This window comes from Euleptes europaea, chromosome 3, assembly GCF_029931775.1.
Source record: "Euleptes europaea isolate rEulEur1 chromosome 3, rEulEur1.hap1, whole genome shotgun sequence".
Taxonomy (NCBI): domain Eukaryota; kingdom Metazoa; phylum Chordata; class Lepidosauria; order Squamata; family Sphaerodactylidae; genus Euleptes; species Euleptes europaea.
Window position 1 is genome coordinate 77,211,870 of NC_079314.1, and position 71,320 is coordinate 77,283,189.

General features: G+C 45.8%; 3 protein-coding genes across 3 annotated transcripts in view; all 3 read left to right on the top strand.

Moving 5' to 3' along the window:
- PTPRQ (protein tyrosine phosphatase receptor type Q) overlaps window positions 1-12,273 on the top strand; it is a 134,135-nt gene extending 121,862 nt beyond the window's left edge. The window contains exons 48-53 of the mRNA XM_056846991.1: window positions 4,515-4,649; window positions 4,759-4,884; window positions 6,618-6,766; window positions 9,686-9,821; window positions 10,977-11,100; window positions 12,227-12,273. Of these exons, the coding sequence (XP_056702969.1) occupies window positions 4,515-4,649; window positions 4,759-4,884; window positions 6,618-6,766; window positions 9,686-9,821; window positions 10,977-11,100; window positions 12,227-12,264 (708 nt within the window). The 3' untranslated portion in view covers window positions 12,265-12,273. The remainder of the gene's footprint in view (window positions 1-4,514; window positions 4,650-4,758; window positions 4,885-6,617; window positions 6,767-9,685; window positions 9,822-10,976; window positions 11,101-12,226) is intronic.
- Window positions 12,274-31,096: 18,823 nt separating this feature from the next.
- Window positions 31,097-33,321, top strand: MYF6 (myogenic factor 6). The gene is made up of 3 exons (XM_056847046.1): window positions 31,097-31,663; window positions 31,821-31,911; window positions 33,203-33,321. Exons 1-3 carry the CDS (start codon window positions 31,097-31,099, stop codon window positions 33,319-33,321), a joined length of 777 nt encoding a protein of 258 aa, XP_056703024.1.
- Window positions 33,322-54,595: 21,274 nt separating this feature from the next.
- MYF5 (myogenic factor 5) lies at window positions 54,596-59,251 on the top strand. Its single transcript, XM_056846518.1, has 4 exons — window positions 54,596-54,964; window positions 56,658-56,660; window positions 58,742-58,817; window positions 59,056-59,251. Exons 1-4 carry the CDS (start codon window positions 54,596-54,598, stop codon window positions 59,247-59,249), a joined length of 642 nt encoding a protein of 213 aa, XP_056702496.1. The 3' UTR covers window positions 59,250-59,251.
- The last annotated feature ends 12,069 nt before the right edge of the window (window positions 59,252-71,320 follow it).

Here is a 71,320-nt window from a genome sequence, read left to right on the forward strand (position 1 = left end):
CGGAGCCAGACTGCGGAACTTTTTTAGCTGTTGACGAGACAGCGCATCTGCAATACAGTTATCTACCCCCGGCACATGCCTTGCAGTGAATGTAATATTGCCCCTGAGGCAGGTTAATACAAAGTGCCGAACCAGCCTCATAACCCTCGCAGAGTTGGAAGACTGTTTGTTCACCACAGTGACCACCGCTTGATTGTCACACCAAAAACAAATTTTCTTGTTTTTGAACTGACAACTCCAAATTGTGACTGCTACCACTAATGGAAAAAATTCCAGGAATGTCAGGTCCCTGACGATGCCAGATGCTGCCAAGTATTGACGCCGGACCCTCCTTTTTTTCACGGGCAAGAGGGACCCCCAACTCCTCCGCCAATGCCTCGAATGATGACAGCAGGTGCTCACATGTGGCAGATGTGGCTGACCCGGCAAACAAAAAATCATCAAGGTAGTGTGTAACAGAAAAAGCACCAGCATGCTCTTTAAAGACCCATTCCAGAAAGATGCTGAATGCCTCGAAGGCTGCACATGCCACGGAGCAACCCATTGGCATGGCTTTATCTACATACCACTGCCCGTTGAAATGGAATCCCAGGAGCCAGAAATCTGCAGGATAGCACGGGAAGGAGGTGGAATGCTGATTGCATATTACATTTTGCCATATTGGCTCCCGGGCCACATGATCTAACTATACTGATGGCATAATCAAAAGAGGCATATCTCACTGAGCATAGCTCTGCTGGGATGGCCTCATTCACTGAAGTCCCTTTCGGGTAAGACAGATGGTGAATTAGCCTGAATTCCCCGGGCACCTTTTTTGGCACTACCCCCAGTGGACATACCTTCAGATTTGTTAGAGGAGGTGTCCTGAAAGGGCCAGCGATCCTCCCGGCCATGCACTCTTTTGCTATTTTGGCAGAAGCCACCTCCGGCATGTCTCCCGCAGATTTCAGGTTGCCCTTTTGCATTGGCACCCTGGGGGCAAAGAAAGGAATGTGAAACTCCTTGGTAAAACCTTCCCAGATGAATTTGGCCTCAGCCCTTGCTGGATAGCGAGCCAAAAGAGGTGCTGATGCCTTTATCTTGACCGGTGAGATGGCCAGCCTGTCCCACTGCCCTTGTTTACTTTCCGCTTGTGCCATTTTGGGTGGTCCCCTGTCCTTCCTGAAGGAGGAGGACCTGCCCCCACGAAAGGGGTGCACACTGTTATTGCCATTAGGGCAAGATGTGCGAGGATGCGAGCCAAAACAAGTGTCACAGCAGTGTTCGTATTTACATTTTGATCTCTGACACTTCCCCTGCCCGAAATCCCAGCAGATCCGCCGTGTGGTTTCTCTGCGGGGGACCCGCCATTGCCCTCATTGCCCCAAGCGACTGTTGTCCCCTTTTCCCTTGATATGGGGCCCCATGACTACTAGCCATAGCTTGTCGTTTAGCAGGTCCCATCTGGCCCCTTCGCTCTGAGAAGCCCGCTTGCGGAATGCCTCATCATACTCTATGGCAGCAGTCTCCCCTGCTAAAGAGCGGGCCCTCAGAACATTCCCCAGGTGGTTGGCAAGATGCCACCCCCACTCCAGATACCCCAAAGCCACCACACCTAGGAATATTGTATAGCCAGCCATTCATTTTTCAAATGTTTTTTCACTATTGGCCACCTTTTCTTTCTTTTTGTCCTTTGAGGATGAATGTGACCTCCTGCCTTCGTCAACTTCTGGTTTTGTTAAAGTGAACAAGTAGATGTAAAACCCATCCAAGATGTTCTCCCTTATTTTACGAGGGAGGTGAATCCCAGGGGGGTCTTCATCATCATTGAACGATGGGGGCAGTTGAGGGGTGCCTTCTTTGCTATTTACCCAAACGTCACCAATGTTAACCCCTTTCCCTTCTTTTCTGGAAATCTTATGCCTCCGTAGTGCCCAAGAAGGCAGCCCCGGGGTATTTGCTGTGGCCAGCCAATAATCCCCCATCTGGTCCCATGACCCTTCACCAGAAGATCACTCACCAGATGAACTAGGACTGCTGGATGTCTCAACCCGGCGACGCCTCGCCTTTTTCCTGTGACTCTGACCCCGCACCAGTTCCCCCCCCCCCGATAAGCTCACCGCCTTCACCTGCCGGAGCTGGATGAGTCACTAGAGGAAGAGTCCCTCCACCTCTTCTTGCTGCTCCGATCCGCCTCCCTCCAACAAATTTGGAGACGGACTGAAGCTCCCCTCAGTCCTGCCCTTCCTTTATCCTGAGCTGGAGGACCGGAGTAAAAACTCCTCTCCAGCTCCGCATTCATTCCCAGCCCCTGCCCTCCATCCATAGGCTTATTCAAGCCTCCCTTCTGGTGCTTGATTGGCTGGCCTGGGCCCGCCAAAGCCCGGCTGGGACCTTTTTGCTGCCTTAAACTGTGGCCCCAACCAAACTGCTGCTGCCTGCTCCCTGCACGGGTACCCAACCACAACTCCAGGTAATTCTGGAACTGATTGATTACTGATTCTGAAATCCAGCACCAGTGCAGGAGTCCAGGTGGTGGGGCAGAAAATAATCCAAAATGTGGAAAAACAGGGCCAAAAATCATGTGCCTGATGGAAACCCATGTAGTTCATAAGACAAGGCTAGTCGTGGGGAAGACAAAAATATACTTTGAGGAAAGATTCTGTACTCAGTTGCATGACAAAAAGAGCAATGACTTGGGAAGCAAAGGAAGCAAAGGATCGGGAATGGTTGTGTATCTGGGAAGGCCCCAAATAAGATGAAGTTGGATGGTTCTAGAAGCAGACGGGAATTTTCAATCTTAGGTAATAAACTGAAACCTGGATAAAGGCAGAAAATGGAGGTAGCTGCCCCAAATATATGGTACATTCCTGTGTGGTATAATTGGAGATAGTAAGTAACCTTGACAGCCTGTCATGGCAAAATGCCCACTAATGAGAAATGAGTGTCTTGGTGAATTATCCAAATGTCATTTCTAGTTGAGATTTGGATTTTCTAGGATGCCTTGACAACTGTCCAGCTAGCATGACTGAATCAGGTATAGTCTGATTTTTTTCTGATACCATGTGGTCTGTGCTGAATCTTGTTTATTTGCCTTAATGCCAAACAGAAAGGAAAGCAGATCTCAGCTCTAAGACAGAAATTGACAGGACAATAAATATGTTCCCTTGGAGGTTTCTTTCCCTTCTAAAATTTCTGTTGTAAAAAGATTATAGGCGTTCAATTTTTGATTTGAACATTAAAATGAATTAAAGGTAGGATAGTGGGTAAGGAAGTCAGACTTGATATCAGCCCATGTTTCATTCACAGACAAAGCCTACAATCCTAAGAATGTTTTCCTGGGAGTAAGCTCCATTGAATAAAATGGGACTAACTTCTGAGTAGATCTGCTCAAGATTGCTCTCATTATTTCAAAAGGAGACGCTGGTTTACAGTGGAGGATGATTAGTCCATCATAGATCTACGTTTACTAGTCAAGTAAAATCAAGATATTTACAGGTCAAATAATTCACAGCTGTTAGTTATCTGATACATAATATAGAGAACAGATGGCAGAGAGAAGCTATGCTAATCCTCCCCACTGAGGTGAGGGACCAAAACTCAGAGATACAAAACTTAGTTTGTTATGCGCCCCTTCATTCTAGTGGGCTAGCACTGAAAACAGGATATTTGGACCCTGGTCTGTTAAACAAAGCTTTTCTGATGGTCGTTATACCCTTGCAAGAAAGCACGGGAAAAAATAGTATTGGCAATACAAATGTCTGTTGATTATAGAATGAGAAATCTGCCTGATTTATATATAAAGAAAAAATTATATCATATTTGTGATTATGGCCCTAGAAACACCAGAGGTTAACTGGGGAAAGGAGGAGCAGACAAGTAGGCTAGAAAAAAGGAATGGGTAGGAAGAAGGGAAGAAAATGGAGTAAAGGGGAAATGGGGATTGGAGGGAGTAAAAAAACAGAAAATCTGAAAAGCTGCAGGAGGGGAAGAAGGAAAACAGGAGCAAAAGTGGCAGATAAGAAGATTGGACAAGTTAGTGGGAGAGAGGGTGGGACCCAGGAAAAGGTGAAAAATTGTGGGGGTTGTGGTGGGGAGGGGAGGAGGAAAATAAAGGTAGGTTGGGGAAGATGGTCAGCTGGGCATGGTGAGGTTCCCCCTGCAAGTCCTCATGGATCCCCTGCTTGCCAAAGATATTGTGAGATCAAGACTATTCCTACCACCCTGTATAAATATTTTGGTAATTCCTAGGGTCAATGAAAACCCACTACATATGTGACTAGACACTGTCACTTTCTAAAATGTTTGATGAGAGACACATTAAAAGGAATTATACTAAGTATAAGGTTGGAATGGACAGATTCTTTCCTGATTGCCACGGGAAACACTAGGAAATGATAAAATTTTGAATGTTCTCATGCACCAGTGGACTATGTTTCTGTTATCAGCAATATGAAGTTGACTTCAAATGACATTGCCAGCTGAATGTATCCCCCTTTTTTCTTCATCAGCATTGAGTGTTGTCTTCTCCTTAGGGCTATTTATGTCCAAATGAATTTATTGCTACTCAAGGGCCATTACCAGGCACAGTGGGGGATTTCTGGAGAATGGTATGGGAAACTAGAGCAAAAACCCTTGTGATGCTTTCACAGTGTTTTGAGAAAGGACGGGTAAGTAACCAAATGAATTGCAAATATAGTTAATAATTGTCACTTATGCATTCAAGAAGCCAAAACATGACTATTATTAATAAATCATATTGTTCCATATTGGTTACAGATAAGATGTCATCAATACTGGCCTGAAGACAACATACCAGTGACTGTTTTTGGAGATATAGTGATTACTAAATTAGTGGAAGATCATCAAACAGATTGGACCATCAGGGATCTAAAAATTGAAAGGGTAAGGCCTGGTCTGATTAATTAGTTTCTAAAGATACTTCCATACATTGCATAAAAATCATGATTAGCCTGCTCCCAAAATGTCTACTTTTAAACCTGAACTCATGTAGCTTTCCTGACTGTTTATGGCTTTTGTATGAACAAACTATATTAGATTTTATGCTGCTAGATAGTTACGTGCTTCTAGACCTGTCAATTTGTTCTTCAAGACTAGAAGGATATCACTAAGGGGCCATTTCCCCTACTGCTACTTCAGCACAGTAGCAAACTAGGAATGTAGAAAATGTCAGAGGTTCTTGGAAATTCATTGAATCTCTGTGTAGGTTCACACACTAGCTTCAAGATCGAGTTGATTACTTGCTTGTGTGAAGCAAGCATTATTTAGATATGTATTACACATTTACTGCAATTATATACTGCCTTTCTTCCATCAACAGTTTAGCTGAATCTCATTAGAGCTTGGAAGCTAGGCAGAGTCAGACAGAGTTAGTACTTGGTGAGAGCCAGCATGGTGTAGTGGTTAAGAGTGATGGTTTGGAGCGGTGGACTCTAATCTGGAGAACAGGGTTTGATTCCCCACTCCTTCACATGAGCTGCAGATGCTAATTTGGTGAACTGGGTTGGTTTCCCCACTCCTACACGTGAAGCCAACTGGGTGACCTTGGGCGAGTCACAGCTCTCTTAGAACTCTCTCAGCCCCACCCACCTCACAGGGTGTCTGTTATGGGAGGAGAAGGGAAAGTGATTGTAAGCCTGTTTTTTCTTAAGAGGTAGAGAAAGTCAGCATATAAAAACCAACTCTTCTTCTTCTGCTTCTTCTTCTGGCTGCTGTTGTTACCACCACCAGGGGAAACTGGGATTGCTATGCAAAGGAAGACAATGGCAAACCTGCTTATCTCTAACCAAAACCCCTGCATCTGGGGTCTCCATGAGTCAGTTATGACTTGATGCCACGAGATCATTAAATTATTACCGTATGTTTTCCATCATGGCAGCGTGCATAGTACCTGAATGGGAGATCTCTTGGTAATCCTAATAGATGGATACCTGTTAGGCTTGACAAGTCTGATGCGTCTCGTGCCCTCCACCCATACCCTGGGTCCATTTTACAGATCAAACATAGAAAGTTTTTCATATCATCACACAAACCACAATCGTTTCTATTAAATGTTATATGTCATTGAATTATGAAATATCAAGTAAAGAGCATGTACATTTGAGTTAGCTGATTTAATGATCCTTGGATGTGCTGATTTAATGATCCTTGGATGTGCCTCAGATGTCATTTCAGATGGCAGAAATATAGAATGCAATGAAGTATTCAAGGGTTTTCAAACACTTGCTATCTGATTAAAGAGTAGTTACTAATATATTCTAGGTGCCTTGTTTCCTAAAATATTCCAGTGATTTTATTGCTATGTTTTATTGCTTAACTCTTAAAAAGAATTCTGTGTCAAATAGCAGTATTTTGCACCATTAGAGTCAGAATATTGTAGTACATGGTTGGTTTTCTGATGTACTGTATTATTTCTTAGCTGTTTGCAATCGTAAAATATTTTATCCTTTTAGGATAATCTAATTAAGAACATGCTTTTCAGACAAAAAGTCTTTAATAAGTTTCACTAAATCTCTTACTGGAATTTATCCCTGTATAAGTGTGAGGTCTCAAATTATAGGTGAAGATTTACTGTGAAAATTATAAAACAAAAATCTTTATTGTTCCATCTTTGAAAGCATGGGGATTGTATGATGGTACGCCAGTGTAACTTTACTGCCTGGCCTGAACATGGAGTGCCTGAAACAACTGCATCGTTAATCCGTTTTGTAAAGCTGGTTCGTGCTAGCCGAGCACATGATAGTACACCCATAGTTGTTCATTGCAGGTAAGTGGATATTTCAGTAGAACCTAATAAGACTAAATAGTAATGGTGTTACCTAGAAAGTTAGTGATACCCAGGAACTCTCTTTCACAAATCCACCTCCAGATTTCATGGACAAGGCATCTTTGGCCTGTGTTTGAAATGGATGCAAACTTGGGCAATATGTCAGGAAGGGATTTGGAATATCAGACAAAAAGGGAGGCAGTATTTGAGTTTTGATGTTAATGGGACAATAAAAAATAACAAAAAAAAATGCAGGAAAATGTAGGCAGGTTGAAAGAGCAATGTAGAATACTAAATTTGGGGAATCACCGAGCTATGAGTAGCTAGATGGCCTATAAAACCACACACAGGAATTTGGGAAATGAGCAAGAAAAAATTAATCAGATGATCCCTTGTGGAAGCCATCCCAGTTATGCTAAATGTTTCCTCCCTTGGGCTTGTCCAAAGTAGGAAACCACCTTCAGTGTTGTTATGAGCATACAGTGTCCCCAGAGAGAAAAAGAGGAAGGGTAGGTCAGAGGGCGAGGATTGAGGTTTTTCTCTCTGAGTGCCACTCAGAGTGAGAGAAGGATAGGGATCAGGGAGCAAGGAGGCTAAGGTTGGGAGGCAAGGGAGAACAGGTCAAAGAAGGAGAGCAGATAGTTTCATTCATTGCCTATCCTGCATTATGAATGTCCAAAGCAGTGAGAGAAGGATTCAGATCAAGGAGAGAAATCTCAGAACTGCAGTATCAGTGGTGGAGGAGCAATCTTGGTGATCAGATTGAATCTTTGAACTAAACCTTGCTATGTAGTGATGGAGAAGAACTCAAGGATAGAACTGGATCCAGTTTGCTCATGACAGGATGCCACCTTTATACTATTTTTCCTGAGTGTTAATTATTGGGGTTGCATTTTTGAATCCTCTCTGCCCTGGCCAGGGTGGGAGGGAGTCTGAATACTAGATGGTACCAGATAAAGTAATGGGGAAGTTGGGATGTTTCTGGGAGGGATGATCAGATTACCTGAGGGGTAACCCAGATTAATGCCTGTTAAAGTTCAGGAGATGGGTTATGACCCTGGCTTTACTCATAATTAGGTTTCCAGGGAAGCCTGAATTGTAAGGCAGAGTCCTGGATGGTCCTAAAAGGCTGGTTAGTGTCCTGCAACCTCTATTGATAATCATCACCAGAATTTTTATGAGCCCCCTTGAAGCCAAAGGCTGGAGTGTGTCAGGGTGTGTCCAAGCTCCCAAGGGAAACTGGCTACTCCCTTGTGAGTCAGCTTCTCAATTGCCTGTAGCTCAATATTGCCACTGAACGTGTTTTATTTCAGTTATGGGAGGTCCAGTCCAAAGCCCAGCAACAATGGTTCTTCACTAATGGCGGCATAAAGCCAGTTTTGTGTTTACAAGGCCAAAAGTAGAAATGGTTGGAATGGAAATGCTCCCTGTTTCCCCACTTACCTGTAGGGTTGCCCTGGCATGATGATAGACTATCACCACCTTGAAAGTAACCCTTTCTGTACTGTGCACACTAACCCTGTGTTCTCTTTTTGACATACGATGTTACCAACTGTTGAGGGAGAATGGGTTGTGGAGCCAGTACACTCTAGGTAGATGTTGTGGGTGGTGGTGGGGACATTTGCAGCTGTCAGAGGAAGGGATCCCTTCTCCCTTATCTGTGTGGGGTGCATCGTCCTGCATCCCCAGTTAGAGGAATAGAGTAGCTGTGGTAGTTCTGAGCAGAATAGAGATAACAATATGCTGGGTTTCTTCTCCGCCTTGGCTGCTTGTATAAAGTTGCATTTTTTATGCAAAATGCCATTCATCTAGAGTTCTCATCACCAAAGTCCCTTTATGTCTTTCTCTTCTCTGTGGTGTTATAAGAGAGTCTAACATGTGTCCAGTGAAGTATATCTTCGTGCCATGCACCCTGTCTTCTGAGACTCAGGTGTACTGGTAGGGGTTGATATACTGCTTGGAAGACTTAAAAATGGCTGCAGACTTAGATAGCGTCCTAAGCTGCACTGTGGCTCTGCCATGTGTGTGTGTGTTTCATTCCCATTGAAATCAATGGGAGGATTTATACTTTTACCATCTCTTTCACTGGCATATCATTATGCCAGTACTAGGACAAGACATGGACTGAGAGGGCTTAGGGTGCCAATGAAGTCCCACTCCTCTCTGGCCCTACTTCAGCACAGTGGCAGTCCAACACTATGCCATTGTGTCTCCATGTTACTCAGTGTAGGGACTTAGTTGTCATCATAACATATAGGGCTGCCAACCTCCAGGTAGGTATACAAAACACAAATGTCCACAGATTGAATAAAGCTACAGAGAAATAACAATGCTCTGGCTCATTCAATAAGTTAATTCTATTAGCCAATATACAGTTTCGAAAAAAGCACCAGCAATTAACAATACAATGATCATCTGTAAGGCACAGCTCATGCAGTCTTAAAGCTGAACACACACAATTATAATTTTTCTTCCATATTTAGTAGGAGTTAGAAACTGTTGGCGCAAGATTGTTATATTTTTCAGATGAACATGCAGACTTCTGCTTGTTAGAAAAGTCCTTTTAAATACTTTGCATTCCTTTTCTTTCTTTGAATAGTGATGCTGGGAGAAAACAGCCAAACCGGATCAGTGAGATGTTTCCCAAGAAACCCACGCAGGGTTCATGCTCCATCGGTTCTCCACCAGCCACAATAATTTAACAAAATATACAGGAGCACATAGTAGCAACCCTCAGAGTTCCGTGCAGTAAACGATTAGTTAAAAGAGCTCCCTCCCCAAACTCCACCCTCCAAATCGCCAGGAATTTCCCAAGCTGGAGTTGGCAATTCTATTAACTGGTTCCATGTTTGTCTTAGTACTGCATCCATTCCTTAGACTTACATGTCCAATAATTCATTCTCCACTTGTTCTCTATAGTGCTGGAGTTGGAAGAACTGGAGTTTACATTGCCCTTGATCATTTAACACAGCACATAAATGACCATGACTTTGTGGACATATATGGACTTGTGGCTGAGCTGAGAACTGAAAGGATGTGTACGGTACAGAATCTGGTAAGCTATTTTCGAGCCCACTCTGTAGCATAGCTCTCATAATCAGCAGCTGAGAGGGTAAACCTGCCTCTGGTCTTGGACTGCACCACTTCAGTGCAGCAGATAGCAGCTTGCATGATGGAATGCTGCCCCCTTGGAAAAACATTGCTGCACACAGAACGCTAGCATGACAGCTGGTCATGCTTCAAGGATGGAATGCAATTTTCCTTCTTGTTGGAAGATAGCACAAAGAATGGGTATTCTGCTCTATGGCTCATCTACTTCTGTTATCCAGTCCTGAAAACTTGATTCAGTGGGCTATCCAGTGCCAGAGAAAAGAATTATATAGATAACCAAATAATTAAAAAAATAAAACTAAAGTCAGGTTGATGTGGCATGTCTGGTGAAGTGTTTCTTTCTACTGTTGTATTGTTTTATACAAATCAAGACAAGTTAATTCTCCTGTCACTAGAGTGAACCCCTCCACCCCCTTTTCATCAGGAAAAAAGCTGGTTGCATTTAACCCCTGATGCTATTAGATTGTTTGGGGTTTTTTGTTTTGTTTTTGCTTTAAACTTACTGTCCCTTACTTACTGCTAGGATAAGAGCCTTGTGCAGATGCTACATTGACATTCCATTCATGCAGAGTGAGATCCCATGAGCTCCACTTTTTGGAGTGCAATATCATGTGAATTTCCATGTGCAGTATTGTGTGAATTTCCACACATGGTTTGCATGAAGAGACTCTGTACTCATATGAAAAATCCACATGTGCATGCCTTATTCACATGATACAGCTATTATGCTCCCCAAAATATGTGGCTGTTGGGTTCCCACTTTTCATTAATGAAACACCCATGTAACATCTGCTTAGGGCTATAGTAAGATACAAATTGGAATGTGTAATCCTGAGCTCGACCCCATATAGACTGTTCCAGTGGGCAAAGTCAGCCTTGAGTTTAGAGGTGTGCATTTTACTTAATTTTACAGTGGTGTGGCAGATGTGTATAATGTTTCTTTAACATCCTCTGTGTGCACATTCCAAAACTCTGTGGAAGCATTTTACCATTTGAAGAAAGTTCTCCATTCATCAATCATCTTGGGCATTTCAATTGAAAATGTAATCTATAGATATTTTAAATAATCTGAATACCCTTTCGTTTGCACATTTCACAGGCACAGTATATATTTTTGCACCAGTGTGTTTTGGACTTGTTGACAATCAAGAGGAGCAGCCAGCCAGTATGTTTTGTTAATTATTCAGTACTGCAAAAGATGGACTCTCTGGATGCCATGGAAGGTCAGCAAATACGTATAATTATATATATATATATATATATATATATATCCCAAGACATCTTTTAAAAAGTAAAATACAACACGTCAGCAGGGAAACCCCTTAAATGGATCACTTAAGAAAAGAACATTGGTAAGATAACCATAAAAACTGGGGATAAGTTCATTTCTGCAGTTCTATTACATTTAGGATTTCTTCTCTACTCTTGGGGTTTTGATTTGAAGATCTTCTGTTGAAGTTCATGGATTTCATTGGAGAGGAACCGCAGCAGTGATCAGGGAATGGTTCCACGCCTTGCTTATCAACCACTAGCCCACCCATTTCCCCCCTCAGTGTCTGTGGAAAATTACAGTGGTTCTGCACAAGTGTCAGAGTCCAGAAGTTCCAGGTTTGCTTCTGAGAGTAGAGAAGTACATACCTCTGTACATGTTTCTCAGAAGTGAGTCAGGCACTTGGAGAACCATCTGCTCATCAGAAGTCCCTTGGTTTGATATAATGAGCAGCCTGAAGAAATGAAGACCAGTATAAGCAGATTTGGCAATAATCCCTAATAAAACAACGTTCCTAATTATTTTGTCATTTTTAACTGTTAAGGGGCAGTTGTTTGATCAAACTGCATCAGCATTCATTGAGAAATGCCACTTGGTCAATGGTTTCTGCATCCTTCTAAAAATGGAAATTATTGAAGTTTATCCTGTCTAGAATCATAAACCTAGAGAAGAAACAAAGAAGGACTGCTACATGTTATGTGTTTGTAAAATGCTGTCAAGTCACAGCTGATTTATGGCGACCCCAGCAGGATGTTTTCCAGGCAAGTGAGAAGCAGAGGTGGTTTGCCATTGCCTTCTGCATCTTGCTTGGAGGTCTCCCTTCCAAGTACTGACCCTGCTTAGCTTCTGAGGTTTGACAAGGTTGGGGAATATCATGCCACCTTCCCTCCCCCCATTAATCTATATAATCTAGAATACAAATGTACACAGACAGCAAGATTAAATGTGGAGTCACAATGGTACTTGTAGAATGGAAAGCTTCAGACAATTCCCATCATCCTTCCTTAGCTTGTAGAACGTTTGCTAAACTATCATTACATTTTTAAAAGCTTCAATTAGTATATCTATTTCTTTCATAGGTGATGTGGAACTTGAGTGGGAAGAAACTACAATGTAACTACAAGAATGAAACCTCATTATGTTTCCAGAAACAAGTGGTTTCAGGGGCCAAAACAAACCCCCTTCTTACAATTAATTAAAAACAAAGTGCAAGTTTTGTAAAATAAAAAAGGGTTTATGTTTTATTTATGTGCCTTCATAAATATTATAAATTATTAAAAGATACTTTTGTACGGAGTGGAAATTTGTTATTATACTAATATTTTACTTACCGTTTACAATCCATCAATAGTTAGTAAAATATGATTCATTGAAACCTGAACATTTAGTGCTGTTTTTGGTCCATTGTATTTTATTGGGAGTCAGGGTGGGATTCCATGTTACAAGAGAGGCATAGAACTGCTGCTTCTCCATGTCCCTAATATCTGGTAGGATATAACACATGGTGTGACAATAACACACACTTTTTTCCCCTACCTTCACAGCTAATGATATGAAACAGAAAGTGAGATACAGAATGCAAAAATACACCATCATGTTTTGTGTTTGTTTAAAGACAGCATTGGGAAAGAGTCATGGATCAGCAGCGGCCCTTGAGGCTGCTTTGCAGCTTATACTGTGTAGCAAAAGCATGTTTGCCATTGTATATGTACATGAAAGGAAGTTATGGCCAATCCTGTCTCTCTTTTGGGTGGATCTCTATAATAACTGTATTTCCAAACAAGCATTTGCTGATTCATACTTCACATGCTGAAGTGTATACATGTAGATGTAGACTCTAAGAACATAGTAGCTATTAAACATGCTTTTGCGCACTTTAGTCCATTGATTTCAGTGTATGCAAACATGTTTAACTCTGGGGCAAAAGTGTGAAGTGGCCCTGAGTTGTGACTAGCTTTGTCTTGATTGTGCCCACTATTCTGAATTATGCAGAAGTATATAGTTTAATAAACCTTTACGTGAGCAAGTCATTTCAGAATTGCAGTCAGGAGCCCTGATCCAGAGAAGGTAATTCACCCATAGAAGCAACCGTCCATGCATATCGGGAGCTGTGCATCGGAATGTGAGTCATGCATTGCTTCCAACAGGATGAGCATCCAGGTGCACACTCAAATGCACATTCACATGCATATTTTGATGCACATCCCAGTGCACAAACCACTGAAAGTAGCAAATGACTTCCTCATTTGGATATGCATCTAATTTATGCCTGATGTTTTTGATATGTATATGGAAGCCTGCCTCTGAGTATGAACTGCCTTTTCTGGATGAAGACGTGGATCTTCCATTGAAAAGCTTTACATGCAAACATTCAATTTAATTAAAAATAACCTTTCAGTAAATCATAAATGAGCCAAATGTGATGTGAAACATTCATATTCCTCAGGTGTATATAGTTGTAAATTTGCTGTATTTTTTGTTGTTCTTGGTGGTGGTGTGTGAAAGCTGCCATCCCTCAATTGAACTGAATTAGCTTAGTATGGAAGATACAGTAAATTTAATGGATGACTTGCCGGATTATCACAATAACATTTCTTTAAATGTATTGTCTTGTTTTGACTCTTTGTTTTATGGATCTTGGAATACCATTTTACGGTCCTGAACAGCTGAAGACTCATCCCTCGTCACTGTGGGTATGAGTTATATATAGGGTTGCCAACTTCCAGGTACGAGCTACAAGCTGGAAATCTCCTACTAGCCGATAGAGATCAGTTCCCCTGGAGAAAATGGCCACTTTGGCAATTAGACTCTATGGCAGTGATGTCCCTCCCCTCCCCAAACTCCGCCCTCAGGGTCTGCCCCTAAAACCTCCCACCAGTGGTGAAGAGGGACCTGGCAATCCTAGTTATATACAGAATATGGTAGGTTTTCAGGGACACTTGCTTTAGGCAATGAGTGATGGCCAGTTCAATTTCTTGTTCAATTTCTCATTCTGTTTTGTAATGCCTTTGGTTATATCTCAAGGTTGAAAATAATTGTCTCATATTCCTGTGACTTTTCTTATGCTGAAAAAAAAGAAATAAAGTTTTACATTTTTATTATACAAAGTAAGTTTTAATAATCTGCTATATCCTGCATAGCCGTGGTTTTGAAATGGTACCCACTTCTACACTTGTCAGAGAAAGGCTCCTTAGGCAGGAGAAAGGCTTCATGTTATTGGGACACTGTACTTTTCAGGTCCCACTTGCAAAATAACTCCATACTACTTTCCCCTTCCCCAATTTAAAACACAGGAGTGTCATGTTACTTAACAATGAACGAGGTTATATTCTGTTTTTCATATTTAGTATCCATACATTTATAGCATGACAGAGCAATAGGCTACATTTCATGGCCATGTTGCACATGATGCAGAGGCAAACCCAGATGTGTGATCAAACTTCCTAGAGCCTGATCCTCCAGCTCACCCTGCTCCTTATCTTCCTCCTTGCTGTCCTTACAGCCCACTAGGGCTGCAATCTATTTGGGGGTTCTGACCCTCAGCCTGAAAACCACTATCATTCTTTTAGTTGTTTCTGTGCATCATTTGTATGAACTGAAATTGTGGAACTTAAGCCCAGTGCATATGACCCTGATAACTGGGATAGAGTCGACACACATACAGCTTAATGAACATAAGCACTCTGTCCACACATTTTACAAAGTTGTTACTTATTTGTTAATTGTTTACCAGATTTGTATCCCACCTTTCTGCCCAATCAGGGCCACCCATGTGGCAAACAGTTACTTTGCAAGTAACTCAAGATTTTAGAAAGCTCTGCTCAAGATTTATTATAACAAACGCATATGTAAAATAACATATTTGTGTTCATGCATGAACTGGTAAAATGTCTTTGGCTGTAGTTCAGCAAACAAGCCTTGTATAAATAGTCTACATAAGACATGCTGATGATGCAAAAGGCACTGTTGGCAATGCTAAAGAGAATGTTTAAATTTCACAAAACTTCAAGTACTTCAGAAACAAAAAAACTAATCTCAGTGTGAGGGAGAGGGTTTGATGGGCCTCAGGCAAGGATGCACTGGGAAAATTGTCTTTCTGGATGACCAACTGTAAATGTCACCTGTCAGCCTAAAATAATAACAATTCTTTTTAATGTAGAACAGGAGGAAGAGGTGATGCCCACAGCTGCTCATAGCCCTGGCAATCTGTTTTGTGTAGCTTCTGTTTCATCTGGTTCATTTAAAACATGTGTTCTCCATTTATTTTATATGTACTTTCAAGTAGCTGACAAATTGCTTTAGGGAGGGCTTTACAGGTGTATATGATTTTCTTTGCATTGGGTAACAGTTCACATAGCTTTATAAACACATATTAGTAATCTCTAGTTCATGCATGCATGGGTACCCATGTAACCTCTAGCCTGGGCAATTGGTGTGTGTGTGTGTGTGTTAAGTGCCATCAAGTCGCTTCCGACTCATGGCAACCCTATGAATGAAAGTCCTCCAAAATGTCCTATCTTTGACAGCCTTGCTCAGATCTTGCAAATTGAAGGCTGTGGCTTCTTTTATTGAGTCAATCCATCTCTTGTTGGGTCTTCCTCTTTTCCTGCTGCCCTCAACTTTTCCTATCATGACAACTGTAGTATCTTCAACTAATGAAGCATTATTGGAGTTTTAATCATAGGCTCTGCTTGTGAATTTTCTTATATGCACAGGAAGTCTTTTTTTATTCTTTCACTTCCTGTATTCTTTTACTGACCCCATAGATCCATAGATAATATCAACATAAACAAGGTACGCTTCATGGTAAGATGGACTGCTTATGCAAATAAGCTGCCATGGCACATCATGAGATACTGTAGTCTTCCATAAATTCTAATATGCATTTGTGAAAGCAGCAAACTTCTTCTACATTGTCGAAGGCTTTCACGGTCAGAGTTCATTGGTTCTTGTAGGTTATACGGGCTGTGTAATCGTGGTCTTGGAATTTTCTTTCCTGATGTTTCGCCAGCAACTGTGGCAGGCATCTTCAGAGTAGTAACACTGAAGGACACTGTCCTTCAGTGTTACTACTCTGAAGATGCCTGCCACAGTTGCTGGCGAAACGTCAGGAAAGAAAATTCCAAGACCACGGTTACATAGCCCGGATAACCTTCTTCTACATTGTTTTAACTTTCTGTTCTTAAGTTAAGTCTAAATGGAAGCCAGTTTAGACTTACTGTTGATTAGGCTGGAACAGTATGATACGTGTACAACACTTTCCTCCCATTCTTTTGAAGATTACTCTCATTACATACACTTCCAAGTTACTACTCATCTTTCTGCCACTTTTGCCTCCAAAATGTCATTTTCTGGCCTCAGCCTTACACTTTAGGTGACCTACGCATTCGTTTTATATATTGGTGCTGCCAAAAAGATTAGTAGTAATAAAATTGCCTTGGTCAGTATATTTGGAAATGCAAGATGTAATTACGTTAAATAATTAATAAATTTAATTGGATGTACTGTGATGTTGTTTGATTTACATAACTTCCTGTTAGGGGAAAGACTGTTTTTGTCACCTTTGTCGTTTGTAATATAACATCCTCATTGTGTTATTTTTACTGCTAGTCAAACCCAAACTCTGATTTCAGATCCGATTACTCCCGTCTGCTAAGTGAGATCCAATTACTTTCTTCTCTAAGGAAAGCCTTTTGCCAAGGTAATTGTGTGTCAAAAAAGACTTAACAGAAGGTAATCCTTGGGTCCAACTCGGTAGAAGGGAATCAGTTGATCCAACCCATATTTTTTTCAATGATTTTGCAAACTTGGGACATATAACTGCTTTTAGTCTTCTGATACCTCTTTGACTTAGCACAGCTACTTGTATGTTATAAATTTATAACTTTTTTGCACCAGCTTGAATTTTTCTTCTCTACTATGATGTCATACAATGGAGGCACAGAAGTATCTTGCAGAAGCACTGTTGTGTCTGAAAATTATAAAATAACAAATTGAGAAGGTCCTGCATAATTGAGAAGCAATCTGGCATGTCTTTTAGATACCTATGGTGTCTCTCTATTTAGAGAAAGACAAGCTTCCCCAAAAATGCAATAACCCCACCCAAATGATAGGGTTAATTGGGCAGAAATGAATTTGGGTTGGCTGATATTCTTGAATAGCTATGTAAATATTTTGTAACCATGACATTTTATAGCCAACGCTTTATTAGAGCTCAATTTCATTAAAGATACCAAGTTATAATGTACCGCGATACTACAAGTGAAGAGCCTGCTGAGAAAAATAATCAACACTTGCATTTACCCATTCATCAGCTACATCTGCCTACACAGTCTTTTCGCTTTTGCAGTGGTTTGTGAACTATAATAAATGATACCTCCATATTAGGTTACGATATATATTGTATGGTCATGATCAATTATTAGGCAAAGGCAGCAAACATATTTTGAGTCAGCCATATTTCATATAATGGTCACACATGACAGCAAGCGTTTTTTGCCAGTTACATAGAAAAATGTACAAAGTTTTCTTTTGTAAATTTGGAATAGAATCAAACATTTCTGAGTAATCTGAAGGGGGGATATTTTGCTTCAGTTTTCTCTGGAAGATTATAAAACCTTTCTAACCACAAAACTTACAACAGTTGCATGCCATGTATTCATTTCTCTTTTTCTGAAGAAATCCATCTGTGCAAAAAAAATGGTGCCCTACTATACTTTCCCAGGCTCTTTTTATTTGTTATGGTAAATATATTTTAAAAATATTAATAAACTACAATCTCTCAGTCTCCATGATTATATAAAACACTCAATTCACACATTTTTTTTCAGTTCAAGTGATAATGTTTGTCATGGTTTCCAAGTTTGCCTGCTTTTAGGAGACACAAATTTGGTTCAGATGGGCAGTATCTGAACCACAACTAACATAATAATCCATGGTATAAGTAGTGTATTAGAACTGGGTTCTGTTTGATGCTTCACTGCATGGTGTGTGTTTTCCATTTGAAGAAAGACTTCAGAAACTTCATTCTACTTCTGATAGCAAGTACTCATGTTTTGGATTTTAGAACAGTAGCATTTTTAAATAAATGCTCAGAAATATTAGGCACATTGCAACTATCCAGTCACTGCCTTTTGCTCAATGGTTTATCTTTAATCAAATGTTCCTTTTCAATTATGTTTCATATCACTTTAGAAGTTGCTGAACCCACAGAAGTGTAGTAGTGGGGAATTTCTGAAATAGTTAACACAATGTTGTACTTTACTATAACAAGAAGCTACTGTTACTTATATCTCACATATTATTTCAATTCGATTACATATCTTTGCATAATTCATGTTTTCTTTACCTCTTAGTGAATTCTCATTTTCATATTGTAGTATTCATCTTATAATTTTATATTTCCTTGTTTCACATCTATGTATTCTTAATGTTAGTATTCTCATATCTTAAACAAATTGTTAGTCTATAACAAGAAACTCCTAACTCTAATCTCCTTATCCGATAGATCACTAAACACATTATTCCAAATTGAAATAATTGTATAAAATTCTATCAATTAACATAAGTATAAAAATAACAACTCCATCTCTCTTGAAATGTTTCTACAGGTCTTTGATTGAGTTTGTCATTTAACCATCAACGCTAACTTGTCTCTCCAATCTTCTACTACTGATGTGGTTCCTTCTCAGTGCACATATCTCCTTGCTTTCTAGCTATCAGCAATAGCATATTTACTCCTGCACTCTGTCTACTAATTGAGCTATGGTATCAGTTGCATATCTGTTTCCACGTGCAGCAATAAAATGCTAATACTTTTACAGGTGAAGTTGGCTGCCAGTTTCTTACCAAAAAGATGTTACCGTTAATTGTTCTTCTAAATGTTGGTGTGAATGTGACACTGATTGATGTGCGACATCTGTTCAAGGTGAGAGCAAGGTCTTGATGATTATTTTTTTGAAGGATAAATTTGTCATTCACCTCTGAACTCACTCTATCTGTCTATGCTGAACTAAATACTTATGTGAACATGTAATGGCATTTCTTTAGCTTTTTTGTAACACATAAGATCCTCAAAGTATTAGAAAATGGAGGTTGTTGTGCAAACATATATGGTGTATTTCACATAACTTGATTTTACAAAACAGTTTTCTTCAAGAATGACTATAAAGAATCCAATTTATTAAGTAATATAAGGTGAATTCACAAGGACAGGTCAGGTTTTTGGGAGTCCTGGGCAAAACCCTGTCCTCCTGTGCATGCATGCACATGTACACACACCCTCCTGGACAAGGATACAGACCATAACTCTTTCATACTCCTTCCTCTAGATGCCACTCCCAGTAACAGGAAATTGCCCCCAAAGGCTCCTATGACACTGCAGGGACGTCTGGGGCAATTTTCCATTTTCTGATCAAAGAGGCACAAATAGGAACCAGGACAGTACAACAGTCAGACTCATGTGAAAGTCATGCCTCACTGCTTCCAAGCATATATATCAGGAAATGAGAGATCACCCCACTGGTTCTTGCAAGATTTAAAAGATCTCTGTAGCAATCTCCCATTCCTGGTATAAGCAGATAGGTCAGCATCTTTGGTTGGTTTTGGGCTCTCTGTTGGACCATGGGTCTCACAGTATGTCCCAGCTATGCCAACCCTTGATGCTGACCTACCTTGAGGTGACTCTTCACAGTCAGTATAGATCCCAGATGATGTGATTTTCTAAATGGGTTTCATGAACTTGGAAATACTAAAAAGGCAATTCAATATATATTGAACCTGTGTGGCTTTTCATTGCAAACAGAATGTTACAAAGTCACCTAACAGTGGAAAAATAATTTCCCATCAGTTTTTGGAAATAGTGCACTGCCAAGTTGAACAATCCTGCTATAGAGAAAAGCGAGAATGTATTTGGATCAAATAATGGATCAAATAGAACTATTCTAGATCACTGCACTATCACTAATGTATATTTTGTATACATTAAAATAATCTATTGCAACATTATTATTTGTGAAATATGACTATGGATATGTTGATTAGGAAACACATTAGTCAATTGGCAATCAAAAACCCACCATGGGTCCCAGGATGCCTGGCAGTAAGGTGGACATGAATAAACAATTCAGAGAATTTAAATGTAGGAATAGATTTGCCAGATTCTTTTCATGAAGGAAGGACAGGAACTGTGTACCAACACTGTGTACCATGCCATCTGCAAATGGCAGCAAATGAAACAGAATGGGGGTGGGGCGGACTGGGATGATGTCTAATGCTAATGTAGGGTTGCCAAATCCCTCTTTGCAACTGGCAGGAGGTTTTTTAGGTGGAGCCTGAGGGGGGCAGGGTTTGGGGAGGGGAGGGACTTCAATGCCATAGAGTCCAATTGCCAAAGCGGCCATTTTCTCCAGGTGAACTGATCTCTATCGGCTGGAGATCAGTTGCAATAGCAGGAGATCTCCTGCTGGTACCTGGAGGTTGGCAACCCTATGCTAATGTGATGATGTCACACCATGCTTTCTTTCAGCCCTGCCACAAATAGGTGCTGGGGAACTTCTGCCTGGCATACAGACAGAATAGGGGGAGCCGAGAACTATTTCAGGTTTAGTTACATATGCATTGTACGAGATAATTAGGAAGTAATATTATAAGAAAACTTTCTCAACATATGTAATATAATATAGATGTTTTAGTTAAACAAGTAAGAAATGCTGTAAAACTATGGACATATATCCTCTTTCTTGAATAAGTATCAGCAATAAAGATATCTGTTTTGCCTCCATTTATCCTCCCCCCCAAATTTACCAATTTTAATTCCACCTGGCCCTTCTAAGAAATGGCAAAACCTACTGGCAAAACCTCATTCATTTAGAAAAGAAATCAAGACTTGACAAAGGTATACTGTATTGCTATCAAACATTTGGGGCTGTGGGAATTCCAGATTTGAAATCTGATGCATCTCAATGCAGAGATATTATTTTTCTATTACAAAAATCTGCAGGAAAGCTATGGGTTTCAATGGACCTGTCTTCATTCAGAGCAATATCAATGAAAATAATTCCATTTTTGTCTCATATCTTAGGAACAGCAAATGAAATTATAAATTGTGAGCTTTGTGCAAAGCAACTCATGTTAAACTCAAGAATAATATGTGCTGTTGAGCAATATCCGAGATGTTTAGTGCTGCAATACTATGCGCATTTGTTTGGAAGTTTGTCTTTAAATATGCAGACATGACTATTAAAGACAAAGACTATTAACTTGAGGGGTGTGTGTTTTATCCCCAAATTACAATTTTTTAAAAATTCTGCAAGTCTGAGGTTTTCCCAAGGTTTGCAGAACTAAATGGTAGACGCGGCTGCCCATTGAATGGATTTGTCTATTGGCACAGGAGCCAGCCCTTGGCTATTATAGTGATAACCATCAAAAATAAGTCTTAGGATGAACCCATCAAGATAGCCATCACAGTGATTTGGAAGCATCATTAGGTCTATAATTAGAATACCAAGCACAAGCAAACTTCATGATTTCAAGAACTGCAAGCTGGTTAAGAAAGGCAAACTTTAAAAGCCCCAGAAAGAGTCATTGTGTGCAGCAGGAACTGGGACTCCCTGGTGAGAAAAGGCCATCTTAGAACAACTCAGAGCCAGTTATCCTAATTGCACTGCTTGTGTCCATAGCTACATACCCTAAAGGAGAACACAGTATTCTGCTGACCCTGGCAGCCTTGAAACAGACTGGCAGCTGTGCAAGGAGTTCTGGCAACTATGGGAGATAATATAGGTCATATCCAAGGTCATCTCTGCTGCTTAATACAGAACCATTTCCTTCTCAGAAGCGTTTTGTAAAAAGCTTTCTGCTTCTTTCTGTGTGAGCACAAGATGGGCTTTTAGGGAGCAGTGCAGTGTGTGAGAACTAAGAAATTCTTTCCTTAGCAACACACACGGATGAGATGGGAGCGGGACACTTATAAGACCACCTCTTTTCTGTCAGCACAGCTACCTGAAACCAACTTCTCTCGGGATCAAACTCAGGTCAGTACTGCAGATTACCACTCTGCACCACGAGGCTCTTCCTCGTTTATACTTCCACCCTTTATTAAAGAATACTACTGAACTATTCCAGATATCATCATCAAGGTAATCATAACCCAAATATCTATCTGCAAGTAGAACAACAGCCAAAATTGTAACTAGTGTGCCACAATAATGGAGACATGGGAGGTTTCCACTCGATTCTTAAAATGGAAAGTGAAGATGTCAATTAGAGTGCTTTGCAGGGACCAGGAAGAGAACTGATGACAACAAATTTATGCAGATTCAGTTGTCCAGCCCTCACATATGGGAAAAGCTACACAGTTGCCAGAAGCAACATGAAAATCCTACTGCATGTTTTTAATCTCTTGGCATCTTTGACCCATTACAAATGGTTCCCAGTGCTTATTTCAGACATGTTGGGTGTAAATGATTGTTGCAATGAAGAGCCTGACTGCCTGAACAAGAAATGTACTTCTCTATTATTGACTTGTTGAACGATGCACCCTTCTTCCTATGATACTGATTGCTCTACCCTATTACTGGTCCCTTAGTTTCCTCTAAATATGGAATAACTGAACCTTCATATACTTGAAGTGATGTCATATTCACAATCAGGTAAAACCCATACCACTAGGGGGCATTTTGTGGCATAGCCCCCTTCAAAATATGTGCTGCCCCTCTTTGATTTCCACTTTCTGTTTATTAAAAAAAAAACGATGTAGAACTTTTTCATGTGGAAATATAAAGGAAAATATGAAAACGGCTTGTGTATCAATTACCTTGAAAGAAGAGAAGTGCAAGAGTTATAGTGCACTCCTATGCATAGTTTATCCTCACAATCCTGTGTCATTTATACTCACAGTGTCCACACTGGCTACATGCTGTACTTCTACATGCAAATGGCTTGGAATTCAAAAACATTCAATAGCATGCTATCATTAATTACAACATTTTATTATAAACTGATGTTCAATCATTAAGCAAGTTTTATTTTGAACAGCAATGTCATGGCTGTCCTTTCTCTGACTGTGAAATCTATACATGCACACCCAAATGTAGTAGAATAACTGTGTTTGTGCAGTGGTGGCTATTTGTCACTGTAGACCGTGACATGGGCATGAAAGTATCTGACACTTCAAATTATATATCATAACCACCCAATGTGAGAATGGTAATAAAATCCAGCCATACTATTTTGAACCAAAAGTGTCTGTTTAGATAGCAAGGTTGCACCTCATGAAGACAAGAGGGAATTGTAACCGATCTTAACACTAAAGTCCATTTCTACTCAAAGGGCAGTAATAATAATCAGAAACACCCAGCCAGAGTCTCAGAAAAGGAGATTGTAAAAACTAAAACACCTATAAAAAACCAATAAAACAAAGTTAGGTATTAGAGCTGGTTTTCTGACTGATTTTTTCATTTCTGTTTGAATATGCAAAAACTATTTTGCTAGATTTCCCAAAACTGTGAAAAATTCACTCATATATGGGGGTCAGTAATTGTTTAAAATGAATATGATATGCAGCAACAGCCAGTGCTCTGTGTGTATGTGTGTGCTCTTTTAATATAAGATTCCTGTAGATTCTTACTGTGAGATTTTAATGAAGCTCTAATGTAAATGGTAGATCTAATAAGCAGTATTTTGAAAAATAAAAGAAATTCATTATTTTTAAGATTCTGGGGGAATGGTAGGCAATCCCATAGAGCAGGGCATGAAAGCTCTGCATATATGCAAGGGCATCAGGGATATAAGAAAAGGCTGCTGGATAAGATTGAAGGGCCATCTATTCCAGCTTTCTCTTTCCTATAGTGACCAAAGAGCCCCATGGCGCAGAGTGGTAAGCTGCAGTACTGCAGTCAAAGCTCTGCTCGCAACCTGAGTTCCATCCTGACAGAAGTTGGCTTCAGGTAGCCGGCTCAAGGTTGACTCAGAATTCCATCCTTCCGAGCTCAGTAAAATGAGTACCCAGCTTGCTGGGGATAAAGTGTAGGCAACTGGGGAAGGCAATGGCAAACCACCCCATAAACCTAGTCTGCCTAGTAAATGCAGTGATGTGAGGTCACCCCATGGGTCAGTACTGACTCGGTGCTTGTACAGGGGACTAACTTTACCTTTGCCTATAGTGACCAAACAGATGTTTCTGGGAAGCCTATAAGCGGGCCATGAAGACCATTCTGTTGTCTACCCAACAAGCAGTACTGAGTGGCCATGCTGTCTGTGACATAGAGCTTCCATTGAGCCATCATGGCTAATAGCACTTAATAGATTCCACCCTCCATGACCTTGTCTGATCAGCTCTTAGAGGCATTGAAATTAGTAGTTATTACTACATCTGGTGGCTGGGAATTCCATATATTAACCATCATTGGTGTGATAAAGTTCTTTCTTGTCTTGAATCTCCTTCCTCACCTACCTCACAGGGTGTCTGTTGTGGGGAGGGGAAGGGAAGGTGATTGTAAGTCGGTTTGATTGTTCCTTAAATGGTAGAGAAAGTGAGCATTTAAAAACCAACTCTTCCTTCTTCTTCCTCCAGTCACTTTCATTGGATGTTCTCAAGTTTTAATATCATGTGAAAAAGAGAAAAAGTTCTTTCTATCCACTTTCTCCAGAATGCATAATTTTCTAAACCTCTACCATGTTGTTTTTTAGTTGTCTGAAAGATGACACAGAACCAGCTCCTGGCAATGGAGTATAGACAGAGATTCTCTCCACTACCACCACTCCAGCTCCATTCTGCAAAATAGTCTCAAAATAGTTGAACTTCCGCCAGTGTTGTAAAATCCAGGCATTTAAACTGTGTGTGAACCAAAGGGGGAACCAGAGAACTATCATTTCCTTTCTTGTGGTGTCAAATAGGCTTGATCTGCACCAGCCTTCAGAAATCAGCACAGCCCATTGTTGTCACTGGCCAGGCTTGCACTGGCTTCTGGAGACACTGCAGACCCAACCTTCTTCACCAGTTCCCATGCCCTACCTCCACCTGCCACTCTGATTATTATTCAATGAAAAGATCAGACAGTGCTTGTTATACAGTGGGCAGTTGTGAATTTGTTGACGTTCCCTTATTGTGTGGTATAGTTATTTTAACATGATCCCTTAAGGTAAAAGACTTTGCTTTAGTTTCACTTTTCATTTGAGTTGTTGGTTGCTGGCTGTGGCTAGTTATGGCCTAGCAGGGCCCAGACCAAGCTTTGCTTATGTTCTAATAAAGTTCTGTTCTATTTTGGTGCTGGGTGCTGTGGAGTTATTGCAGTGTTCTGCTGCACAGGCTGCAACTGGCATGAGGGTCTGTGCACAACCAATGCTGCATTTCTTCCACATAGGAGAATGTATTCCAGGGAGTCCAATATTTTAAAACCTGCTGAAATTCTGCCTGGACGCAAACCCTGAATTCAATGTTTGGTTAAAAGACAAAAGTGAAGGTATATTGAAGCTAGGGTTCCCAACTGCCCAGTTATGGCAGGCAATCTACTGCCCATTGCTTTTGTTGCCCGCTGACTCTCAGCTGGTTGGTGGTTGGTGGGGGAAGAGAGGGAGTGACCAGCATCGTCTACATGATGATGTCATTTACAGTTTAAGTGGAAGTGCTGGTGTGAGGCTTTTCCTGCCCGGTCCTGTTCCTATCTCAGTCTCCAGGCAGCCAGTTTCGCTCCCCCGCACTACCGCCACTCAGCTGTTTGGTGGTGGTGCTGGCTTTCTCTTTTGCTCTGCTGCATCTCCGCGGCTTCCCTGGCTGCCCCAGCAGTGTGAGCCTTCTCTGCTGCTCTGCCCTGGTTTCCCAGGCAGCTCTCCCCCCACTTTCCCTTGCGGTTTCCCAAGCAGCTGGAAGGATGCTCTAGCACTCATGAGAAAAAAACTATATGGTTTCCATGGAGTTTTCTTCTCGTGAGTGTTAGAGCATCCTCCCAGCTGCCTGGGAAACCATGGGGAAAAGCTGCCAGAGAGGAAAGCTGCCTGAGAAACAGGGCAGAGAAGGTTCACACCACTGGGGCGCCCGGGGAAGCTGTGGAGATGCAGCAGAGCAAAAGAGAAAGCCCACACCGCTACCAAGCAGCTGAGCAGTGATAGAGCAGGCTGGCTGGAGACTGAGATAGGAACAGGAGGGGGCAGGAAAAGCCTCACAACAGCACTTCCACTTAAACTGTGATGTCATCGTGTAGATGACGCTGGTCGTCATCCCGCAACCTGCCTCCCTAAATCTCCCGCTGATTTCGAGGAGGGGCCTGGCAGCCCTAATTGAAGCGAATTTGTGAGTGAGCATAACATGGGAGACTATACAAACATTTGCTTTTTGCAGAAGCTTTTGTGTGGCTTAATTTACATATATTCATTAGAAAGCGGCATAACTTAAACTGAAGAGGTTTTGATCCTAGAATCAAAACTATACCTCAGATGACAGAGGCCTGACATCACCTGCCCCTGTCAGGCACCATGAAGCATGAGCCAGGAGACCTGTGGAACAGGCACTGCTCCCAGTTGCACTGAAGAAAATGGAAGAAGGAAATTGCAAGGTGGAACATTTATACAACAGTTCAGAGTACAGCTGGCCCTGGAAATCACCTGACACTATCTTGAGCCACTGTCTGATTCAAAACTCTCAGATATACTGTGGCACTCCTGCAGTTTGAGCAACACATTGCCTAAGGGTGTCATGAGATTAGTGCTATGAGATTACCAAACTTCTGCCAGCATAAAACTGTTGCTTACATGTCTGCTTTAAACCCTTGGGCCTGAGTGCCTGAATGCTTTGGTGTGCATTGTGCTAAAGATGTGACAGGTGCTTGTCAGCATTCAATACATCCATTTTATAGATGCAGATGTAAGACTGAAATAGTTTGATATGCCCAAGAACAACCAAACTAGAATGAGCTTCTTTTGTTCTGCAGTTTCCCTTCTAATGTGCAGGTTGTTGATCTGCATATGTGGTGGACCAGATGTCAAGACAGATTGATTTCATCCCAGTACCCATTGGTATAATGTTGTTTTGGCTGGTAATGAAAAACTTCCTTTACTTACAACAGATTTCCCTTCTTGGTGGTTTCAGGGTTCTACAGTCTAGACTGTTGGAGAAGTGCTTCTTCTTGGACACAGGTAGGGTCATGAGTTTTTTCTGACTTCAGTAGGAAAGGCGTCTTCTCTGCTTTCCTGATCAAGCCCTTGCTGAAACCAACTCAGGTGAACAAGAAAATATAACTGACCCGGTAACTAATAAAACATCTGAGTAATGAATGCAGGAAACTAATACTCAGAACAAGACCAAGGATGAGAAAAAGGACATTCCCTCTGGACTTAAAACTGTTTAGGCTTGCAGCAAGTGTGCATACCCTCCCATGGAAGTCACCTGTAGTCTCTGGTTAAGACAGTTCAGTAGTTTATGTACCTTCAAGTAAGGGAAGGGAGACAGCAGCACCCTGGAACTACTGGAGGAAAAAACTGGGGCTCAAAATTGGACTCCCAACCCAATCTTTACCAAACTTGGGAGGTTCGTGTAAGGAGAATCACCAACAGCTATGCTGCAAATTTAGTGCCTCCATCTTTAAAAACCGCCCCCAAACCCTACAAAGATTCCCCACAGGCCTCAATGGAGCTGTGCTCTTTAATATTTAAAGAGCTGCCAAACCTGCTACCGGGTGCGAATCAGTTGGCAGCAAGTTTGGCAGCACTTTAAAGTTTAAGGAACTTTAAGGTGCCTTTTGACCACCGCTGAAAAAGCCGAAATAAGCCCCCCCCCCCCCAATGACTTTTTGGCTTCAGCTTATTTGGCTCCAGTCAAATGGCGCCTCCCCCCCCCCAGCTGAACCCCCCTCCCAAAAAAAGCTGAAAAGGCTTTTTCGGTTCAGCTTATCTGAATGCATGCCCCTAAGTCATCACAACATTTCTCTACCCATCCCTGCTCTACATTTATTGGCTGTCTCAAGTCAGTAAGATGACATCATGTTTGCGTTTCATTATTGCAAGCTTCACAATTTGCTCTACCAAGGCTGGCAGATGCTGTCTTTGAGTGAGCATTGCGTTTCCCTCAACTTTCAGTCCTGGGGGACTTTAACGTCCATGCAGATGTGGCATTGTCTGGTGCTGTGTTAGACTCCATGGCAGCCTCTCCCAGATTGTACTGGGCTCCACACATGAAGCAGGCCACACCCTGGATTTGATTTTCTGTGCAGGTGCCAAGATCTCTCCACCCATTTTAATGCAAACAACGTACTGGAGGCTCTGTTGCCATCATCTGGTCCTTTTTTGGACCTCTTCTGCCCACTGTCATTGTCAGATGTTGACAGGATCCTGGCTGCTGTGAAGGTGACAACTTGCTCCTTGGATCCCTGCCCATCATGGCTCGTGAAAGCCAGCCAGGATGTGAGAGGAGGCTCCCTGAGGGAGATGATTAATTTGTCTCTTGCTCAGGGGGGGTTTCCCTGGTTCCTTGAAGGAGGCTGTAGTTAACCCTCTATTGAAAAAGCCTTCTTTAGACAAAAAGGGACTAGCCAATTACCGTCAGTAGCCACTTTACCATTTCTGGGAAAGGCAATTGACAGAGTGGTCACTGAACAGTTCCAGATTTTCCTGGATGAGACGTCAGCACTCAGTCCATTCCAGTCCAGTCTCAGGCCTGGGTTTGGGACTCAGACAGCCTTTGTAGCCCTCATTGATGACCTCTGGCTTTAATTTGACAGGGGCAGCCCAGTGCTGCGGAAATTATTAGCTCTATAAGCAGCATTTGACACAGTTGATCATTCTACTCTCGTCAGCCACCTAGCTTCACTGGGGGTGCATGGCACTGCCTTATCTTGGTTTGCCTTGCTCCTCCAATGACACAGTCAGAGGGTAGTATTGGAGACCAAAGGGCAACCAGGCAGCCTCAAAATGATTTTGAAGTCATACAGGTTTGGGATCAAATTTTCAAATCAGGCAATATTGTAATTGATACTCTACCATAGGAATTCTTTAAATTATTATCCTGCTCAATAAGATGAGATAGAGATATTTACTATCTCAAATACAAATATCTACAAAATCAGAGATGCATAAGCAAAGAATCCAGACCAACATGAATGAGAACTGTCAAAGCTCTTCTCGCGACCTGAGTTCAATCCCGACGGAAGTTGGTTTCAGGTAGCCGGCTCAAGGTTGACTCAGCCTTCCATCCTTCCGAGGTCGGTGAGAAGAGTACCCAGCTTGCTGGGGGTAAAGGGAAGATGACTGGGGAAGGCACTGGCAAACCACCCCATAAACAAAGTCTGCCTAGTAAACATTGTGATGTGATGTCATCCCATGGGTCATTAATGACCCGGTGCTTTTACCTTTTTCAAGTAAACATGATATTCCAAACCCTTCATCATTCAGGAACCCTCTTCTGCGGCTTTTCCAGTTCTACTAGTTTCTTTTGGAGATGACAGGGGGAGTGATTTGATTGTACACAGCATTGCAAACATTGTATAAATCTGTAAATTGTAGAGAATTATACACTGCCATTATGATATGGTCTTTTTAAAATTTCCAATGCTTTCCCTAACAATTCCTAACATGGAATTTGCCCTTTACACTGCTGCTTCACACTGAGTTGTTGCTTTCATTAAACTGTCAACCATGACCTCAGGAACTCTTCTCCTGTCAGCCACCACAGGATTCTATGCTTTCCAAATTATGTCTAACATTTGACTGAAAATCATTGTGCAGCTACTTACCTAGACATAGTGGAGAGGCAGTCTTGCCTTTGGCAAACAACAAAGATCGCCTCATGTATGACACAGGCAGTCCCCATGGATTCATGGCATCTCCCCTGGCTCTTTCCATAGGGGACCAAAGGGACATCTCTATGACTGTGCTGAGCACTTGCGTAACTTATCTGCTCAGGGATAAGGAGAGAGGAAAGAGTGTCATTCAAAGTTTCTTGCCACCCAAATGTCTGAGTAGTGTAATCAAGTGAAGCAGTTGGATGCATGTGGTTTAAAAGTTGTGTCCACATGGTCATGTGCAAGCCACTCATAGTCGCATAGTAAGTATGGCTTGAATTGCAAGATGGACATATATGCAGGAACAATTGCATGCACGCTTTGACAGATGGTGAGAGAAGCAAAGATCTATTCCATACAAATCCACAGCATGCTGATCCCACCTTCTGGCTTGGACACGAAGACTCCCTAGCAGAGCACACTTTGAGAGGCAAGTAAGGCACCATCTCAGAGATGCCAGAGATACAGTTTCAGACGTGACAGGCCCAGACGGTCCCTTGTCACCACTACAGGTGGAAGCTGGGGCTCTTCCCTCTGGCTGTATTCCCTAGAAGTTCAGGCCACAGTCCTGCTTTATACCCCTGGGTCGGGATTTGGGTCGCAGGAACGGCCTGTTTGTTTTGAAAGCAGAGAGATGTTGGCAGATATCACCATCCCAGCCTATGTCATATACCTCCGCCGGAGTTCTATACTTAGCCCCGAAGGGGGGAGGGAAAGGGGATTTTCATTCTAAGCCCCTAGTATTTGGCCTGAGACCAACCGCCCCCGTTTCACAAGCGCTCGACTGCACATAATTCCCATGTGCCGAGTGTTGTCATTCCTCTCCCCCCCTTCTTAAAGGATCTTGAAACTTGGGGGGTGTGTGTGTGTGTTTTTTTGGGGGGGGCTGTCTTTTCCTTTCTTTCCCCTTTTCTGACTCGGGGGGTGGGGGTGGGGGGGTGATCCTGGCGGGCCAGCGCCCAGGAGGAGACTGGTTGGCCGGCCCGGCGGCGGGTGATGCGCGGCGACAGCTCGGAGCGGGGTAGGGTTTCAGCGGCGACGCTATATAAAGCCGTGGGGGCCCCTGATGTCAGCGCGCTAATTAAATTCCGCCGGCGGGCCGCGTCCCCGCGGGGGCTTCTCGGGGGAGCCCCTGGCCCACCTCCCGGAGGGCGGCCAGAGGCGGCGGGCCGGCGCGCCATGATGGACCTGTTCGAGGCGGGCTCGTACTTCTTCTTGCTGGACGGGGAGGCGGGCGGCCTGCAGGCGCTGGACGGGGCCGGGGGCTCGCCGCTGTACCCGGGCAGCGAGGGCCCGCCGTCGCCCTCCTCCTGCTGCCCCGAGCCGCCGGGCCCGGCGGCGGCGGCGGGCGGCGGCGGCGGGGAGAGCAGCGGCGGCGAGGAGGAGCAGCAGCAGCACGTGCTGGCGCCGGCGGGCCTGCAGGCGGCCCGCTGCCCGGGCCGCTGCCTGGCGTGGGCCTGCCCGACGTGCAAGCGCCAAGCGGCGCCCGGAGACCGGCGCAAGGCGGCCACGCTGCGCGAGCGGCGGCGCCTGAAGAAGATCAACGAGGCCTTCGAGGCGCTCAAGCGGCGGACGGTGGCCAACCCCAGCCAGCGCCTGCCCAAGGTGGAGATCCTGCGCGGCGCCATCGGCTACATCGAGCGCCTCCAGCAGCTGCTGCGCCGCCTCGACCAGCACGACCAGGGCCGCCCGCTGCTCCGGCCCGACGACGACGACGACGCCGCCTTCGCGCCCCGGACGCCCGACGTGAGCGAGCCCCCCCCCCCGCGCTGCCTTGGCCGCGGCCCTTCGCGGCGGGGAAAGGGGGGTGGGGCGGGGTGGGGTGGGGCGGGGCCGGCCACCCCTCCCTCTCTCCCTCCCTCCTCCTCAAGCCCCCCCTCTCCTTCTCGCCTTCCTTCTCCAGATGCCCCCTCCCGACTTCCGGAGCACCTGCGGCGCCGACTGGCCCAGCGGCTCGGAGCATTCCAGGGCGCGGCCCCTCGGCCCCAAGGAAGGTAACGCTGCCGGGGGGGGTCTGGGCTGGGCTGGACGGGGGGGAGCGAGGGCAGATCGGCCCCAGATCGGCCTCTGCTGCAGCCCCGAGGGTGCCCTCCCGCGCCCTCGACCGTCGCGGCGCGCAGATCCCGGGGAAGGGACGGCGGAGCGCCTCGCCTTTTCCCAGGCTGGGCTCGGCCTCCCGGCCGGAGCGCCGTCGATGCCGAGCCCAGCCGGATAAAAGGCGAGGCGCTCCGCCGTCGGGAGCCGTCGACAACCCCTCCCCCTCGTCGGCTCCGGAACGCCCCCGCGGAAGAAACGGGGCTGCCTCCGTCGGGAGCCGTCGGGGTCCTTTCGAGGCTCGCTTCTCGGCCGCCAAGAGCAAGGGGCTGCGGATCCCTCAGGCAGGGCTGAGCGTCGACGCCCAATCTCCGACGCTGCCTGCTGGATCCGCAGCCCCTTGCTCTTGGCGGCCGAGAAGCGAGCCCCAAAACGACCCCGACGGCTCCCGACGGAGGCAGCCCCGTTTCTTCCGCGGGGGCGTTCCGGAGCCGACGAGGGGGAGGGGTCGTCGCCTGAGCTGCTCGCGGGATCGCGGCCCGAGGGACATTCCCACCCTCGAGCTTTGCTCTCTTGGAAGTGGCTCCGGTGGTTGGACGGCACTTAACTACCGAGGAGCAGATGAAAACACGAGTTCTTAAAGGCGGAAAGAACAAGCTTGATGCCGGCATAAGCTCCTGAGAGCTTTGACTTAAAGCACGTTGATAAATTAAACGTTTCAATAAGTGTATGCATATGGTAGAAAAGAGCAAGAGTCCAGTAGCACCTTAAAGATTAGCAACGTTTCTGGCAGGGTGTTGGAGCTTTCCTGGCCGCAGGATCCAGATTCAGGAACAGATCCAGATCCTCCAGATCCATGTGGTTAGTCTGCAAGGTTCCAACCGGCCTCCTGTTTGATTCTGCTGCTACAGACTTCCACGGAGACCCACCCGGAATGATCCAGCAGGGTCCTGGCCCCGATTCCAAACCCAGTGTCGGAAACTCAGCGGGAGAGCCTTGCCATGCTGGGGGGGGGGTGTTTTAGGATCGCAACCACTTGGTCCCTGCGACATGAAAATAAACCAAGCGACATGGGGAGGGCGCTTGCGGCCAGATCAGCCGGAGGGGGGTCAGGTAGACGGCGTGGGCAGTTGCTCGGCTCTGCTTTGTGGGCGCCCTCCACGGGTGCCTCTCTTCCCATTCCCTCCCCCTTTTGTTCGATCCCGAATTTATTAAGACGATCTCTCTCTCTCTCCCCCGTTATGAATCCAGGAGCGCCCCTCGTCGACTCTTCCGCTTCCAGCAGCCTTCGTTGCCTCTCCTCCATCGTGGACAGCATCTCCTCGGAAGACCGCAAAGTCCCCAACGGGGAGGAAGTGGTGGAGAAGTAGCGCCCCGGGGGTGTTTTTGGAAACCGGCCACTCAAGGCGGGCACTGGCCGCCCTTTCGACGAAAGGGCGAAATTAATTAAATCTTCTGGCAATCCTAGAGGGGGGGAGGAGTGGGCCCCAAATGCCCAAGGCATCTCCTTGCAAGGAAAGTTTGCCCTCGGCTAAGGGCACAGACCAGCTTCCCTTTCTGCCCTCCCCCCTTCCAATGTCAGAGGCTTTTTCTTGGAACCTCCTGCTGCCTCGACCACCCACTCTTCTTCCTTCAGAATTAATATATGGCCCCGTGAGGATCTTCTTTGTACAATAAGATATACAGAAAAGTTCATTCCTGTTTGAATGAAGTTCAAGGTCACTTTTTATTATTTAAAAAAAATCCCCAGGGTTGTGTTTTGTGTGTGTGTGTGTGATTTTTTTTGTATATAATTTTAGTACCTTTCCTCCCCCTTTTTTAAAAAAAGCAAGATAAATATGTGTTTAACATGTGACTTGTGAGCTTGTACATAAAGCCAGACAAAGTGTGGAAGGCTGTAAAATAAATGTTTAAAATCCCAGTTTGTGAGTAAAGGGTTGAAGATGTGTATATAAAGGTTGTTGAAAAGTTTTTCCTACTTCGGAGTGATGAAACTAATGAATCTGAAAGGGGGGAGATTTCTCTTTGCCAGGGGTACAGGATCGGACCTCTTTTTCGGAACAAAGCCATTAATTGCAGTCAAAGCAGTCTCTGCTCTTCCCCAGGGACTGACAGGAAGAAGGTCCTTTGCAGGCTGGAACTGGGAGGTTAATGGAGCAGTGGGCAGTAAGTGGTTCGAAGAAGTCAGGGTGGCAGCACTGACCTGAGCAGCCTGGGCCTCGAGGCTCTGACAGAAGCTTGGCGACTCTCTGGGGGGGAGGCCCCTGACCGGAAAAGGTTAAGTGGCCTAAAGGGCGCCAAAGCGAGGCACTTCTTCTGAGCGGGCTAAAGAAAACAACCCGCTGCCGAGGCCAGATCGGCCAGGGCGGGAACTTGACAAGGCGCCCCTGAGCTGTTTATAATCTGGGGACAAGGCGACCACCAAGGAACCGCCACACCTCCCCGCCCCAATGCTTAACGCCTGAGAGCGAACTTCCGAACCCCTCTCCGGCCCCAAGCCCGCTGGTGGGTGTCCACTGAAAACAATCCTTCCGTTCTTTGGAGGGTTGCAGTCCTACGCCCCCAGTTCCCCTGCGGGGCAATGGCTTCTGCCTTCTGTCACCCTGGAGTCCAGCGGCGCTGGAGACTGACGACCAGCAGAAGGTCTCCTGCCTCAGAGCTCACTTCCTCGCACGCCTGTTTATCCCCAAGTCCAGTGCATTCAGGGAGGGAAAGGAGGTGTTACAGAGAAAGGCCAGATTAGAACTGGACCCAGACAACGTTGTCAAGCCAAACCACCCTGATTCACATTTTCACCCGCCTTTCCTCCAAGAAATTCAGGGCGCCTAACAATAACAACCCCTGGGTTAAGTTAGGCCAACAGGGAGTGGTTACACGAAGATCTGGCAGGCAAACTTAACGGATCAGAGGGAAATTTGAACCCTAGTGGTCTCCCCATGTTACTCCGGCCCTCTAACCACTACAACCCACTGCTTCTACTACTGGTTTGATACAAACATATACCACAAGAAGATAATTGTCCATTATTTTTGTAAGAAACCTTTGGGCAATCTTAATTAAGAAACAAAGCTATGTTGATTATGTATTATTAAATTTATTTGTAGTTCACCTTTCTCTCTGAGATTCAAGGCATAAACGGAGCCATCTGGCAGCATAAGGCAACCATAGAACAATGCAATGAACAATGTTGTAACCAGCAGGAACTAAAGGGTTTTAGCCCAGCAGGGCTGGGGGTGAGGCTAACGGGACAGGGAGAGTCTGTTTGCCGGGAAGCTGTGGGCAACTTGGGGGTTTTATTGCCTTGTACAAGGCCCCCATTTTTCAAGCTGAACCCCGGTTTCTGTGGTGTCCAGTTTGTTCCTTTAAGCAAGAGAATTTCATTGAAGGACTCTGGCATTTGTTGGACCAGAAAAATTGGACGCTTCACAACAAAGTTATATCAAGCTATATAACTAGTTACTTACCTGAATTCACGATCTGCTTTGCAAGCATCTGTTCTCTGTTACACCTGAGCATTTAGTTATACAAATCTTAGTGTATGTTGGAGAGTGCTGACTTAAATAATTTTATTAACTTACATAGCCTTGCAAGTTATGTGCCTAATTTAGCTCCATAGAACTCACAGAGGCAGAGGTTATATTGCAAAGTTCTAGCTCTCAAAGCAATATAATTGTTTGCTCTTAGAATATTATCTCCGTATTCCTACTCCTACATTCTGTTTACAATGTTCCAGACAACCTTTCAAGTAATGTGGGTGCATTTCATATATACATTGTTCTACACACATTGTTTACACATTTATTTGTAAGTGTAGGCAAAGAAAATCCTGCTATACAATCTTGCAATTTTTTTCTACAAAGCTTTTGGCAACTGTGCAGGAACAGAATATGTATGGTCACCAACTTTCCCACTGATATTTGTAGTTTTGGAAAGATTAAAAACGTGAACATTTTTTTAAAACAAAGAGTAAATCGCGTAAAACTTGACTGGCATTAAACAGAGTTGCTTTTTCCTGGCAGAAGGCTTGGGAGCCGGGAGCTCGAAAGCTCAGCATTTCTGCAGCCTGGAAGGAAAACATCCCGTTGGATATTTTAGCCCCACCAAATGGTGCTGGGTTCCCCCCCCTCCCCTCAGCCTTTGTCCTCTGCGGCAAAGCAGAGTAACGTGAGAAATGGTTTGGAGCTTGGAGGGGCTTCCTCATTAAAGGAAGGCAACCCGGCCTCTCCCCCAGCCCAAGAGTGGTCGCGACCCCGGGGGCTCCGGCCCGGTCCGCGGGGTGCCTTCGATCCCAATGTTTGCGTTTGATATCAATAATGATCATCTTGCTGGAAGGCTGCAGCCCAAGCCAACAGGCTCGGGCGGGAGGAGAGCGGCTCCAAGATCAGCCGGATCGGACTCCCCTCCCTCCCCCCCCCCCCCGGCAGCGTTCAAAGCGATCCGGTCCAGCACTAATTGAAAGTGATTTCCCTCTTGGGTTTGTTGAAAGAGAAGCCATCACCTGCACAGCTAACCGGAGAAGCCCTTGCTTGTTTTTCTTGGCAGCGCAGCCGGGCAGCCGGGGGGCCTCCCGCGTCCGCTGCTGCCGCCGCCGGCTCCCTCGCGGCTTAGGACTCCCGGTGCTAGGCGCTGTCTTCGGAAAGGCCGGCTCTGGAGGACCCGCGGGGCTCTTGGCGCGTCCAGGGAATCTCTGGGAGCAGGGCTTCTGCCGGCAGCCGGCTCAGTGGAGACTAATCGACGGCCGTTAATAACTGGCATAGGCAGCGCTTTGAGATCCGCTTTCCAGCCCCCCCCCCCACAGCTGCCAGCTGCAAGGGCCAAGAAAGAAGAGAAAGCAGCCTCCTCCCCTCCCCCAGGCCTGGACCCGGACCTCGCTGCATTCCCCACCGCCTTTTATTATATTTTATTTGGGAGCCAAACTTTGTCCGAAAGGGGCTTTGGATGGATGGATGGATGGATGGATGGATGGATGGATGGATGGATGGATGGACGGACGGGTGGGTGGGTGGGTGGAAATTTCTTCACTCGACATCTTCTTAGCACGACCCCGCTGCAATGTCAAACGGACACTTGCCCCCCAACCGGCTGCTGCTGATCTTCGCTGCGCTTTCTCGCACATGCACCGGCGCACAACATTAAATCACGGCTGCCAAATCTTATTTCCCACAAGTCGAAGGAAGTCAAGTCGAATTCTGGCCCCGAAATAGAGGCCTCAGTAAGGCATTCGGATTGTGCGCCCACCCACCCCCCAGCTTCGGAATATCTCGAATTCCAGACGTCATAAAAGCACACACACACACCCCGTGTGAATCTCTCCCCTTACTTGTCATTTCTCGAATAGGAGCCAGTCCGCGATCCCTGCTCCGGATCTGTGGGGCTTGCCGGCTGGCATGTATTGTTTGTTGAAGGGACATGTGCCGAATGCCCTTCTAGCTGTCCTTGTTGGTTGCTGAAGCTTTCAGAAAGGACCCGTGGGTGGGAAGTTTTCATCCCAGGATCGGGCCCATTTCTTAAGGTGCCTTAAGGTTCACCTAGTGGCATCCACCAAGGGTTTGTGTTTTGTGGTCTGCAGGGATATACAGTGTCTAATTTCTAAATAAGCAAGTGCTGTAGCTCAAATCTACCTAGGAACTCACCACAGTTTCGACCTAGAAGCTCTACATACTGATGTGTGTTTGTGCCTATGCCGGGGCAACCAAGCAGTCATACCTGTTGATATGGTGGAGGGAAGGCCACACCTCACTCTTTCCTGGAATTAGAAATATACAAACTCACTGTTAGAGGAGGCAGCAGTTGGGTTGGTTGGGGAAAAGTCCCCAGTGAGGCTGAAGTTCTGCCTCTGCCAGGCAGGCCTTTGGCAGGACCTCATCCTGGCAACCTAGTGAGATTGTGGCTTTTTAGTTTTAACAATTAAACGGTACCCTTCATCTTTAAACATGTGACGTTCATAATGATCAAGTATGACCCAACCCCAAAGCCTTACTGGGTCTAAGCACCAAACTTTTGCAAATGTATTAGAAACATAGAACCACGGAGCTGGAAGGGACCTCCAGGGCCATCTGCTCCAATCTCCAGCCCAAGGCAGGAAATTCACAACTACACTCCCCCACTGCCTTATGCCCAGAGGAAGGCAAAACAAAACAACAACAACAACAACAAACAAAACCTCCAGGATCCCTGGCCACTCTGACTTGGAAGAAAATTCCTTCCTGGCCCCAACGTGGCCATCAGCACTACCCTGGGGCATGTAAAAAAAGGGCCACCAGAGCCCAGTATTGGCTCATTCCTGCCCTCCCTCTCATGGTCTGCCTAAGTTCAAAGAAGGCAAGAGTCCAGTAGCACCTTAAAGACTAACAAAACTATTTTCTGGTAGGGTATGAGCTTTCGTGAGCCACAGCTCACTTCTTCAGATACCCTACCAGAAAAGCTCATACCCTACCAGAAAATATTTTTGTTAGTCTTTAAGGTGCTACTGGACTCTTGCCCTTTTTGACTACTGCAAACAGACTAACACGGCTACCCACTGTGAATTAAGTTCAAAGAATCAGCCTTGTTGTCAGATGGCCAACTAGCCTCTGCTTAAAAACCTTCAAAGGAGAGCCCACCTCCTCACGAGGAAGCCTGTTCCACCGAGGAAGCTCTTTGTCAGGAAGTTCTTCCTAAGGTTTAGCCAACAACTCTTTTGATTTAATTTCAACCCGTTGGTTCTGGTCTGACCTTCTGGGGCAACAAAAAACAACTCGGCACCATCCTCTATATGACAGCCCTTCAAATACTTGAAGATGGCTATCATATCACCTCTCAGTCGTCTCCTCTCCAGGCTAAACATACCCAGCCCCTTCAACCTTTCCTCATTGGACTTGATCTCCAGACCCCTCATCATCTTCGTTGCCCTCCTTTGGACACGTTCTAGCTTGTCAACATCCTACTTAAACTGCGGTGCCCAAAACTGAACCCAGTACTCCAAGTGAGGTCTAGCCAGAGCAGACGGAAGTGATACCATCATTCTCTGGTCCAAGGGTTGCCCAGTTTGGCAGAAGCACTTTAGACTGAAACTGTTCCTTTGCTCTCTGAACTGTTCTCTTTTATTCCATAGGAATTCCATAGATTAGACCCAGACTGGGTTTGCCAGCGAGACTCTCAAATCCGGTGCTTAAAAGAGAACCAGGCCCCCTTCTTCACGCTGAAAACCTGAATTAAAACCAGGATCCATGGAGCACCTCAAATCAGAGTCTCCCCTGCCAGTTTCTCTATGATACTGGGGGGTGGGGTGCATTTGTGCTGCGTGAGTCTCAAGTGGTTGCTCACCTCTCAAAAGCACATCTGCGCCAGGGACTGAGAGATTAATAAAGGTGCGACTGGAAAAAGCCTGTTTGACCACAAGCACAGGGCCCAAGCACATGTCTATGGAGCCCCTAGAAATTATAACCCTGCCCTGGATCCTGTCCCAAGAGTCATGGAAGACCAAGCAAATTTATATTATCTCTGAATACTCCCCCTGGACCCCGGAGATCTTGAATGTGTACCAATCCCCCACACCACACACAGACACAAACACACATTTGGGCCTTAGGCTGCACAATGGGAAATCCCTGATCTCTGGGCCAGGGCCATTTCCGTACCGATTTTCTGCCCAGGGGTCAATGCTGTGGGGAACAGGGGCGTGTTCCTGCTGCCCAGGGCCCTGGCGTGCCTCCTGGGGTTTCCGCCACTGTCCTGCCATCTTTCTCCAAACTGATTTGCTCTAAAGTTGTGGGAAATATGCAGGTGAAGCCTGGGCGGCTGCTATGTGGGAAGGGGCCACACCAGCAATAGGGAAACGCGTGTGGAAACTTAGCTCCTGGGAATCTGGCTAGCCCAAGGGTTCTGCGGTAGGGCAGGGCTCCTGTGCTTGAGTCTGGTTTTCCAAAGGGGGGAGAGGGGGGAGGGCAACCCATCCGAGAGCCGGGCAGCGGCACCCGGGGATGCTCCGGCTGCACTCTCTTGCGGAGCGCGGAGCTGTTCGGGTCGCCCTTCCTTGCTCGCCTTTGGTTCCCCCTGGGTACCGCTTGGAGATGCTTCCTACGCTTGCCTTGGGAACTGCATCCCGGGGGAGCTTCCCGCGGCTCCCGGTGGGCCAGACTGTGGGGCCGTCGACCTCGGTCACTTTTGGGTCCCCGGAGAAAGCAGGTCACCGAGTGGAGACCGGCCCCCAAGTCCTGCTTGGCTGGGGGCGGGAGGGGGGCTTTGCCCTGGCTGGGAGGCATCCCTTTCCCGGCCCCAGGCTGCTTTTGATCCCGGCCCGGCCGATGGCTTCTGCAGCTGGGCCCGCGGAGGCCTCCCCAGGCCGGGCCCAGGACTGCGGGTGTTGACATAGGTGCACTCTTGCCTCGGCCGGAGACTGGTGGAGGGAGGGCTGGCGGGGGGGCGGGGGCGGAGAGAGGGTCAGGGGACTCCCTGAAGCTCCCACCCCCAAGACCGAATGGGAAAGCAAAACGAAAAGGTATCTGGTGGCAGCTTCACGCCTGACACGTTTCATGTGGCCTGCGCTTTTGTGGCTTGCAGCCCACTAGAGGCATGAAGTATGGACTCAGCTGGAAGATATATAGACAGAAATACAAGTGCGAACGCATATAGATAGATGTAAGGGGGGGATGTAATCCATGGGCTCAAAGTGTGAGTTTCCTGACATTTCTAGGCAATGCTCAGATGTATGTAAGATAAGCACTGCCACCATCCATGATAGCCCCAAAGGAATGACACCGAGCCTAGCTAAGCTATAGTATGAAAAGATCCATTGTCCGGACTGAGGCCTAACTGACCCACTCCAAACCTTTTAGCTAACTTGACATGTGTGTTCACATAGCTGTACAATGTTTCTGTGTATATCTGTCTGTAAGAGTTAAAATTTTCACTGTTGCTCTTCACTTTTTTTTTAATCTGCTCTTTCACCTACATAAGTGTCAGACTTCTCTCCATTGGTCACTTCTGAGGTGTGTCACCTGGGATCTCAGCTGTTGCAGAATCCAGTAGTTGTAACTGAATAGAAATCGAACCCTACCTTTGTTTTGTTACACTACCTACAAACATATATATTCTGCATGCTTGGCATGCAGAAGGTCGCAGGTTCAATCCCCAGCATCTCCAGTTAAAGGGACTAGGCAAGTAGGTGATGTGAAAGACCTCTGCCTGAGACCCTGGAGAGCCGCTGCCAGTCTGAGTAGGCAATACTGACTTTGATGGACCAAGGGTCTGATTCAGTATAAGGCAGCTTCATGTGTTCAATATCTGAACATTTATTATAGGGAATAAAAATCTTGCTTTCTTTCCTTTGTTGTCCCATTTCTATGGCTAGTGAACATCCTCCTAAGCTGTAGCATGTAGGTGCTGCTCAGATCCAGGCATTCCTGTGAGGAGCTTGGCAAGGATATCGAGCAGTCCTGCAACACCAGGCGTTAAAACCAGGAGCACGCTTGGCCCTTGCCTTCCCATTGATTTGAGTGCTGTCAAGAGGTTTCTTTCTTTCACAATTGAGGAGGACCAGCATGTTATCTGATTTGGAAACCATTTGCCCAGTCAAACCTAGAAGTGTGGCTGTGCTTAATTTCTAATTTAAGAGGTGCTTGGGAATGAAGCCAGCCTGGAATTTCCTGTGCCATGTACTAGACACTATGGGTGGGTGGGAGCGCACCAAATTACGCAATGGTGTGAGAATGGCATTCTGCCCATTCTCTCAGATCCTCTTGGCTTTAGCATGTCACATTGGGTAAGCAAAGCTATAAGAATATAAGAACATAAGAAAGGCCATGCTGGATCAGACCAATGTCCATCAAGTCCAGCAGTCTGTTCACACAGTGGCCAACCAGGTGCCTCTAGGAAGACCACAAACAAGATGGCTGCAGCAGCATTGTCCTGCCTGCATTCCAAAGCACCTAATACAACAGACATGGTCCTCTGATCCTGGACAGAATAAGTATGCATCATGACTAGTATCATTTTGACTAGTAGCCATGAATAGCCCTCTCCTCCATGAACATGTCCACTCCCCTCTTCAAGCCTTCCACATTGGCAGCCATCACCTCATCCTAGGGCAGGGAGTTCCACCATTGAACTATTCGTTGTGTGAAGAAATACTTCGTTTTATCTGTTTTGAATCTCTCTCCAGCTTCAGCAAATGACCCCAGGTTCTAGTATTATAAGAGAGGGAGAAATACTTCTCCCTGTCCACTCTCTCCATACCATGCATAATTTTATAGCACTCTATCATGTCTCCCCTTAAACGCCTTCTTTCCAAACTAAACAACCCTAATTCTATGCTAGAGTTAAAGGTAGTGAGCAATCTCAGAAACTCGCCAGAGCTCTAGGCTTTTATTCTTTACCTCTTTCTTGGGCATTTGCAAGCACCTGCCTGGCTTTGGCTGGGCTATTCACCGTCTTTTCCTCCCTTAACGCTTGCCCTGTTCCCACCAAGCGCGTCCGGGGCTCCTTTGCGCTCCCAGCCTCCGTTGCTCTAATTCCTCCCCCCTGCAGGACGTTTGCAAATTTGTTGGGAGATCGGTTTACAAAAGGGAGCGGCTCCCTCAAAAGGACACTAATCGCTCAGGGGCTTGAATGACGCCAGTTCTCAGTCTCCCCCCCTCCTCCCGCGCCCCAGAATCCAGGAGGAAGAAGAGGGGAGGAGGAGGAGGAGGAAGAGGAGGAGGAGGAGGAGGAGGAGGAGGAGGAGGAGGAGGAGGAGGAGGAGGAGGAGGAGGAGGAGGAAGGCTCTTGAGGACCCCGGCGAGCTGGGCGCGTTTCCGAAGCAGGCCCTTCTCCAGGCTGGTGTCGGGCGTGGAGAGCAGCCCGTTAGTCAGTGGCAGGAGCGGAAAGGGCCCTTTCCTGATGGATAGGGTTGCCAACCTCCAGGTGGTGTCTGGAGATCTCCTGCAATTACAACTGATCTCCAGGCGAAAGAGATCCGTTCCCCTGGACACAATGGCAGCTTTGGCAATTGGACCATACCGCGTTGAAGTCCCTCCCCTCTCCAAACCCCGCCCTCCTGGAGAGCCAGCTGTGGTTAAGCGTGGTGGTTTGGAGCGGTGGACTCCGTAAGCCAGTTTGATTCTTCCTTATGTGGCAGAGAAAGTCGGCATATAAAAACCAATTCTTCTTCTTCTTAGATTGGAGACCACCAGGGGAGACTGGGAATGCTATGCCGAGGAAGACAATGGCAAATTACGTCTGCTTATCTCTAACCAAAACCCCATGGTTCTGGGGTCTCCAAAACGCCCAGGTATTTCCCAACCCGGAGCTGGCAACCCTATTCATGTAGGGGCTGATGGCAAATTGGCCAGGCGTGAGCGGATTTGAGAAGTTTCTTGTTTTCTTGTTGTTGAAGGAGCTCAAGGCGCACGGCTGCGGTTCTTTCTGAGTCTGTCTTGACAACGGTCCTATGAGGGAGGACCAGGTTGGTGGGAGGCTCCATCCAGCTTCCTGGTTGGGGTGTCTGAACCCGAACCTCTCCGATCCCAAACTGACACGGAATCCCACCTAATCCAGCTCCAGGGCTGCCAGCCCGGCTCTCTCATCCTTCCTACACACAGATGAAGCGACTTCTACATTTCAGCCAAACCCGGAAGGCTCAGATTTGTACTTTCTGCCCTAATCTAAGGGAAGAGCTTGCTTTTTCATCATTTCCTCCCCAAAGTGAAGAAAGTGTTGCCTAGTACTTACAAACAAATATAATGTAGAGAGTTCAATCTAGTCATAAATATCTGCAACGTTTTAATGATATTCTAAAACTCAGAGAGCCCTTTGCCTGTCGACAAATAAAACTGCTTTTAACCTGGCAGTTTTTCAGACATTGGACAACCTTCTCAAACGTTGCTGATGCAGGTTTCGGTGTTAGTGGACCAGAACGTGCATAAAGGTCGCGGATGGCACACGTTCACGTGTAGAGAGGGAGAACGTGGGCATCTGAGCTACATCAACAAAGAACTGCCTAAAGGGTCTGGTCGATACGCACAGCCGCCAAGTCACACTGAAAGATGTGAGGATTTCTCACGCTTAAAGAGACATGCAGCCCCTGTTATGCCCAATAACAGAGCAATGGGGGGGATATCCTCTTTGCCCAGTCAACCTTTCCATTTGAAAACTATGCACCGGGCAAGCCTCCGTTGCGCCGTTTGTTTGCGCACATTATGGGAGGGGCTGTGGCTCAGTGGCAGAGCATCTGCTTGGCATGCAGAAGGTCGCAGGTTCAATCCCCGGCATCACGAGGTAAAAGGACTAGGCGAGTAGGTGATGTGAAAGACCTCCGCCCGAGACCCTGGAGAGCCGCTGCTGGTCTGAGTAGGCAATACTGACTTTGATGGACCAAGGGTCTGATTCAGTATAAGGCAGCTTCCTGTGTTCAATTGGCAGCAATGCTCTGTGAATGCGTGTTGGGTCGACCTTCCACTTATTGGAAAAGGTCTTTAATCAGAGGTTTAGGATCGTGTGATTTTGGCTGGTGAAAGTCAGATTAAGACACGCACTCAACAATAGACCCAAACCTCAACAATGCGCACCGTCGGCCAGGAGCTGGGCTCCCTTCGGTTTACACTGGCCACAGATGTCCCCGCCGGCAGGGCTGCTGCCTCCATGCAAGGGGGCCGGCGGGAGCAACCACCCAGCCAGGGCGGCTGATCTAGGGCAGGCATTTGCAGCCAAAGCGCCCTGAAAGATCAAGTTTATTTGTGCTCGAAGTATAAATCTGTAAGCGGGTCTATTTTCGCCCCTGGGAATGTGCTAAATCAAAATCTCGATCCAAGCAAGTCCTCAAGTTACAGCTGACCAAAAAAAAAAAAGGGGGGGCTTTGCTTGCCGGGCGATTCCTCCCCAAACTGCGAGGAGGTGTGGGCAGCCAGGGACAGAAGTCCTCCTCGCCGCGACTGTGACCCTTTCCCTGCTCTCCTTTGAGCGCAGCTTTGGTTCCCAAGGGGCGGAATCCTCAGCGCCTGGGACTAGAAGGGCAGCGGAGTCAGACTGGCCCCCTTCCCTGTGATCTGATCACACCTTTGGGATTCAGTAGCAGGGCCGCCTCTACAGAACCAATTAAAATAGAATCATAGGGTTGAAAGGGACCACCAGGGTCATCTAGTCCAACCCCCTGCACAACGCAGGAAATTCACAACTACCTCCCCCGCACACCCTTAGGCCTTGCCCAGAAGATGGCCAAGATGCCCCTCCCTCCCATGAACTGCCTAAGGTCATAGAATCAGCATTGCTGACAGATGGCCATCCAGTCTCTTCTTAAAAACCTCCAGGGAAGGAGCGCTTACCACCTCCCGAGGAAGCCTGTTCCACTGAGGAACCGCCCTAACTGTGTGAATTCGGCAGGTGGATTCTCCCAGATAAAAGAGGGGGTTATAATTTCAGGGTGCTGCCGAAAATTATTCCCTCGAGATCCACGGCCAGTCCGCAGTCACCATTTCTGTGGCTTATCGTTTGGGAAACAGGACATTTAAAGACATTGTAGAACGCAGACATCTGACGCCCACTGCGTGCAGAAGGTCCATCAACCGCTTTGGGTTAGCCTAGGCGGAGATCCTCCATGTTCAGAGGCTGTGTACCGCCCCTGAATGCTGCCAATGGGCAACAGCCTGCCTTGCCCTGCTTGTGGGCTTTTTGGTATCTCCGGTCCGCTTTTAGGAAGAGGTAGGGTTGCCAGCTCCAGGTTGGGAAATACCTGGAGATTTGGGGGGCGGAGCCTGAAGACGGCGGGGTTTTGGGAGGGGAGGGACGTCAATGCCAGACAGTCCAATTGGCAAAGTGGCCATTTTCTCCAGGGGAACTGATCTCTGTCGCCTGGAGATAATAGCGGGAGATCTCCAGCCACCAGCTGGAGGCTGGCAACCCTAGGAAGAGGACTTCGGTGTGCTTCTTAAAAGAAGCCCCGCTGAAATCAGCTGAAATCCGGGGTGGGAGGCGGGCCCTCCTTATGCTTCAGAGGACCGTGGCTTGGAATACGGGACTCTTCTTCCCTGCCCCGGGCGGGTTTTCTTGGAGCAGCCGCTTTGCGGAAGGAGGTGACTAGACTGCTCCCAGTTGAAAACGTGAATCTATGAATGGAGATTAAGGCGGGGAGAAGCAACTGATCTAATGCTAGTCTTTTAATGGGAGCTACCTTTGTAGAAGGGAGGTTTATTCCTATAATTCTGGAAATATTTCAAACCAAATCAACCTACTAATTTGGGGAATACATTCAAAGTGACTTTAAACATCTTTTTTTACTGTTTCAGTGGGGAGGCACTTATCTTCACTAAAATGAAGACTGAAGGCGCCTCCCTTATTTTACCCAAATATATTCTTTTCCTTGGTCTGTTTAATTCACCGACTAGAGCTGGGAATAGCCTAATCAGCGATGAACCACTTTTGTTTAAAAAAGAAAAGAAAAAGAAAGAAATGCAGTCCAAATGCACTGTGATTCCTTCCTTGGGTGTAATTAATACTTAATTCAATTCAGTTCAGTGGCACAGTTTCCTTTAATCCCTGGTTAATTAATTTAATGCAACAGTTAACTGTTCTCATGTTCACTAAAACTGATTGGTATCTTCACTCCACCCATGGGCCTGCATTTACAAACCTGTTGAAGGAAAACCGATACATGTCCAACAATGTTAGGTATCTCTCACATTCTAGATAAAGCTGCACCCAGCATCATTTCTCCATCTGAATCTGCCTTATACTGAGCCAGACCATTGGTCTATCAAGGTCAGCGCTGTGACTGGCAGAGGGCTTTCACATCACCTGGTCCTTTTTTAACTGGAGATACTGGGAACTGAACTTGGGACTTTCTGCACCGCAAAGTCGATGCTCTACCACTGAGCCACAGGCCAGCCCCACCTTTGCTCAGGTCTACCCAGCATTCTTCTGCGCATAATGCAGACAAGGGCCCCAAATGCCCGCTTTTCTGCACCAGCCCTTTGGGAAATTCCCACGCTGATGAAGAGTTCTGGAGAGCTGGAGAGCTTTGCCTGCTGCCTGCATTGTGTTAAGGGTCTGTTGGGAAGGGTCTATTTAGGCATCACTCAAAATTTGAAAATGAGGATTTTAATTAGGTCTACCCTCCAGGGAAATGGATGGGAGTGTTAATGAGTTATATTGTGATTTTAAACGTACATCAGTATCTAATGGTAGGAGAGCCAGCGTGGTGTAGTGGTTAAGAGCAGCGGGTTCTAATCTGGAGAACTGGGTTTGATTCCCCACTCCTCCCCACAAAGCTTGCTGGGAGACATTGGGCCAGTCACAGTTCTCTCAGAACTCTCTCAGCCCACATGGAGTCAGGCAATGGCAAACCACCTCTGAACGTCTCTTGCCTTGAAAACCCCAAGCGGGGGGTCACCATAAGTCAGCTGTAACTTGAGGGCACACACACATCTAATAGTAAAGTGGTTGGCCCCTGTCAATCAAAAAAGCAGCTCAATGGGAGGTGGGGGGTGGGGAGGTCAAAGACCTGGGCCTCAAAACGTCTATAGTTTAGACAACTCCAGATTTAGACAACTGTTAATTTTGGGGGGTATTTGATGTGTTTTACAACTTGTCTTTTTAATGCTTTTTATTTTTATTGGGCTTCAGGCTTGAAAAGCTGGAAATGGGTGGGACCTGTGCAGACCTCTGAGGGGGCCTGAATGGAACCACCCGTAGATAAGGCCTACTTTCTACATGGCAGGGGGTAGGCATGCAGAACAAAATATCACTTTCTAAGTTAACCAAAAGAAAAAGGAACAAACCCTTCAAAATGGCCTGCAGATAACGGAATAAGATGGGAGAAGGGAACAGTCAGTCTTTCCGAAATGGTTAAAAGCGGGGAAGGGGAGAAGGAGAGACCCAACTTTTCAACCTCCACCCAAGCTACAGAACCTGGGGAGGAAGGGGGACTGGGATCGAGCTGGATTTTCTCATTTTGTTTCCCTGGGCTCGGATATGTTTTCTGAGTAAAGGACTCTCTTGTGGTTGTAAGTCACAAGTCTTCTATTCCAGACTACTTCCGTTAGAGCCATGACTGGCCGCCTGAGAGTCAGGAAAAGCCCCAGGCACAACGTCTCTTTCCTCCTCTGAGTCTCCCCTCAATTGTCCTGGGGGTGCTTTGGATTATTTAGCACATTTTTATCTGACCTTTCCTCTGCAGTGCTTGGAGCCCTGTACCTTTTTCTCCCTTCCTCTATATTATCCTTACAAACCACCAGTGAAGTAGTTTAGGCCTGAGAATGTGTGGCTGGCCCAAGGTCACCCAGAAAGCTTCCGTGGTCTGGGTGAGGATTTGAACCCGGGGCTCACAGATGCTGGACCACCGACCTAACCACTACACCAGGCTGGTTGGCCTTTGGGTATTCTCACCACAGGAATCAGAGGCAGGGAAGAGCAAACCACCTCTGTTAGTCTCTGGCCTTGAAAACCCTACCGGGGTGCCATAAATTGGCTGCGACTTGATGGCATTTCACACACACACATTTATTTATTTATGTTCCTCAAAACAAAGAGGCAGCTGGAACTAAGAGGGCGGCTTGCCTCCCCGAGAGAGTGCCGGGGATTTCCTGGCAAGGCCTCATCTGGCAGTGGCTAGAGGGGCTTAGAAAAGGTCTGCTAAATGCCTTTTCACCAAGGTAATGAAGCCCCCCCCCCCGCACTTCCAAGTGCTTAATTGGCCCTCTGGGAAACTTTTGCCACCGCCTTGTGTGAAGTTACTCAAGGCTGGCAGGGCTTGAAATTGTTCACTGTGATGGGTGGGGGGAGGCGGGAGGCTGGCAGCTGGATCGCATCTGTAACGGTGCGAAGCCAGCACTTGATCCTCCTCCGGCCCCCCTGGCAAGCTGAGACCCCAGAGGCGAGGAAGGCTGAGAGGGCCAGCCAAAGGGAGCCGCTTTGTCTCTGGGCACAGGCTAGAAAACAGCTTCTCAGGGCTGTGCAGCGCCATCTCAGGCCAGCATCTGGACAGTCCCTTCGGGGCAGACCCGTCCAGCCACGGATGAAGAGTTCGCTCCAGAAGGGAAAGCCATGTTGGGGTGCCCCCTCCCCCCAGTGCTGGATTTACCTATAGGCTTGGCAGGCTGAAGCCTAGGGCCTCAGAATCTAGGGGGCCTCCATCCAAGGTGGATAATGTTTTTGACACTGTCATAGGCCTTTCTTACACATGCTGTCATAACGCACTGTAGTCTCTAAACAACCCTTCAGTTTTGGCCTTATCAAAAAATTTCTACCTTCTTTTCATCCTCCACAAAGAGACGGGCCGTTCTAAAATCATTTTTGCAACCTCAGTCAAAAGTGCCTGAATATTTGTCAGGCACTAGGTGGGAGGCACATGCAAAAGCCACAGAAGCTGTTTTGGAAAGTTGCAGCACTGTCCCTGAGGCCCTCCATCAAGGGCGATACCAGGCTTCAAGCTAACAATCATTTGCAGAAAATGGAAGAACTGGAATTTGTGTTTATGCTGCATTTTTGGAACCATGCGCCAGGTTGTTTTCAAAGTCTTCCATCTTCCTCTAGCCGGGAGGGTGGGGGATTGGGAGGGGCCTCAGAAGTTGAATTGTTTAGGGCTTCTCTTCATCTAAATCCAGCACTGCCTCCCGCTAACAGCCATTCTTGTGGCAGACCGGCAGCCCTATAGCAGCGGGCCCAGTGGGTGGGCTGCCGCGTCCACTGAAATCCAGCAGACCTGAAAGTGCTCAGGACGGGCGCGTTCAGCAGGCCTCTGAAGAAGCCATCCATCCTCACCAGAAACATTTCCCGTTCAGAAATGGCCACACATTCATGGCTACTAGTTAAAATTGATACTAGTCATGATGCATACCTATTCTCTCCAGGATCAGAGGAGCATGCCTGTTATCTTAGTTGCTGTGGAACACAACAGGACAATGCTGCTGCAGTTGTCTTGTTTGTGGGCTTCCTAGAGGTACCTGGTTGGCCACTTTGTGAACAGACATAAGAACATAAGAAAGGCCCTGCTGGATCAGACCAAGGCCCGTCAAGTCCAGCAGTCTTTTCACACAGCGGCCAACCAGGTGCCTCTAGGAAGCCCCCAAACAAGACGAGTGCAGCAGCACTATCCTGCCTGTGTTCCACCACACCCAATATAATAGGCATGCTCCTCTGATACTAGAGAGAATAGGTATGCATCATAACTAGTATCCATTTTTACTTGAACTTCTAACAAATATATGTAATATGTCCCTTCGATCAGCCTCTGTACCAGAGGACTGGAGAATGGCCAATGTAACACCCATTTATAAAAAAGGTTCCAGGGGGACCCAGGAAATTACAGGCCAGTTAGCTTAACGTCTGTTCCGGGTAAATTAGTGGAAAGCATTATTAAAGATAGAATTGTCAAGCATGTAGAAGGGCAAGGTCTGCTGGGCAAAACCCAACATGGCTTCTGTAAGGGTAGGTCCTGTTTCACTAACCTATTAGAGTTTTTGGATAGCGTCAATAAGCATGTGGACAGGAATGAGCCTGTGGATGTTGTGTATTTGGATTTCCAAAAAGCTTTTGACAAAGTCCCCCGCCAAAGACTGCTAAGCAAACTTCATAGTCATGGGGGACAAGTCCTCTTATGGATTGAGAGCTGGCTGAAAAATAGGAAGCAGAGAGTAGGAATCAATGGTCAGTTCTCCCAATGGTGGGATGTGAACAGTGGGGAGCCTCAGGGATCTGTGTTGGGACCGGTGCTTTTAAACCTGTTCATCAATGACCTGGAGTTGGGGTTAAACAGTGAAGTAGCCAAGTTTGCAGATGACACCAAATTATTTAGGGTGGTTAAAACAAAATCAGACTGTGAAGAGCTCCAGAAGGATCTCTACAAACTGGAAGAATGGACATTAAAATGGCAAATGAGATTCAATGTTAGTAAGTGTAAAGTGATGCATATTGGGGCAAAAAATCCCAACTTCACATATACACTGATGGGATCTGTGCTGGCAGTGACAGACCAAGAAAGGGATCTTGGGGTGGTAGTGGATAGCTCAATGAAGATGTCAACCCAGTGTGTGGCTGCTGTAAAAAAGGCAAATTCCATGCTGGCCATAATTAGACGAGGAATAGAGACTAGAACTGCTGATATCATACTGCCCTTGTACAAACCTATGGTGAGACCACACTTGGAATACTGTGTACAGTTCTGGTCACCACACCTAAAAAAGGATATTACAGAGCTTGAGAAGGTGCAGAAAAGAGCAACCAAAATGATTAAGGGACTAGAGCCACTGTCCTATGGGGAGCGGATAGGACGCTTAGGGCTGTTTAGCTTGGAAAGAAGACGGCTAAGGGGAGACATAATAGAGGTCTATAAAATTATGCACGGTTTGGAGAGAGTGGACAGGGAGACGTTTTTCTCCCTCTCCCATAATACTAGAACATTGGGTCATCTGCTAAAGCTGGAGGGTGAGAGATTCAAAACAGATAAAAGGAAATATTTTTTCACACAACGCATAGTTAAATTGTGGAACTCCCTGCCCCAGGATGTGGTGATGGCTGCCAGCTTGGAGGGCTTTAAGAGGGGAGTGGACATATTCATGGAGGAGAGGGGTATTCATGGCTGTTAGTTAGAATGGATACTGGTCATGCTGCATACCTATTCTCTTTAGTAGCAGAGGAGCATGCCTATTATTTTGGGTGCAGTGGAACACAGGCAGGATGGTGCTGCTGCACTCGTCTTGTTTATGGCTTCCTAAAGGCACCTGGTTGGCCACTGTGTGAACAGACTGCTGGACTTGATGGGCCTTGGTCTGATCCAGCAGGGCCTTTCTTATGTTCTTACTAGTAGCCATGAATAGCCCTCTCCTCCATGAATGTGTCCACTAGGGCTGTTGAAAAAAAAATTCGGTAAAATTCGGATTTGGCAAAATTTGGCTCTTTTTTATTCGGGAAATGCCGAAGTCCGAACTCCCCCACTTCGGGTCCATGCAATTCGGCATGAGATCCGGAGTTCGGGGGAAAATTTGGCCGAATAAAGCCATTAAAAACACAATCGCGCCTTTCCGAGGCTCCAGGGGGGAATTTTTTGGGGTAGAGGTCCCAAACTTTCAGCGTAGCTTGAGGGAACCCTTCTTGCAACAACCCCCAAGTTTTGTGAAGATTGGGTCGGGGGGGGGGCTGAGATATGGGCCCCAAAAGGCGTCCCCCCTCCTTAATGTGCATCTCTGACAATGGGGGTTTGCAATTAGCAGAGCTTGCCCCCTACTCCCAAAGCTCCCAGCCCCAACAAACAGCTGAGCTTGGGGAGCAAGGGCGGGGCAGGTGCAAAGAAGTTTGCAAACCATGCAAAGCAACACGTTTGCAACCATGCAAACCATGCAAAGCAACACGTTTGCAACCATGCAAAGCAACACGTGACGCCTGGGAGTTTGCAAACCATGGAAAGGGACAGAGGCACGCTAGCTAAGTATAAGGAGCAGGAGGGGGTGGAATTTCCCCTTTTGCATCGGACTCGGGACCAGGCAAATGCATTCTTTAAGTCACAATTTGAAAACCAGTTTTGAGCAAGCATCAAAATAGACCTATCCGATCTTATGAATGAGGGAAAACCTGAGGTCACACAACTGAAGCCCCCCCTCAAACCAGGGAGAGAGAGACTCGAGGGGGCACACACACCCCAGGCAGAATGTGCAAAAGCCCCCTTTGGCTTCCCCCCCACCCACAGAAACTGCTCCCTCCACACACAGACACAGACTCTGATTCCCCCCCACACACACAGGAGAAAAATTATAGAGAAAAGCCCCAAAACGGGTCTTACTGTGGATGTCTTCTGTTCCATCTTCTTCGCACATGTCCCGCCCTTGCTCCCCGCAGCTCAGCTGTTTGTCGGGGCTGGGAGCTTTGGGCGTGGGAGGCAAGCTCTGCTCACTGCAAACCCCCATTGTCAGAGATGCACATTAAGGGTCCCCCCCACCCTTCCCGGTCCCATATTTCGGGGGCCCCTGATCCCATCTTTACAAAACTTGGGGTTCTTGCAAGAAGGCTCCTCTGAAGCTACGCTGAATGTTTGGAGGCTCTACCCCCAAAAATGCGCCCCCTGCAGCCACGGAATGGCTCGAATGTGTGATGTAAATAGAATAAAAATGCACATTAAGGGGGGACCCCTTTCGGGGCCCATATTTCAGCCCCCCCTGATCCCATCTTTACAAAACTTGGGGGTTCTTGCAAGAAGGGTCCTTTGAAGCTACGCTGAAAGTTTGGGGGCTCCACCCACAAAAATGCGCCCCCTGCAGACATGGAAAGGAGCGAATGTGCACACGCCCCCCCCCTGGGGATTTTTCTCTCACACAAACAGATACTCTCTCTTTCTCTCCCTGGGCCGTGCAGCAGCTGGGCTCACATGCTCAATCGCGACTGATTGGCCAGAAGAAGACCGTGCTTGGCCACCGTTTGGCCGCGGGACAATGCTGCTTACTGACGGTTATGCTGCTGCACCGAATCCTGAATTTGCAGAATTTATTCGCCGAACACCCCGAACTCGCTGAATTTGGCTCCCCGTTTTCCCGCCTTTTTTGAGTTCGGTTCCATCCGAACTAAAAACCGCCGAATCGGGGGAGCCATAGTGTCCATTCCCCTCTTAAAGCTTTCCATGTTGGCAGCAATAACCACATCCTGGGGCAGGGAGTTCCACAATTTAACTAAGACTGCTGGACTTGATGGGCCTTGGTCTGATCCAGCAGGGCTTTTCTTATGTTCTTATGTTATGTTCACTGTTGGTAGCACTGAAGGGTCATTGGTCCCAAAGGCCTAGCCATCAATGTTGGGGCAGGAGTGAGCTGGGGGTGGAACTATTGCTAGGGTTGGATTCCTATACGAGAAGAAAGGTTCTCTAGAAGCCTCAAGCGGTGGTGGAAAGTGGCCTCAAGTCACAGCTGACTTAGGGTGACCCCTTAGGGTTTTCAAGGCAAGAGGCTGTTTGCCGTCATCTGCCTCCTCGTGGGCCGAGAGAATTCGGCGAGAACTGCGACTGGCCCAAGGTCACCCAGCAGACTTCATGTGGCGGAGTGGGGAACCCAACCGGTTCTCCAGATTGGAGTCCACTGCTCTTAACCATGACACCAGGTTGAGCTCTCATAAGCACAGTTACTGGGAGAAAAGTTCCCGTTGAATGCAGCGGGCGAGACATTCATTCAGTGCGCCCCTTCCAAAGAACGCTCTGCTCAGCCCCAGCCCAGGGGGCCTGACTTCCCAGGACCTATAAGACAGGCCCTGCTGGGTCAGACCAAGGCCCATCAAGTCCAGCAGTCTGTCCACACAGTGGCCAACCAGGGGCCTCTAGGAAGCCACAAGCAAGACGACTGCAGCAGCACCATCCTGCCTGGGTTCCACCGCACCCCAAATAATAGGCATGCGCCTCTGATCCTGGAGTTCCTCGACGCCCCTGCAGCTGCCGCCTGGCGAGCTGCCGCCTTCCCGCTCCCGCCCCTTCGAGCTGCTTCTCTGATTCCCGAAGTGTTACCAATTGCGCCCCCTCCCCCCGCCCGGGATCCGCGGAGCCCAAGGCAGCCCCGCCAGCGGCGGACGGTCCCCGCGGGGAAAGGGAGGGGGCTTCGCCCGGACGGCCTCTCGGCCTCCGCCCCGGGGCCGGGATGCCCCGACGGGCGGGGAGCCGGCGGCCAGCTCCTGGGGGCGCGGCCCGGCGGCTATAAAGGTCCCGCGGGCTCGTCCCGGGCCAGAGGGATGGAGGCGCCGGCCGGCCGCCCCTTCTCCCCCGAGGGGGCCGCGGCCGAGCAGCAGGCGCGGCCCCACCCGTCGGGCCCCTGCCTGCGCTGGGCTTGCCGCGCCTGCCAGCCGCCGGCGAGCAGCGCCGTCGAGCGGCGCCAGGCGGCCACGCTGCGCGAGCGGCGCCGCCTGCGGCGGGTGAACCGCGCCTTCGAGGCGCTGCAGCGCTGCAGCGCCGCCCGCCCGGCCCAGCGCCTGCCCAAGGTGCAGATCCTGCGCGGCGCCATCCGCCGCATCCAGCGCCTCCAGCTGCTGCTGCGCCGCCACGCCCGCCGCGCCGGGGCCTCGCCGCCCGCCAGCCCCACCTCCGGCGGCTCCGACGGCGCGGTAAGGGGAAGAGGCGCCGGGAGGGAAGGGGCGAGGGGCGAAAGGGGCCCGTCGAGGGCGGGCGGCGTCCCCCCAGGCGGCGGGGGAGCGCGGCTGCCTTCTCCGCGCCGTCCTCGCCGCGCTGCCGGGGCGTGGGTCGGCACGGGTCGGCCGCCCGCCCTGGTGCCCGACCGGAGACGGAGGAGGGCAGGGAGCGACTGGCTGGGCGGCTTGGCTCGGCCACGCCGAGGGCGGCGGCTCTTACTCGCGAGCAAGTGAGCCTCCGGTGGCGGTGGAAGGCGGTCCGCCAGCCCTCCGGTTTCAGGACGCTAGTGGCAAACCCCAGATGATGACAAAGGCTTTGCCTTGAGTTTGCCTCTCTATAGAGCCAGGTCTCCCCCATCCGATTTCTCAGAACTCTGCATGGGGGCTTATTTTTGAGTTTTAAGAATTTGGATGGGGAAAAGGCGCATCCGGAGAGCAGCAAATCCAAGGCAAAACCTCCCAGGCAGAAATGGCCAAAGAGAACAATCCTAAAAAGGGCTACTCAGATTCCTACTGAGGTCTCTTGGGTGGGGTCAAGGTTGCCAACTCTAGGTTGGAGGTTTTGGGGAGCCCAGCAGGGTATGATGCCATATTGCCTATCCTGCAAAGCAGCCACTTTCTCCAAGGGAACTGATCTCTGTTACCTGGAGATCAGTTGTAATTCCAGGAGATCTCCAGGCCCCACCTGGAGGTTGGCAACCCTAGTTTATGTTGGAATATCTATGGTCTGATATTCCAATATTTGGCAGAGTGTGCAAAAGGCATTCAGTGCAATGGAATCACTCCTTAGATTCTGAACACTTGTGTGTGTGTGTAAGTCTGAAACAAAAGAAGCGTCAGGCTTCTGTTCTATTTAAACTAAACTCATTTATTGGTGAAATACAATAAGGATAGGAAAGGACAAACAGGGTCCCCTATCCTAATCTATCTTGCTAGCTTTCTAGATTAAAAAAAAGGTAACCTGCCTTCATTCCATTGTGGGATAAGAAGGCCTGAGCCCGGCAGCACTGGGCTCTAGCGGCTTGCTTGATGAGGGTGAGTGGGAGAGAGAGAGAAGGGAAGTTTTCCCTGACAATATAACTCTAAACATCAAAGGGGACAGGAAATGAGGAAGAGGTGTAACTAGAGACGACTGTCTGTGTCCTGTCTATCTATCTGACTCTGGTCAGTTCCCCCGCTCTGAATGTGGAGGCAAGTGACACCCTTAAGAAGGGCATATTTTCCAACAGTTTATTCCCAGAAGAGTATGGGTAGGATTGCCCTGTTAGAGGAGCTTTTTCTTTATCGGATCTGGGCTACTCTAGAATCAATGAAGAGACCTGCTGAGAAAAGTAAATTAAAGCTATACTATGGTGGATATTTCTAGAGCCTCAGTCTAGAGATGCCTTGGTAAATTGTCTTCATCTGCCACCACCTGACAAAGAGCTGTGTGTGCTTCAGAAGCTTGAGACTTTTAACAAGGGCTAGAGTTGATACAAAGGAAACTCATCCTTCAGAACTGCTCAACAGAAGGCCAAAGGTGTAAAATGGCCATTTACTTGGGAAGTAAACAGTACCACACCCAGCAGGACTGATTTCCTAGTCAATATGTGCCGCCTTGGATACTGTTCCAGAATGAGCACATCATGAATCCCAGAGGTCCAAATGGACCTCTGTTAAATCAGGGCAGTTGGTCGGACACCCAGACCTTTCAATGATGTTGCTTTGACATTTGTTGAAATCATTGGGGTTTCCTGACCACGTGTTTGGGGTCCAAGCCTTTGCATTCCAAGTCATCAGACCTAATTAGCTGATGACGGGAGCTTTGGCGTGGGCTTTCTGGGCTGAACACTTCCTGAAAGCCATGGCTCTTACTGCTTTCCACCATGGAACACCGATTTGGATTCAGACTATTGTCTTTCCAAACAATCCCGAGAGTGTTGCTGCAATTTGTCTGTGTGTAAAAGAGCAATCTAGAGGGATTCTAGTGGATGCTCTTTTGAAAAGGAGGAAAACCAAACAACAGTGGAAATGCCTTTGCCCCTCTCCCCGCTCCCAGCCTGCCAACTGAGATGAAACATTTGTTTCTCCCGGGCATGGATTCTGTGCTGATGGAGAAAACACACCCGCACACACGGATGCAGCGCCTGGGGCCCTCATTGCGGCCACATTCTTTTTGCAGGGCGGCGTTTGGTCCGGACATGCCAGGCTGTGCTGCGCTTGCCTGAAGCCATGGGAAAGTGTCCTTTCCCTGCCTGGCTCCTGCTCCAATCCATTCTTCATGGTCAGCTTGGTGCTCATCCGATGCTTTGGCCTTGGTTCGCCTTCCTTCCCATCACTCTTCCAAGAAGAAGTGCCAGAACAGACGCCGAACAGACGCTTCTCGGGAGGGCAGCTTAGAATTCTGTACAATGCCTAGCTAGCACCAACTTGCTATAATGGCATATGCTAGAAATAAAACTGGTCCCTATGTTGTGATAGTAGAAATGTAATAGCTGTACCGCTAACATCTCTGTCTATCACATTTTTATCCAGCCCTTCTTGGGGAAAAGGGAAAGAGAATGGCCTAGCATCACTCAGTGAGCAAAGTGGAATTATTCAGAATGGCTTTTGAAACTGTACCTAAATTTTCACTATATGTTGTTTGTTAATATTTATTTGTTTTAATTGCATATTGTTTATATTATTATTGGAAGTCACCTTGTGTTTACTTTCTAAATAACAAAAATTGAGTGGGGTTATGTACATTTATTTATTTATAGAATCACATAATGGGGGAGGCGGATTAATTCCTTGTCGCACTAAATGCATTTAAAATGTGATCTGATACTTACTACAGCAGAAGATTGTGGCTGCATTTTATTTATTTATTTATTTATTTCGATTTTTTAACCCGTCCTCAATCCCCAGCCTAGGCTTTTAAGGAAGCTTTTTGCTCAGCATCCTATAAGATGCTCAAAACAGAGGTTCTGTTCACTAGGATCTCTCCTTCTAAATGCCAATCCTTGACTGTGTAACAAGATAAAGAGTGTATCTCTACATGTGAAATGCCACTAAGCCATCATTAACCAGGGATTAAGAGCAGGGTGCTTTTAAGTCAGGTGGCGCTGTATACCAAGGAGTCCAGCGACTCTAATTGCAGAAGCAAATCTCCGAACCTTCACTCCCTAGCTTTTTGCTAACCCTCTCATGTGGGATCTATAAAATCTAGACTACCGTGCTGCTTTCAGAAATCAGGGTCTTCATCAGAAAGGTGTCAGAGCTGATCATTCTTGCATAACTCAAGCTAAGCAAGCCCCACTGTCCTGTGTTATGTGCCCTCAAGTCACTTCCAACTTATAGCGACCCTATGAACTGATGACCTCCAAAATGTCCCATCAGTTTGCTCAGATCTTGCAAACTGAAGGCCGTGGCTGCCTTTATTGAGTCAATCCATCTCAAGTTAGGTCTTCCTCTTTTGCTACTGTCTTCAGCTTTTCCTAGCCTAACGTTTCCTGTCCTGGAGAATATAAAAGCAACCCCCTCCCATCTGAGTAATCATTAACCACCTTAGTCGGGAAGAAAGTATCTTCTGACCCCAATCTGTCAGACACAGAGCCAAGTCCATGCACCAAGTTTTTTCCATGATAGGTTTATGGAAGTTTGCAAATGTACATTCCTCCAGGCTTTCTGTGTTAGGTTTCAATATCACTCCATGGTGGCTCAGAGTAACTGAATGACTATCTGTAGCATGGCATGCCAATAGTGACAAACCTCCCCACTTCTCTGTTTCAGGCTGAATGTAACAGCCCAATGTGGTCCAGGAGAAACAGCTCTTTTGACAATGGCTACTACTCTGATTTCTGCAATGGTAAGGTTCAAAGTCCTTCCTAGCATCAGGCTATGTCAAAGTGAATGATTCCCTTCTGCGAGGTTCAGCAACCGTTGGCTCCCAGAGTATTTGTCCATAGACCTTTGAAAGCTCCCATTACATTTTATTTATGAAACATTTCCCATTAAAATGCCCAGGGTGGTACACAAAGCAAAATGCACAACAACTGAATGCCACCTCTTTCCACTGAATGCCATTTCTTTCTTCCCTTTCCCAGCCGATTCCTCGGACCCGAGTACCTCTCTGTCCAGCCTGGATTGTTTGTCTAGCATAGTGGATCGAATCTCTTCCTCCGCTCAGCCTGGGCTGCCCTTACAGGACGTGGCTTCCTTCTCTCCCAGTGCCAGCCCTGAATCCCAGCCAGACACTCCGGAGACCCCTTATCCCAGGCTCATCTATCATGTACTATGAGCTGCCTGAGACATGAAACTGATTCGGAGGATGTTTGGGCATGTCAGGGCACTCCCAGCAGCCACGAGCAGAGAGCTCTCCATCGAAATACGAGGCCCTTGGAATGCCACTGCCCCACAAATATGTATGTAGGGGAGAAGTCACTTTAAATTGTGCACATATGTGAATAGTTTAATAAGGGGATCAAAATGTATTTAATCAAGCCTTCATATTTTAATATTATATACTGTAAATATATGTTGGTTTAAAAATATCACGCTAAAACCTTAGTTCGCATACATTTGGAAGAAATATACCCAGAGGTAGTTCAGATTCTCCACCCCCACATAAACATAGTTAAATTATGTTTTTATATGGGTATTTTATCTCCAAATAATGACTGGTTGTGCTAGATTGTTATCTTTATCTGCCAGCGTGGTGCAGTGGTTAAGAGTGGTGGTTTGGAGTGGTAGACTCTGATCTGGAGAACCAGGTTTGATTCCCCACTCCTCCACATAAGCGGCAGATGCTAATCTGGTGAACTGGGTTGGTTTCCCACTCCTACACATGAAGCCAGTTAGGTGACCTTGGGCTCGTCACAGCTCTCTCAGCCCCACCTACCTCACAGGGTGTCTGTTGTGGGGAGGGGAAGGGAAGGTGATTGTAAGCCGGTTTAATTCTCCCTTAAGTGGTAGAGAAAGTCGGCATTTAAAAACCGACTCTTCTTCTGCTACGAACAGCCCATAAGATTAAGCTAGAGCCAGCCAAAGTAAGGCAAGCTTGGGGACGCTATTTTGGGATACTATAGAAGGACAGGGCATTGCCAGTTGTTTTATCATTACATTTTTACAAATGGGTGTACTTTTTTTTTGCCTTGGGCATGCTGAACAGTTCAGGACTTCGTAATCATTACACAAAATACTTTAGAAATGTAGTAGCACTGAACAGACTAAAGGTTTGCTTTCTTATTTCCCTTCAGGTTTCTTCTCAGTAGGAGCTAGCCTGCTGAAAATGCAAATCTAATTCTGGCTTTTATTTTTACAGTCATACGTTCAATAAATTGTCTTTACTGAACACTTCTGGACTCGTGTTTCTGTTCACGGAATGCAAAACCCTGGAAGACTCTGGGTACAACTTGCAAACATGAGCAGCTCTTCAATGTGTTGTAGGAATTCTTTAAAGTCAGAGGGCTCTTAATATTTCAAAGCACTTTTGATCTCTGTGGAACTCAATGCCTGGGACATAACTAAAGCTCTGATCTTGTGAAAGGCATGAACATTAAGCTTTATGATGGTAAACGGTTATTCAGAGACCAACAAAGTTTGCCTGGGCTAAGCGCTGGATGGTGGACGGGACTCACTGAGACATTGCGTAAAATATCTCAGCTGCAAATCTCTCAATTAATATGTGAAATTCTGCTTCATGTGATTCTTTTTTACTTGGGGGTGGGAAGAAACTACTGATATTGACATAAAAGCTGTTGATTGCCTCCCCAATCCTTTTCCAGTTCCCGCTACAGGCTTCAAATTCTGCACCACCTGCATCTGTAATTAATAATCTGTATAATTTTATTTAGCACCAAGCACATGACCAACTCTAAATTAATGCTAAAAAGGCATCAAGAGTATTCGTAGATTGTGTTGACTGAATCCCAGGTTCAATGTCTGACATCTCCACCTGAAGGATCTCAGGTAACAGATGCTGGGAAAGACCCATCTCTCAACATGGAGCTGCTGCCAGTCAGAAAAAAAACATGAATGACTGTTTCTTATGTTCAAAGCTGTGTGCAGAAGAACAATGGCCATTAATAATTCTACACCACATATCAGAAGATTAACAGTTAGAAGTGTAGAATAAACCCCTGAGGGGCCGATATCATAGCTGACTTCAAAACAGTGTGGTCCTTTCCCCATTAACCTAACATGTTGCTTCCTCAGTGGCTGTCAGAAAGCAGCTCAGAATCTTGCTGTCTATGTTAGGATGCAGCAGTCAATGTTATGCTTTTAGTCCTGAAACGTAGGACTGAATAGGACTTAATATTCCATTAACTAGAAGTAAAGGGGACCTTCCAGGAGGGCCGGGATAGGTCTGGGGTTGGGGGAGGAGGGAAACAAAACCCTCTAAGTGCCTTTTTATTACCATGGAGAGTTAATATGGGTCAAATATTGGCCAAGGTGTGAGCTCCTTGTGGCACATTAATTATCATTTGGATTAATTAATATAATGAAGAATTATAGGCTATCTTCATCCTCTGGGATCCAGGTAAGAAAATGAAGACTGAACCTTGCATATGTACGCCTTGAATCTACTTTTTGTCCTGGCTTGTTACACTTTTCATATATATGAAAAGTAATATATATATATATATATATATATATATATATATATATATATATATATATATATATATATATATATATATATATATATATTACCACAGTGCCTCATGTAAATTAAAAATATCTATTGCAAGATACCAGACAGTACCAGCAGTCTCATTTTACTGTTTATTTACAATAATTCCCCCCTGGTCAGCTTTAAAAGGTCCTGGGGAGGCTTTATTGGTAGTGGCCAGCAACATATTTCGACACAAATGTACAAAACCCTCCGTTTCAGTCTGGGGCTGTTATGCCCTTGGCCAGTGACCTTTTTCAAAGCAGGCACTGCAACACTGACAAATCACATGCTCGAAATATACACCACTTTCTGGCTAGCTGGCATTTCAAGAGTCACAGCCAAGGTCAACACCTTCTTTTTGATTGGCGCCTGTTTTCACATGGACGGTCCGCTGTGCATTACTTAATATCTTGAAAGAGCTGTAATGTTGAATCTCAAGTGGAGGCACACTTGCTACCCAGCCTAGGTAACCAAGGTGCTGCATGGTGGAAGACTCCCCATGGATGTTATGACTGGTCATTCCCCCCCCCCCCCGGAGATTTTTTGCCCTCTTTTTTTTTTTTTAATCGGGAGAATTCCTGGGACAAATGACAACTGTATCCATATAGTAGCATCCTGCGCTCCCAGTTCAAAGCTTGACCATATCACCAAAAAACACAAGAAACATCCTGGGCAGATATTTTTCTAGCAAACCATGTGGGGACACCTAGAATCCAATCATGTGAACGGCATGAATATTGCACTGGCCTCTTTGCATTTTGGCAGACTGGCCCTAGCACTGGCCCCAAGAACCTCCATGTATCTGCACCGTGGGCATTAACTGTACACTGGGTCCCTTTGGAGCTCTCTGGGATCCAGTCAATCAAGAGCACATGCATAGTTAGGCTTTCCCATGATCAGTACTGAAAGGCAAACATTCCCAGGGTACTTGCTGCGAGGCATCAGGAGTGTCTTGAGCCAACTGTAGAATCTTCATAACCTCATCATAATACCTTGGCAGGTGGGGGAGCAGCTACCTGCCCTGTTCTGCAGCAGCATCAACACACACACACACACACACGTGTGTGTGTATGTATGTATATATGTGTATATATAGATATAGATAGAAAAGACAATATTTGTGGGCTTTTGATATCTGCCAGCACAAGTGTTGATGATTGTATCTCATCTTTGGGCTACTTACTGTGTCTTTAAATAGTTAGAAAGTTAGAAAGTTAGGCAGTTCTATGCAGAAACAGGATTAGGAGATCTTGAGGTAGGAACACAGTCGATGGAAAATACTGTTTAATGAAAGATGAATGTTGTGAAGCAAATTAAGATGGTGAAGGAACAGAAAGAAGAGCAGTAGTTGTGGAGATCTTTGAAGAGAGGGCAAATTTGTGAGTAAGAATCCAGCTGAGCTCTCTTAGTGCATGCTATGTGCCCCTTCTTTAGCACAGGGATTTCTCACATATTTATTAGTGCAGTAAAATAAGTGTCTAAAGGTTGAAACCTTAAACTATCATGCTGTAGTTTTAATAATGAATGTTGGCTTTACTGTGCTAGATCTTATTTGGTGGCCACATAAAGTGCTTGTAGGAACCCCCCCCCCCAAGCCAGTGTGGTGTAGTGATTAAGAGTGGTGGACTCTAATCTGGAGAAATTGGTTTGATTCACCAGACCCAGTGTGGTATAGTGGTTAAGCATGACAGACTCTAGTCTGGAGAACCAGATTTGATTCCCTGGCGTCAGTGTGGTGTAGTGGCTAAGAGCAGCTGACTCTAATCTGGTGAACCAGGTTTGATTCCCCACTCCTCAACATGAAGCCTGCTGGGTGACCTTGGGCTAGTCACCGTTCTCTCTTAACTTTCTCAGCCTCACCTACCTCACAAGGTTTCTGTTGTGAGGAGGGAAAGGCAAGACAATTGTAAGCTGCTTTGAGACAAAGGTAGAGAAAAAGTGGGGTATAAAATCAACTTTTCTTCTTCTAAATGTAAGAAAATATTGTACAACTCAAATTAGTTAAGACTTTGCAGACAAAACATTGATAACCATTAAATGTGTTTAATGGGTTTTTGTCAAATATGATTGTGTAGAATAAAATGAGGGCTTGTGTTCTTTCCCTTGTGTAGAAACAGCCTAAAATAGAGGGGAACAGCTGGCTGCCTGTGTCTGTGAATGTGCTTCTGTACAGCCTGCTAATTCTTCTGAGAATTATTTTTTTACTTTCAAATGGTATGTTTCTTGTGTGTAGGCACAAGACAGAATGCATTATGGGAATAGTTTGATATGAGATCGACATAAAAGAATATCTATCTCTTTAATCGCTTCATACTTTTACATCAATTTTCTTTTCTGAATGGGTAACATTAGGATTTGTCAGTATGAGGATAATATTCTGGAATAAGAACATCACACTATATCCGGGTGTGGTGCAAATGTGTGAGAGGTGGAGTACGCTGGGGACCTCTTTCTTTCAAAACACTATTTAAGAATGTCTTTCAGGTATACCTGATTCCTTGTCTAAGCTACTATTCTTGCATGATAAAACCTGTACGTATTGGAAGTATTTGGCATTAATTGATTCATCAGTCAAAATCCCCAGTGTTTCTCTTCAGCATGTTCAACAAAATGAAACATAGTCGTTCTTTACTGTTCTCAGTAATAGTATTATTACCAACAATCTTTTGCTTCATTTAACATGGGATGCCAGGCAGAATAGTATCATAAGTAAACTCACTACAGTTTTCACCTCTTGGTTTGTTGTCAACAAAACTATTACATCTTTAAATTTACTTTATTGCAATACCTGTGGACATTGACGGTCACAATAAGGAAACAGCTAGATTCTGATATGTTTTATAGTCGTTGTCTGGTGTACTTGGCAGAGGTTGCCACTGAGGTCAATGGTAACATCATTGGTAATGCAAGTATTTTTTTAATGATGGATGACAGAAGGGGACACCTACTGGTAAGATTAAGTTTAGCATTACTATTTATTTCAGTAGATACTCTGTGTTGACAACTTGGTTGCACAGAGGCTTATGTTAGATGTTAGATGGTGAGTGGCATGAGCTAACTCCAGTATTTATACTGAAAAAATGTTCTTTAACTTGGTGGCTGATCTTGCTAAAATTTATTTTATAACTGTTAATGCATTAGTGGCAGCTTGTTTGGGTTTTGATGGTAGGGTTTTGTTTTTTTGAAGCAAACATCAACTCAAAACTAGGGGAGTGGATGGGAAAAATCCAGGAATTATATGTGTTGATTAAGGCCATTACCTTACAATGTGCTCAAGATCTAAATCACTTGGGCTGTCAGTGGAATAAGTCACTGTGAGTTATGGTGGCATATTTTATTCATAATATTGTAAAATGATTTTTTTCTATGTAAAAATATTAAATGTAAAAAAACCCCACCCTTGGCTGATATTGAGTCTTGTGATAGTTTTGTCATGTGTTGTTTGTGTAGTTTCAAGGAAAGAAACAAGTTGGGTCCTTTACAATGTTTGGTTGGTGGGTTTTGCTTGGTTGCCATTTGAGGAGGTCTACTGCAAATCCTACTGAGGTTTACTCAAGGGGCTTTCTCCCAGGAAAGTGTCCTTGAGGTTGCACTGTGAAACACATAGTGTCCTCTGTGGTAACTTTACAACACCAAATTTCACACAGTGAAAGTAGAAATAATCTCCACATGGAAAAATCAAAAGTTGCCATGCCGAAGGAAATTCAGTTTAATGTCTGTTTCAAGCGCCTCACTATATAGAAAATGGTATGGTAAAGTCACAGCACATTCTCAACAAGCACTTTACTTAGGCTGCAGTCCTAATAACACTTTCTTGGTACCTGCAATACTAGAACACTTTCCCCATTGAATAAAATATGGCTTACTTCTAAGTAGACCTGCTTAGTATTTCTCCCTTAAGCCTGACTTCATACTTATATTAATGGAGGTATCTATTCTAGAATCTCTTTTTAGTTCTAAATCTCAATCCTGGTATATCGCAAATAGTAATGGGCAGCCCATTCCTGAGGAGGGGGTGAAGTTTCTTTGGAGCCGTCATGACCCCTCACCAGCATAGGTGCCACCGTATCATGGAATAAGGTAGCACTTATGCTGGTGCAGGGGCAAACATGTTGGCATCTGGGCGCTGCTGGGCGCTGCTGGCCCCTGCTGCCAGTGTAGCCACGCCAGCAGGGCTTTCCCAGAAAGGAAAGCCCGCAGCAGCATAGGGGAGGGAGGTGTTCCCAGGGTGGACTGGGCTTTAGGCAGCTTCTACAGCCCTTTCGCCCCAGGAACGCCCCCTTGAGCGGCAGCGGGGCTGCACCACCTTTTTTGCTGGTGCAGCCTCACTGTTTTCAATGGGCATTTCCCCCTTTTTTTGTAATTTTATTTTTTTAAAGGCTTTTTTAGGCTCTGTGGCAGTTGGGAAATCTCCGAGGATATGTTAGTTTATAGTAAAAGCAAGCTAGTTTAGCCAGCGTAATCTTACCTGAAAAGTTCTACAGGGCTAATTCAACATAATTCTCATGAATAAAATACAATAATTGCTTTATTTGTGCTTTCAACAATTGTAGACGATCAACTGTTGGATGTGTTGATTTTTAGGTGCTATGCCCCATTTGAGCCACTAGGTGACTCTCATAACATGTTGCATTACTTTGACGCGCTCTGGTGAGGTTCTTGTTTTGCCCAATATAAACTGATTTGGAGCTGTTGTGCGTCCATAGCTTCTACGAGCAATAATGAAAGGATCTAAGGCTGCTCTCCACAAACTGCTCAAGCCAGAATCCTTGGATTTAAGTTTGTCCCAGTTTTATATACATTTGCAATCGTAAAAGGTAACTTGCAAATTATGCTCTTGCCATCAGGATGGCTGTCCAACTAACCTCAGTGGAATTAAAATATTCCATCTTAATTTTCTCATGAATTAGGTTTTAATAAATATTTAGAATACCTCTTTAACTGTAGACAAGGGCAAACTGGAATAATTTGAGTATGAAACTTGGTCATGTGGTACCACAGAACAGTTTGGCGTCCATTGATATGTATTGATTTACAAAATGTATATGGCACCTTTCCTGACACATAGAATCATAGAGTTGGGAGGGACCGCCAGGGTCATCTAGTCCAACCCCCTGCACAACGCAGGAAATTCACAACTACCTCCCTCACACACCTCCAGTGACCCCTACTCCATGCCCAGAAGATGGCCAAGATGCCCTCCCTCTCATGATCTGCCTAAGGTAATAGAATCAGCATTGTTGACAGATGGCCATTTAGCCTCTGCTTAAAAACCCTCAGGGAAGGAGAGTTTACCACCTCCCGAGGAAGCCTGGTCCACTGAGGAACCACTTTAACTGTTAGAAAATTCTTCCTGATGTCTAGACGGAAACTCTTTTGATTTAATTTTAGCCCGTTGGTTCTGGTCCGACCTTCTAGGGCAACAGAAAACAACTTGGCACCCTCCTCTATATGACAGCCCTTCAAGTATTTGAAGATGGTTATCATATCCCCTCTTAGTCTTCTTCTCTACAGGCTAAACATACCCAGCTCCTTCAACCTTTCCTCACACTGCTGGCTCATGCTCAGTGTTTGGTCTACTAAGACCCCAAGATCCTTTTCATACACGCTACTGCTAAAACAAGTCTCACTTATCCTATAATTATGCATTTGATTTCTCCTACTTAAATGCAGAATGTTACATTTATCTCTGTTGAAATGCATTTTATTGGTTTTAGCCCAATTCTCCAGCCTGTCAAGATCATCCTATATCCTGGCTTTGTCTTCTACCATATTTGCTACCCCTCCCAATTTAGTATCATCTGCAAATTTAATAAGCATCCCCTCTATTCCTTCATCCAAATAATTTATAAAGATGTTGAACAACTCAGGGCCCAGCACAGATACCTGAGGCACTCCACTAGTCACTCCTCTCCAAGTGGATGAGGAATCATAAACAAGCACTCTTTGGGTGCAATCTGTCAACCAATTACAGATCCACCTAACAGTAACAGGATCTAAATCACATTTTCCCAGTTTGTCAACATGAATCAATCTAGATAAAGTTAGGGGTAAAACTAAAAGTGTACTGAGTGTGTTATTTAGTAGTCATGATGCAGTCATTGTGATGTCACACAGCTTCCTTCCACATCCTGCTTTAGTAAGGTTACCTCAGATTAGCATGTGCCATTCTACCAGAACCTGCTTCTTCAGCATCTCATTGAATAACTGGCTGTCTCTTTCTATAGACAGTTTAGTAGCATCCATGATTTAGAACAGATTTGGGTCACACTGAAGAGTGTTGCAAGACTGTTATCCACTTCTTCAGGGTATCTTCTTTGCACTTAAAATTACTACAGCTCTAAGACTTTCAGAATTACTATATTGCTTTAATCAGAACAAAATATCTGTCATATATTTTTCTGCTTACCGGTAAGCATTTGCTCTATACCACTCATCTATCATTTGCTTCAATTTCTTGTTATCTCCTTTATTGCTACTTTTGCATTGGTTTTACAGTTATCACTTTTACAGATGATGTGATTAGCAGTGTTTTTAATTTGTTAGCTGTACAAGAAATCTTAATCTGAAAGTCGGATACAAATATTTAAAACCAACAACTGAAAATAATTCTGGTAGTATTTTTCAAGCATTTATTAGCTCGTCCTAACATTTTCAAAGCAAAGCCACAGAAGAAAGAGGATGAGATTGCTTTGTGGCTTTTCTGTTTGAGAACATCTTGATGGGATTTCTGGTGCATCCATGGAACTAGTGTGGGAGGAGAGAACAACCTCCTTTACCACAAAGCAAAGGGGAGAATGTCCCAAGCCAAATGAGCTCCTGCCTCGCTTGAGCATGTATGTCACATTATCACTGACTGACACCACTGCCTCTGACTTGGGGCATGTTTGAAGTAGACCTTCTACAGGTGAAGAAAGGAGGCACATATGGTGATATACAAATGACACACTTCCATACATCAATGAGGGAGATCTTTGCAGAAGCACCTGGATTAGGGTCCTTGGATAAAGCCACATAACCCATTGAGTAGACTATTGTTTGTTTTATATGTTTAAAACATTTCTAAGCCCCCTTGCCACCCAACATATGGTCCCCAAGGCAGGAGACAATTAAAAGTAGTTTACTAATATAAACACACAAACACATGAAAGAGAACAAAAGCCAGTGAAGAAATGCCAAGCAAAATATCGAAGTCGTCACCACTGGCAGAAGGCAGTGATAGAAGGGGAAGGAGGAATCTCTCTGGGCAGGGAATTCCAGTTTTTGTGCCACAACTGAGGGCTAGGGTTGCCAGGTCTCTCTTTGCAACTGGTGGGAGGTTTTTGGGGCGGAGCCTGAGGAGGTTGGGGCTTGGGGAGGTGAGGGACTTCAATGCCATAAGAGTCCAATTGCCAAAGTGGCCATTTTCTCCAGGCGAGCTGATCTCTTGAGTTGAAATAGCAGGAGATCTCCAGCTAATACCTGGAGGTTGGCAACCCTAGAGAGGGACCTTTGCTGGGTTGCCACCTGTCTACCCTCAGATAGTGGTGGCACACAAAACATACCACCTACACTGGCTTCCAATTTGCTTCCAGGCCTAAGTTAAGGTGCTGGTATTAACTTTAAAAGCTTAACATGGATATTAAAAGCTTAACATTGAAATTGACTTTACAAGCTTAACATACTTGGGGCCAGCCTATACCACATGAATCTTCCTGAGAACTATGGCGGTTGCAGCAGGCTGCCAATCATTCCATCTCATCCCACAGGCCACATTCCAGGAAACCTGACAACCCGGAGGAGCTCCATAGGCCCACTGTGTGCAGATGCATTGGTGGAAGAGAATTATTGTTCTTCGGCGTCACCGCCATGGGGTCAGCTTTAAAATGAGGTTTAGCCCATGTCTTTATCAGGTTCGTCATACGTACCGGTATTTCTCCAGCAGTGCTCTATCCTTGTCTTTTCATTGCCTGCAATCACTCAGTAAAACAAGGAGCTGCTCGGGCTCTGTTGTTGTTTGTCCCCCAAAAGTAATAAACAGGAGGTTTGCATTTGATCCTTAAACATGTATTTATTTTTATTTCATTTCGTTTATACTCTGGTTTTTCTCTCCAATGGGAACTCAAAATGGCTTACATCATTCTCCTCCCTTCCATTTTATCATCACAACAACCCTGCGAGATAGGTTAGGCTAACAATATGTATCTGGCTGAAGGTTACGCAGTGAACTTCCATGGCAGAATGGGAATTTGTACCTGGTTCTCCCGGATCCTAGTCTGACACTCTAACCACTACACCACACTGGCTCATTTGGAAACACTGAATATTTCCAGCATTTTATTGTTCACAGATGATCAGTACTTAGGGAAGACATTTAAGTACCCTTATCAGTTTCATCCAGTAAGGTTTCCAGAACAGGGCATAAGCCTAAATGCTAAAGCATGCTTATTGAATTGCTGATGCAGTTGAGATAGAAGTTGAGACTCGTGAATTCAGAGGCATTACCCTTGCTTATTATAGAACTGAAAAGACAGGAAAGGTTTTTTTTTTTAGATCAAATGGCTCTTTTTGCTGTTTATGTAGTTTCAAAATATTTGAAGTTGTTCATGAGGGATTTGTTTTGAAACTGAAACTTCTTGGATTAATTCCTGAGTCACCAACCAAGCTAGAAGAAATCTGGCAGGCTCAACATAATCTTTCTATATGTCAAGCCGTGCTTTAGTCCAGCAACTCTGCACTTGAGGCTCAGTTTTGTATTGCGCTATTTGTGGAACTGACATCAGAGAAATCTTATGCATCACAAATGCAGAAATGTACAAAACTGAAGCCTGGCTGTCAGGGCTACCCAGTCACAGAGGCGATCATATGGAGTGACAATATTTCAGACTTCATGCCTTGGTTATTGGACAGAGTTGCTGCATGTCTTATTTTGGAGGCAGTGGCACTCAACCAGTCTGATAGCTGGGATAATCCACATTATGATCTCAATGGGCTACCTAGGGCACAGACTCGGTTTTAAAAGGGAAGCAACAAAGAAGTGGCACATTAAACATGACAATAACCTGGTTAATTCTTGATCATTTAGTAATTATCTTGGTCATCATCATAATAATGTGTGTGGTTGTGGAAGCAAGCAAAGGGAAATAGCTACTTGGATGGACTCTGGTTACACTTCCTGGAAAATATGCGTCTGATTAGTCTCATCAAATCCGATAAGTAACTTCCTGGACCATAACAATGCTCAGTTTCAGAATGTTTATGCTACTGTATTTTTAAAAAGAATATCTAAAGCAGGGGTACCCAATGTGCCCTGACCTGGATAGCCCAGGCTAGCCTGATCTCATCAGATCTCAGAAGCTAAGCAGGGTCAGCCCTGGTTAGTATTTGGATGGGAAACCACCAAGGAATACCAGGGTTGCTGTGCAGAGGAAGGCACTGGCAAACCACCTATGTTAGTCTCTTGCCATGAAAACCCCAAAAAGGGGTCGCCATAAGTCAGCTGCGACTTGACGGCACTTTACACATACACACCCAACGTGGTGCCCGTGGGTGCTGTGGTGCCCACTGACACCTTTCTTGGTGGCCACCAAGTGTTTTTAGAAAGTGGGTTGGGTCAGGTGGGGCTCTTATTCAGAAAAATCTTCTAATTGGCTATTGGAGATCTGATTGGGTGTGCAGATTAAAATAATGTTGTTTTAGAGGCAAATGCCACCACA

Bases quoted from the DNA above. Each gene is read 5' to 3' on its own strand.
- MYF5 (XM_056846518.1), top strand. From the start codon at position 54,596: ATGGAGGCGCCGGCCGGCCGCCCCTTCTCCCCCGAGGGGGCCGCGGCC. The intron at 58,818-59,055 runs GTAAGGTTCAAA...TCCCTTTCCCAG, and splicing joins CTACTCTGATTTCTGCAATG to CCGATTCCTCGGACCCGAGT.
- MYF6 (XM_056847046.1), top strand. From the start codon at position 31,097: ATGATGGACCTGTTCGAGGCGGGCTCGTACTTCTTCTTGCTGGACGGG. The intron at 31,664-31,820 runs GTGAGCGAGCCC...TTCCTTCTCCAG, and splicing joins TCGCGCCCCGGACGCCCGAC to ATGCCCCCTCCCGACTTCCG. The intron at 31,912-33,202 runs GTAACGCTGCCG...TTATGAATCCAG, and splicing joins GCCCCTCGGCCCCAAGGAAG to GAGCGCCCCTCGTCGACTCT.